Source organism: Phoca vitulina, unplaced genomic scaffold (assembly GCF_004348235.1).
Source record: "Phoca vitulina isolate PV1807 unplaced genomic scaffold, GSC_HSeal_1.0 scaffold2, whole genome shotgun sequence".
In the NCBI taxonomy this organism is placed as follows: Eukaryota; Metazoa; Chordata; class Mammalia; order Carnivora; family Phocidae; genus Phoca; species Phoca vitulina.
In genome coordinates this window covers 47,048,321-47,120,409 of record NW_022589705.1, presented here as the reverse complement: position 1 = coordinate 47,120,409, position 72,089 = coordinate 47,048,321, and the positions used below count along the sequence as shown (strand labels likewise).

Sequence of the window (72,089 nt, the reverse complement as noted above, 5' to 3'; positions counted from 1 at the left end):
TAAACTAGTACACGGAATGAGACTTCTGAGGAACTCTATATGCCCCTGCAATTTTAGGCAGAACTAGCTCAATGTATAACCCCTCTTCCAAGCGGCCTGACAACCTTCTAACTTCAGACTCCCTTCTTCCCAATCTCTTTCCCAAGTAACAGGTTCTGATTAGACAAGGCTGATTGGATAGCAATCCTCCTCAGAAACTTTTTGCAGGCCAGGGTTGGCCCTGAGGAACTCCTGTTGTTTGGTTCAATTCTGGATCCCACCAGCTTTACAGAAATGCTTCAAAGAGGTTAGAGGCTCATATAGAATTTGTCTTCAAGAAGGCTATACTACCTAAAGGAAAAAACAGTCAGCTATATAACCAAATTCTAGTAACCACTTTTTCTATCCTTTTTCTTCTTTTTTTTTTAAAGAGTGAAATTTCACTTGGAGATTTAGGGTGGAATTTGACTTAGAATATTTCCCCCTGCCTATACTACAGGAATGATGAAGGTAAATGAGCCAATCCAAGAAGCACACTGAACTCTCAGACATAATATCTATGTCAGGTAGAATCTGTGGCATTAGCAAACCCACACATGTATGCCCTGGTCTAAGAAAAATGTAGAAGGCTTCTAGCCATCACTTTAATTTTCTGAGTCTTTGGGCATACGTTTTCTCCCTCCATTTTAAAACCGAAACTTAAAAACAATGGGAAAAGCTTCAGTAATTTAATAGAATATCTAAGTCACGGCACTTTTGATGTATCTTAAGTGAGGCCAAATAAAGAAATTCTAATATTTACTATTCCACCACAAGACAAATAATTCATTATCATTTGCCTTTTCTGAGACACTATTTTCTTTAGCACTATGTAAAGTAAAAGAATACCACATGATTTATAAAAGCACACAGGCTCTGGAGTCAGGCATAAATTCAAATTCCAGTGCTGCCATTTATTAGCTGTGTAACCTTGACCAAGTTTCTGAACTTAGGTTTTAGTTTCCTCAACTAAAAATAGGAAAATTATACCCACATCTTTCAGAGGTGTTGTAAAGAATGCATAAATACATGTAAAATCCCAAACATACTGTGTGGCATATGGTATGTGCTCAATAAGTAGAAGAATCAGATTTTGCCAGCCTTGACCTTAATATGGCCAGAAAGATTTAACTTCCCAAAGAGTCTTCTGGATGCTTTTCAAAGACATGATTCTTACTTAGCCTATACAAAATTCTTTTTTATTGGTAATTATTATCAATAACCATTGATAATTTCTAATGTGGTCTTAATATGTTCTTACCTGGCAGCTACAAAGGCTCCAATAATCATTGCAAATACGGTCATCTTAATACCCCAAGAAAAAGTCTTCCTACAAAATAAAATAATTAAAAAGTGCATACGTGTGCCTTTAGTTATTCACAGATTCATTCTGCAACGTAGGCAAAAAAAAAAAATACATTTTCCTTAAAAAAGCTATAAACAGTCTTTTTTTTTTTTTTTTTTTAAAGATTCTATTTATTTATTTGACAGAGAGAGAGACAGCGAGAGAGGGAACACAAGCAGGGGGAGTGGGAGAGGGAGAAGCAGGCTCCCCGCCAAGCAGGGAGCCCAATGCAGGGCTCGATCCCAGGACCCTGAGACCATGACCTGAGCCAAAGGCAAATGCTTAATGAGTGAGCCACCCAGGCGCCCCTAACCAGTCATATTTTAAATGTTTCCAAGGAATTGGGTATTTCAAAGAATCCCTTTGATGAAGCAAAAACTTATACAAAAAGAGTATATTCATTTTTTTCATATTCTTATATTTGCTATCATTATCGAGCTTGAATTTTTGCAAATCAGAATTTCTTAAGTGGAAAAAGGTCACACACATTTGTAGTAAAAGTAGCCAAGACAGGAACACTATTTAAAACCTATACTGATGTTTCTGACCCAGCATCATTCAGTGGCAACAGTAGGTATAGGAATTCTTGAAAGTGTATCTCATGTTCAGACAGATTCCAACTCCAACTCATAATCTCCCCAACTATTGATCCCATAAACTATCAACTCCTATAGCAAAGGAAGAAAGTGCTTAAACTTCTCAAAAGATAAAGGAGAAACAAGACAAGTAATTTTACTATCTCATATATGCTGGGCCCCTTTTAAAGAGGACCAAACTCTGTTAAAGACTAGATATATTAGAAATTTAGCTCACTTGAGTAAAACTCCTTCAGCAAACATTGTAAACAGGATGGAGAACCTTCTCAGAACTGTAAACATTGGCAAGCTGCAGAAAATTTAAAAAAGGGAAAAATATAATTAGGTAAAATACAGTTTAGCAATTGACTTTTTTAACTAAGACTCTCCAAATAAGTACCTTAAAATAATACTAATCTCTTCCTTCCATTATGCTGATTAATTCCATTCCATATTGGTTAATCTGTGGTTAAATTAAACCTTCATTTCTCTCTAGAAGTAATTCTTATTTGAAAGCCTGAGTTGCTTTTATAAAACTACTAGAAGTGAGAAACATCAAGCTACCTATAAAAAATGGCAGAGATCACATATCTATTATCAAAGGCTAGTAACAGCCACTTTTTAATTTTACGCTACTTATTATACCTGAACAGTAACCATGTTAGTTTTTAAAAGAAAAAGACCTCTTTCTTCCTTCTTTAGTAGACTGAACTTATTTCCCACCCACCCTCCACAAAACAACATCTCCAACCCTCCAAACAGCATCTATGATAATCTCACCCCATGAAATACTCCTTGATTGTCCTTTTGTGGAAGTACTTTTGTCTTCCTCTAAATTACCAGAGCACTTTGCTAGCACTAGTCAAACACACAGCCTCTTGCGATATAGTTATTTCTGAATATATCCCATCTCACTCCAAAGTGCCTTATACTTGGCTGGCAACCAAAGATAGGGTGTGAATGAATGGATGGATAGATGGATGGCAATGGATGAAAAAGAGCAAATTCTATACAAGCAGCACTTTGCAGCAGGTCTACATTTCTTTCCAACTGGGTAATGAGATGGAAAAGGATGCCCCACCCATGATAAATCTGACTACCATGAACCCTGCCCCAGAGATACCATCATGGTCACTCTTTGACATTTCTTGGGTCTGAAGAAAAAGGAAATGAAAAACACTTTGTCTCTGATTTTCAGAGATCTCCCCATTCTGTTTTACAATCATCTAATATGCCAGGGGGTTAGCTTCAGTGTAAGTAGTGAAACCATGGATTCCTGTTAAATGCCTTCTCCATGTGTATAATTTTAATATCATGTACACCTAATACATACTACACTCCTCAAGTGGAGAAGCCAAGAATTAAGAGGTTAGAGGATAATAAAACAGTATTGTCGCAGAGCAGAGAACTACTGCTTCTTTCTAAAAGTGAATATGCTGCCTCTAAGGTCATGGGTATGATATTAATCCTATTTGTTCAGAGTTCCATCTGATGTTACTTTAACTACCTCATGTTAAAAGAAAAACTACAAAAGTTCTCATAACCACTCTCTGATTTTGCTTACAGAATTTCCCTAAAATATAATATTTATAAATTGTGTTAAAGAATTGAAATCCCAGGACCTCTTCACTACTATAGGTCTGGAAAAATAATGAAAATCTCCTATAACAGCATTTTATAACATTTTAAGACTTCTATTATCAAAGTGAGGGGAGGAAAACCCAAAACAAAAACTCTTTCGTTTCAAACTTAAAGAATTTAAATTAAAACCTCTGGTGTAATCTTATTTAGTAACAGAAGCTTTCTGGTTCTTTCATTTTTTTCCAGAATCAATAACAATGTGTTAAATATTTGACATTCAAGTACAGTTTTAAGAATACATCATATTAACCTCACTAGTAAAATAAAGTTATCCATACTTCAGTTTCTTTGTGCTGAACAGTCCCGTGATTTGGTTCCCAAAATATAGTAGAGGTAGTGGAAACGTCTAGAAAATTTAAAAAGGGATAACAAAGCTCAATAATAAAGATAGCTAAAACAAGGTCCTTTCAAATAGAAACAGTTTTGTTTACATGATAAAATTCTTTCCACTTAAAACATAAGATTAGAACTCATACACAATTTTGGCCCCCATGAAGAACCCAAAAAACATTATTCCTGGATAACAGCACTACTATGGCAAAGAGAGGGAAGAATGGAGAAGAAAAAAGAAACAGAAATATGAATATGATCAAACCATATGAGATAGAAACATCAATTGCTTTAAAATATGATAATGTATTAGCCCACGGCTCTAATGTCAGCAGAAAAAGGAAAGGCATTTCATCTTCACGTGGAGTCAAGCAGAGGCAGACAGAATAGTAAGAAAATAAACCCAAAGAATAATGAATGTAGGATACACCAGCTAGATTAGATGGATGCAGAAAATGCAAAACAGCTGTACTCCCAACAAGTGTTCATTAATTAAAAAACACAAGAATTCTGGGGGCCTTTTCCCTTAATTTTAAGGAGTTGGTAGGACTTTTTAAAAACACATATTACTACATTTATTCTTTGCCTTCATTATACCTACTCTGGGCGATATCAAGATTGCCATTTTTAAATATGCAGAGGACTGATAAAAATATATAGTGACTTGTTTTCAGAAAATAAGGTGTTTTTTGTTTGTTTGGTTGGTTGGTTTTTTTTACCTTTCGAGGTACATTTCTGTCAAAGTCAGGAAACTTGACTACTCTGAGCGCCTTTCCCACCCAGAGAACTGCCACTGTGGCCACCATCTGTAAACAGAGAACACAGATTCACTGTTCTACATATAAAGACACACACAGAAGTTCTAACGACATAAACCACGTAATGCCGAAGATTCCAACTAACCTGGCCAAGTCCAACACATAGTGAGGAGGGAAATCTACAAAAAAGGTAGAGAGAGAGAAAAAAAATACACGGTCAGAAAAACCCAAACGCAGCTCTGTGAATTCAATTTGCACATCGGCAACCTTAAAATGTATTTTGAAACAAACACCAACGTCTGCCCCTTATCCAAATGAAAATGTGAGAAAAAATCCCTGCTGGCTGTCCGGCAGCACCGCTGATTTTGTAGCCTCGGGCGGCCACTTGTCTCATCTTGTCCGAATCCACAATTTCAGTCAGCTGCCTGCAACGGGTTGAAGACACAGGTCTCCTCAACGGTTTCACATCTTTAAAACAAACATGCTTCTGCTTCTGCCTCAGGGTCCCAGTGACAGCAGCAGAATCGTCTTAAATGAGCTTAAGGATGCGCACGTCCCCCGAGACCGTCAGCGAACTCGGGGACCCTGAAGCCCCGGACCCCGGCCCAGGCTGCAGGGAAGGGAGGGCATCCCTCGCTCTGCTCCCAGCCTGGCATGCACAAGAGCCAAAAGTCACAAAGCAACTCCGCTCCATCGATCTGAAGGGCAAGGTTTCCAGGGTGCTGCTTGGCGGGCGCTTTCCCACCGCGGTCGAGACGTGCGCGGGGCGGTCCAGAGCTCCGCGCCCGGAGCTGGACCCGCACCCCGGGCCCGCGCGCCAAGCCGGCCCCGCCGCCCGGGCCGCTCATTCACCGCCCGCCCTCCCCAGCTCCCGCCCAACTTTGTTCAGCTTTAACTTTAGCAGTATTAGTGCAGAGAGCCGGCGCCCGGCCGCCGCCGCCGCGCGCTCCTCCCCACGGCCTCGGCCGCCGCCGCCGCCCCGGCCCTACCTGTAATTGGTGAGCACGCTCTTGTTGACCACCACGATCAGGAAGGAGCTCACGCCGTAAAAACCGGCGGCCAGCAGCTTCAGAAACACCGTCAGCGTTTCGGCCGACGCCATCCCCAGCTCCTCATGTCTGTGCGTGGAGGATTTCGCGGGGGCTTCTCCTTTAACCCGGGCATGCTGACGTCTATGAACTTCCGCCATGGCTGCGGCGGCGGCGGGCGGGCCTGGCGGTGGGGCCGAGCGGCGCGGGGGGCCTGCTCCCAGGGGACTTGCGGGGCCCTGGCCGGTGGACAGTGCCGGCTGCGCCCTCGCCGCCTCGGCTCCCCGAACGGTCGCCGCCCGTCCCCGCCCAGGGGCAGGAACGCCGGGTTTCACACCCTTGGGGACTTTGCTCGGGCATTATGCAACGCAGGGTCAGAGGGTAGGGGCCGCGCCGGGATTGGCCTAGGCATGGGTTGGAGAGGGCCTGGAGAAGGGGCAGCGGCGACCCTGAGTTCGGCCGCAGAGGGAGAACAGGCCAAGGGGGAAACCACTCGGGGACACCGGAGCGCCAGGCGACAAAGCACAGCGACAGAACGCCACCGCCGTCTCGCGCCTGCGCGCGAGTCTGCGCGGGGTCTCTCTGCGGCCGCGTTTCTAAAGCCGGGGAGGCTGGCGGCCCGGGGCCCAGGAGCCGTATTCTCCAGATAACAGCCGCAACGAAAGTACAGACCATCCTCCCCTCGGTAACAGGTGGCTGGCTAAGTAGTTCTCTGTGGTGGGAGCGTCTAGACTCACTTTGAATGCTCTTTTGGTCTCTCAGAAGATCAAAGTCCTTCAAAAGTATCATATGGGGATAAAAGGAAACACTCAACAAACATTTCATTCTGCATTCCCTCAGGCTTCTTACATTTTCTGAACCCAGAAAACACCAAACAATACTTTCTTTGCAGATCAAGGGAAAACTTGCTTAAGAAAAATGTAGACACATCTAAAAAAAGTAGTAAGATAATCAAGCAACTTGGGGATTGGTGACAGAGCAAGGGCTTGGGAGCAGAGTTCCGATTCTAGGATTCCTAGAAATGCCCCCTCACTAACCGCGTGCTCTTGGATCAATTAGTTGACCTCTCTGGGCCAGCATCTCTTTATCGCTATGGATGTAAAACTAGCGCAGAGCTAGTTTTCAGTAAATGGCAGCCGTTATTACATAACAGAAACAAATCATTATTATCAGCTTGAGCAGAGAAATGACATACCTAATTTTAATGTCAAAAAAGAAAAAATTGAATTTGAATTATTTATCTATTTTGTCTATCGTTTTTATTTCTTTTATCCCATATTTTGTAATTGTGGTAAATTATACATAACATAAAATTTACCATTTCAACCTTTTTTTATTATGGTAAAATATGCTTAGTATAAAATTTATCATTTTACCACTGAGTGTACAATTCGGCGGCACTGAGTACATTCATTGTTGTGCAACTCACCACTACCCATCTCCAGAACTTTTGCATCATCTCTAACTGAAATTGTGTAGCCACTAAACAGTCATTCCCAATCCTCCTCGCCCCAAAATCTAGTAACCCTATTCTTTCTGTCTCTATGAATTTGACTATTCTGGGTACCTCATGTAAGTGGAATCATACGGTGTTTGTCCTTTTGTGTCTGACATTTCACTTAGCATAATGCTTTCAAGGTTCATCCGCTTTTAGGATACGTCAGAATTTCCTTCCTTCTTAAGGCTAGATAATACTCCATTCTGTGTATATCTTTTGATCCATATCTTTTGAGTTTTTCCGCGAACACCTTTGTTCTTCGAATATTCCTTAGGAAACACTGGTACACGGAATGAAGTTCTTAACATGGCCCACAAGAACTTAGGGGATGTTCCTTCTGCCCACATCTCCAGAGGCACTCCTCACATTTCCTTCCATAAGCTGCAACTAAATTAAATTATGCCCAGTCCCGTGAAGAACAATGTGGGTTCCTGCCTCTATGTCTTTACTCCCATTTTTCCCTCCTTCTGGGATGCTTTTTCTCTCCCTCCTCTCCCCTGTGTCCTGGAGAACTCTTACAAAAGTTATTTTGTTATTTAGGCAAAGCGTTACCTCCTCTTTGGGTACCTTCTTTCACATTGCCCCTCCATGCCCTCCACAGAATTGATATCTCTCCTTTGTGCCCCTCCCACCCCATCCTTGTACATCCCCATTATAGAAGTTCTGGGATTACATGTTTATATGTCAGTCTGTTCCAGTAGACAGTGAGCTCCCTAAGGACAAGGACAGGCAGGGACACCTAGCACAGTTTAAATGTTTTGCTGAATGAATAACTTTTTAACAATGAGGAAAAATGAGCAGATGTCTTCCTTAATTGCTAGCAGCAGAAGAAAAATAACTAGAAAGTTATATTTTGGGAAAAAATTACTATAAAAATAATATCCCTCATAACAAAAGCAAACAAGCAAAATAAACTTGTGTTATATAAAAAGTATCTTCCCCTCTTCCTCTTCTACCAACTCTTTAAAGAAAGCAACTGCTAACAGTTTAGAGGTTGTATTTAGTGCCATGTTCCATACACATATGAATACATATGTATGTACGTATCCATATCCATACACATGTATACTTACACACATGGATTTTTATGCATTTTTTAACATACATGGAATAGAACCAGGTAAGAACACTGAGCCTCAAGTCAGACACTGCCCCTGACACTAATTTTGTGACCTTGGGCAAGTTACTTGACAATAATGTGCCTCAGTTCCCTTATCTATAGGATGAGGATTTCAATAACATCCACTTCACAGGGTTGTGGTGAGAATTGAATGAGTTAATAAAGGTAAAACACTTAGAACATAGTACATACCTCACAAGTGTTTATAATAATAATAATTACAATTATCGTTATTATTTTTATGCAAACTTTCTGTTTTCACTTAATATTCTTCTAAAGATCTTTCTGTGGCAGTAGAGGAATTCTACCTCATTCTTTTTAACAGCTGCCGAAAATTCCATTAGCTAGGTGCATCATAATTCATGTAACCTTTCCCATGGACATTTAGGTTGTTGCCAGTTTTTTGGTTTATAAACAATGAAGCTTTGATTATCCTTGTCCATTCAACTTTGTAGAGGTATAAGTTTCTAGAGGTGGAATTGTTTAATTAAAGGCTTTTTTTTTTCATTAATAGCATTAACAAATTTATCTCCAAAGAGATTGTACCAATTTTGTATTCTCACTAACACTGTATAAAAATGAAACCTTCTTTTATAAAGTCAGATGGCAGCAATGGAGACCACTGAAAGGGGCCACGTGGTTCAAGTACCTCCCAGTAGAGGGATGAAATGCCAGGTACACATTTCTGCAATAAATCAATTGCAATTACACAAAATTAAATGAAAATTAATCTCCTAAAAGTATTAATCCAAGAAGGTACTGTTGTTTACTCAGCATAATTATGTTATTTATTAATAAATATTTGTTTAGAACTACCATACACAGGCCAAGAACTATATTGGATTTTCTCAATACCAGGAATGCTTTATGTCCTCAGTAAAGTGCTGTGAAGACTAATGGAGTCAAGCATTTGTATCAGGTGCCCATAGAAATAGGTGCTCACGCTCTAGTTGTTTTTTTTTTTTTCAATAGGTATTTAGATTTTTTGGTACTTTTAGGTATTTCAGGTGCTCAGACCTGTTTCCTAACCTCAGTAATATTAATCACAGAACTATATCTGGGAGATTTACATATTATTTATAAAAATGAATAAAGGTAGAAACATCTAAAATTGTACAAGATTGGAAAAACGATTTAAATGTTCTCATTAGTATACAAGTCTACTCTATTTGGAAATGTCAACATTGCAGCTTGAACATTTTATATTTTGCCAGGTGGAATTCCTGGCAGAAAAAATCTCTTTTGTAATTAAATCATGTCTTTTTATCAAAACCTTGCTTTAGCCATCATGTTTCTCCACAAGGGAAAATTAATTCTGTATACTATTTATTAAATTAATTCATGTTATTTCTTTTCCCTGAACTTCTCCCTTTGCCTTAGCTCACTTGCTCTTCTTTTTTAAAGATTTTATTTATTTATTTATTAGAGAGCGAGCGAGAGAGAAATAGCATGAGAGGGGAGAGGGTCAGAGGGAGAAGCAGGCTCCCCGCTGAGCCTGGAGCCCGATGTGGGGTTCCATGCAGAGCTCGATCCCAGGACTCCGGGATCATGATCTGAGCCGAAGGCAGTCACTTAACCAACTGAGCCACCCAGGCACCCTCACTTGCTCTTCTTATAGTGGAATTTATGTAGGCTTTTTTGGTGTCTACCTCCATTTATCAATTTCTTATTTCACTGCCTGCCTAGATCATCCTAGTGACCTGCCATGTTGCACCACTGATTATTTTACAGCCACGGAGCAAAGGTCATGTGTGTTTCCTATTTGAATAATGCCCTGAAAATTCCGAGACCTAAAAAGCATGGAAGGAGCATGGAGCTTCTCTGCAATGCCTTATACTTCTCTATGTTGGGCTGGAAGGAATGAACTTATTGATTACTGATGGTGAGCCTGGCCATGTGCTATTGTAATTTCTTATTTTATTTCATCATTACCACTCTAGGAAGTAGGTATGGTAAAACAACTTACAAACAGGAAAACAAAGGCCAAGAGGGAGTCTTAGACATGCCCTGAGTCCTACAGTTCTAAGTGACTGTACACAGATTTGGCCCCAGTATACTGAGCATTTAGTCTGTGCTCCTAAACTACACAGTCCAGTCTCATTTGGGGTAGGTGAACAAACTTGCTTTTATAAAAAGTCTGGCAATACCATTTCCTCCTTCAATTACCAAGTTTAGTGTTTATTAACTGTATGAAGAAGAATAACTAGGATAAAGAAATGAAAAATTATTGAAGTCATAGTCAATCATGACCCATTCACAAATACCATACCAGTCATCAAATTAGGCATTGAAAATACAAAGACATTTCAAACTCAATGTGTTTACAACTGAAATCGATACAAATCCTTCATAAATCGGCTGCTTTGAGATCCTCCTATCTCAGTAAACTTGGCCTTACTAGCCACTGATTGACCGTGGTTCTACCCTCTCTATAACCACCCCCATCACTCTTCAACCCACCCCAAACTACTTTTATTATCTCCCCACATGAGTGTTAATTGGCTTTGGTAAAAATACTACATGTTAGAACATTAACTACAACTGAAGTCACCTCCTGATTAAGTTTATGATCATCCTCAGATATTTGTCAAGATCCGCCTTCCGCTTTGGACAAACAGGCCACTTAAGTGAGAATGTGATAGGTATCACCACTCATGCATCTTTCCAAGTCTTGGTGATGGACACTAATTTCTGCAATTTCCCTGAAGATGTGCCATTCATTTTGTTACTCTCCTGGTAGGATAGAAAGGTTCCAGAAGCTTCCTTCTTTCTACTGTTATGGTTCTTATTCCATGGGTCAAAGAGCCAATGTAAGGATTTTGCCAGTTGCCAAGTATATCTATTATGTCTAAACGTGTATCTCTTCTAATTATGCATTCAAGAACTGGATAAATAACCATACAGTGGGTCTGCAGACCTACTGGGTCCACTGTGTTTCAAATTTGGGCTAAGACTCCAATTAATATCTGACTCATCTAAGCCCCCAGTTTCACTGTTAGATTACAGTGATATAGATACCCAGGAATTAATATCAATTAGCCAATGTTTGATAATCCCCAAAAGGTCTAGCTATTTCTTTTTCCCAAGAACACAGTCACTCTAGTAAATGACTACAGGTCCCTTTGAGGAACACTTTGAGGAAAATATACAGTATTTCAATAGTGAAATTTCCCATAATTATACTTGGCTTACAGCCATGACAGAACTTCTCAAGGATGTACATGACTTACAAACAATGTGATTTTCAATGTGTTGGTGATGAGAGTGTCCTCTCGATCCTCAGGATTTAGTTGAGTGATAGATGTGTAAATTACACATGATAAAGGCACTCTAATATCCCTATCTCCCTACACTTTCCTTCATCTACATTATGATATCTCAGTCTCATTAAGAGGTCGCTATAGAGCCCGAGTCTCTGTCAACTGATAAATGAAATTGTTAGATTATTTCCACCTGCCTGAGCTAACACGTTGAATCCAGAACCTCCGGTAAGTGTACTCATATCAATACATTTGGCCTAATCCAGTGTTATATTCCATTTTCCTTAAAATCCATTCCTATACATTTTCTGTAGGTTTATAGTGATGTAAATTAGGAAAATCTTGCAATTTTGGGGGGTTTATAAGCTGTTTCCTCCTGGATCAGACTTTGTACTTGTTCCCCTGGAGCATGCTGACATCTGACCCTAGTTATGGGGATAGTGGATGGTTTTCAAGCCAGGAAAGGCTAATATCCTTGACACAGAAGGACAAGCTGCTGCCACTGACAGAAGAGGTTCAAAGTGACTTGAGATTTCAAAATTCTCAACTTGGTCTAAGTCCAACCAGATGTATCCCCAATCTGAGTTTTGGGGTCCCCTCTCCTTCCCTATCATGAGAGCCCTGGCAAGACTATAGATTCAACTGATGTAAAAACTGTGAACTGGACAATTAAACGTTCGTTCATTTTTTAGCAATGGAAGCCCCATGGCTATAAGAAATGAGAGATTCTTTTAGGGCTGCCATGGAATGTCTCTGCCTCTCTGATGAGACCTGAGCAGAGAGTGTAAGGACCCGAGGTTGGTACTTTCTTTCTGTAAGTGCTTCGGTGCACTCAGAAGAATCTATCTCCCAGCAGTTGTCATAGTCATTGCCACTGTTATAACAGTCAAATGCAGCAGGTACATGCTCCAAGGCACTTGTTTCAGTAGGCACTTTATCACAATCAACTACAGGTGATGACTTAATTAATCATGATACTTCTGCATACATGGGTTACCAGCATTCATTTCCTATTAGCAAGGAGCTCAGCACTACAGTCAAGCCAAAGCACAAAACCAAGCTAATGCCCAGATCCCATCTTTTAGGGTCTGTTTCCTGGGACTATTCCTAGCAACAAATTCTGTACCAATCCAGTTAGGAGACAGAAAGCACATTGGTTAATTTGCTTAGAGAGAATTTAATATAAAGAAATACTAACTTGGTAAATGAAAGGTTTAAAAAAATTCTCTAAGAAATCATGGAGGTAGCAACTGCAGGAAAGGCAGAAGAAATAAAGGGGAGAGACTAGAATTATTAAACCTAGAAACTTAGAGGGTCCCCCAATAGCTAAAACTCAGACATCTGAGGAAGAGATGCTACTCAACTGATACTGGAATCTTTGAGTTCAGAGGAGGCTCCCCATAAGCCTGGGATCCAGGCTTTGAAGAGGGAGAACATCTTGTAGGTGCTGTTGGCTCCAAGGAGCTTGATTAGACTGACTTTGCAAATGCAGGGAAAACTGCAAACTGCATTCAGCTACTTCTGTGGGAAGGACCTGCTGCTTCTGGGGTGAAGAATCATTGCTGGAGAAATGCTAAAAGGAAGCAGACAGTAAGGGGTATTTCTTTCTTTCTCCTCCAGCTTTGCAGTCTCCCTAGCACCACTGATGGCCAAGCCTCACATAGGGCCAGCTGGCAAAGCAGGAATGTGGTTTGCAAAATACAAGCATCAGCTTCACAAAGCAGAATAGAAACAGATAGTCCAAATTTAGTCCAAGGTTTGGAGCTGAGGGACAATAACTTAATAATTGGCACTCCAGTGTTTGTAAAAGGAACCACCATCCACCAAGTTGCTCACCTTAGAAACCTAGTAACTAGTCATTCTTAGGGCTTCTCTCTTCTCATTGGTCGTCCACAAAGCCCCTAAATGTCTCTGAAGTTTGAACCCACTGCCATCATCATCATCCCTCACCAAGGTTTGATAACTAGCATCTGTGCTCCTTCAGTTCATTCTCTACTGAGGAGCCCCACAGCAAGCCACAGTGGTTTTGTAAAACTGCAGATCTAATTGTTAGGATTAAACATACCCACTGCCTTATTTCACAACATTCTCCTTTTGGTTCTCCCTGCTCTATACTCATACTTGACTCTCTTTAATATGTTCCTCAAACACATTTTCTCATTTCTGGATCTTTGCACCTGCTCATTACTTGACTTATAGATTAATCTTCCATCACCACAAACCCCACCTCCCTCTGCTGGCTAACTTCAAGTCTCAAATAAAATAGATGATCTTCAATGAGGTCTTCCCTACGCATAGACTCATTAACACCCATTCCTGCATGCTCCTGAAGAGGCAGAATAACTTCAGTTACTAATTGAAATATTCTTTTCCTACTTTCTGCCTATTGCCTTCCCCTTACCACTTATGTGCAGACCATAATGCACAGGTGGTTGCTATTGAAATATACTCAGAGTATAGACTGCAAATTCTTAAATTCTGTGGTTAAAATTCAATGGTGCATAAAAATTTTAGAAAAAATCTTTTTCCCCTTCTTACTCCTTGTAAGCCAGATAAACACCTTCCAAAACATCTCCCCTCAGCGACTTCCCCAATTGAACTGATGAAAACTATTCTTCCAATTATTTAGGCCCAAAACCTTACAGCCATCTTTGACTCCTCTCTTTTTTTACAGCCCACATCTAACTTTCAGCAAATCCCATCAACTCTATCTTTAAAATATATCTATATTCTGACATTTATTACTTCTACTGGCATCCTAGTCCAAGTCACCATATGGTCTTGCTAAAATATAAATTTTTCCGCAATGGTTTTTCTGCTTCTATCTTGAATTTACCTTTCCCTATTAATCCTTTTTCACTGAAACACCCAAAGTGACCTAAAGAAATAAATCAAATGTCACACCTCTTCTCAAAACTGTTCAATCACTTCTCATCTTACTCTAAATAAAATCCAAAACCTTACAATGGCCTACAAGGTCTTACATGACCTGGCCGCTTGTTACCTTTGTGATTTCATCCTCTGCCCCTCTCTGTTCCACCTCACTCCACTCAGCCACGGTGGCCTCCCTGCTGTTCTTAGAACACTCAAAGAACACTGTACCTCAGGACCTTTGCACTTATTATACTCTGCCTGGAATACCGTTCCTCCAGATAGCCTCATGGTTCATGCTATAGCTTAATTCAGGTCTTAACTCAAATGTCATCTTAATAAAGTAGTCTTCTCAACTGGAGAAAGAAATGGAAGGAAAGCTAAATAAATGAAGAGCTATACTGTGTTCATAGATTGGAAAATTCAATATTGTTAAGATGTTAATTCTCTCCAAATTTATCTACAGGCTTTTTTTTTTTTTTTTTAGATTTATTTATTTGACAGAGAGAGAGAGAGAGAGTACAAGCCGGAGGAGAGGAAAGGAGAGGGAGAAGCAGGCTACCTGCTGAGCAGGGAGCCCAATGTGGGGCTTGATCCCAAGACTCTGGGATCATGACCTGAGCCGAAGGCAGATGCTTAACCAACTTTCACCTAATATAATAATATTCCATTGTAGATATATATATTTTTTAATCCATTCATCCACTGAAGAACATTTATATAGATTTCATATATTAGCTATTGTGAATAATGTTACAATGAACATGGAAGTGCAAATATCTCTTTGAAATTCTGTTTTAAATTCTTTGATAATAAATACCCGCATTGTTGCAACTAGAGAGCATCATATTAAGTGAAATAAGTCAGTCAGAGAAAGACAAATACCATATGATTTCACTTGCATATGGAATTTAAGAAACAAAACAAGTGGTCATAGGGAAAATCGGAGAGACACAAACCAAGAAACAGACTCTTAACTATAGAGAGCAAACTGATGGTTACCAGAGGGTAGATGGGTGAAATAGATGATGGGGATTAAGGAGAGCACTTGTGATGAGCAGCAGATGTTGTATGGAAGTGTTGAATCGCTATACTGTACACCTGAAACTAATATAACACTGTATGTTAACTAACTGGAATTTAAATAGAAACTTAAAGAAATAAAAAATATCAAATCAATCAATCTAATTTTATATCTAAGGAAGTAGAAAAAATTTTTAAAATTTTTAAAATATTTAATAAATATCCAGAAGTAGAATTGCTGGATCATATGGTAGTTCTATTTTTAATTTTTTGAGGAAACTCCACACTATTTTCTATAGTGGCTGCAACATTTTGCATTTGCTTCAACAGTGAATAGGGTTCTAATTTCTCCTCATCCTCACCAATACTTGTTATTTTCTTTTTGTTTTGTTTTATATAATGATCATCCCAACAGGTGAGGTGATTTCTTGTTATAAGTCTGACCTGCATTTCCCTGATGTTGAGCATCTTTTCATATGCTTGTCAGCCATTTGTATGTCTTCTTTGGAGAAATGTCTACTAAAGTTCTTTGCCCATTTTTAAATCAGATTATTTGTTTTGCTATTATTGAGTGGTAGGAGTTCCTTATATATTTTGGATATTAACCTCGTACCAGATACATACTTTGCAAATATTTTCTCCCATCCCATAGGTTGCCTTTTCACTCTGTTCCCTCTGCTGTGCAGAAGCTTTTTAGTTTGATATAGTCCCACTTGTCTATTTTTGTTTTTGTTGCCTGTGCTTTTGGTGTCATATGCAATAAATCATTACCAAGACCAATGTTATGAAGTTTATTCTTATGTTTTCTTCTGAGAATCTGGACTTCTAGACTTTAATCCATTTTGAGTTGATTTTTTCATATGGTGAAATATCAAAGTCTAATTTCACTCTTTTGCATATGGATATTCATTTCTCCTAGCACCATTTGTTGAAGAGACTCTTTTCCCCATTGTGTAGTCTTGGCACCCCTGTTGAAGATCATTTGACCATATACATGGTTTTATTTCTGGGCTCTCTATTTTGTTGCAGTGGTCTATATGTCTGTTTTTATGCCAGTATCATACTATTTTGGTTACTGTAGCTTTGAAATATGTTTTGAAGTCAGAAGTGTAAAGCCTCCAGTTTTGTTCTTCTTTCTCAAGATTACTTTGGCTATTCAGGCTTCTTTGTGGTTCCATATGAATTTTTGGATTGTTTTTCCTATTTCTTAAAAAAAAAAAAGCCATGGAATTTTGATAAAGATTGCATTGAATCTGTAGATTGCTTTGGGTGTTATGGACATTTTAACAATATGAACTCTTCCAATCCATGCACATGGGATGTCTTCCCGTTAAATTGTGTCTTCTTTAATTTCTTTCAGTGATGTTTTGTATTTTTCAGTGTACATGTCTTTCATCTCCATTGCAAATACCTTATCTTTCTTCATAGTTTTACCACTCCTTGACTATGTTATATTAGTTTTTGTCTTTCTCTTCCCAATAAAATATTAGCCCCATGAGCAGTCATGGATCCAAGTTTTATAAAACCTGAAGCTTTTATGAGCCCTTTTTAAGAAAAAAAATGTAAAATTAAGAAGGTAAATGGGGCGGGGCGCCTGGGTGGCTCAGTCTTTAGGCGTCTGCCTTCGGCTCAGGTCATGATCTCAGGGTCCTGGGATCGAGCCCCGCATCAGGCTCCCTGCTCTGCAGGAAGCCTGCTTCTCTCCCACTCCCCCTGCCTGTGTTCCCTCTCTCGCTGTGTCTCTCTCTGTCAAATAAATAAAATCTTAAAAAAAAAAAAAGAATGTAAATGGGGCACAAAAATGAATATCTACTTAATATAATAAAAGAAATCTTTTTAAAGCTGACAAATAGAAAATTCCTGTTTTTATTAATTAATTGCCTGTCACATTTCTGTGCTTTTTTTCTATATTTTTGGCTGCATACTTATTTGACTGCTCCTGTATGTAACAGTAATTTTGTAATTATTGAGATAATAGAAAAATAATTCAGTCTTTCTTCTAACATGGTTTGACAGTAATTTTGTCTGATGATTGGAAAAAGGTTTCATAGATAGCTTCTGATCTTGTATGTTTCAGATCTTGTTTCTCCTCATCTAGTCACGAACGATGCTGGCCACTGTAGGACACATTTTATTTCATGGTATGTCCTCTGGACCTGTAACTTTGTGTCATATGGTAGATAAAATACCACAGTAGGTAATAGAAGTATTCTAAGAAGCCATTCCTATGTTAAAACAGCTAAGTAACTCTATACAGAAGTGACTGCATACCATCTATATACATCCTACTAAAACCCAGGACATACATTCCTAACTTAGTTTCTCTGTACAAGGATTCTCAAAATATTTTCTGCCATTCAAATGTCATCTGATATGAAGGGAAATATGATGGTGGAAAATTGAGATGGAAAGAGACAACGTTCTTAACCAGTTATAGCTAAAATATCTTCTGCAAATTTTATAAAATTTATAAAATATATAAAGCAGAATAACATATTTCTAGGGCCCCTTGGGGCCTTAGAAAAAGTTCATACAAGCGAGGAGCATGAAGCTTAAGTTTCATCAACTTCATAGTCCCTGTCTGTATGAGTGGAGGACTTTGTTTTTGTTCACAGCTGTATTCTTGATACTAGAATAGTGCCTTACACAAAGGCATATTGTAAGCACTCAATAAGTATATGTTAAAAGAGAGGAAGGAAGGAAGGAAGGAGAGAAGGAAGGAAAGAAAGAAGGAAAAGAGGAGAAGAGGAGTAGTTCTTTGAATAATTTCATTACAGAAGCATAATGTGGTTTCCTCATACTTGGCAGAAAATAACTCATTAAAGTTATTTCCAAGGAAGGAAAATGCAATTGGGCCAAATGAGGTAATCTAGGATCCTAAACTCCACATAATAAGATGATATGTCAATATAAGGAGGTCATCTGGACTCAGAAGTATCTGGACTCAGAAGTAGGGAGAACTATGAGATGGCCCAGGAGAGAAAGGTTCTGGATAGAAACTTGGGTAGAGTCAAAAGAGGAAACTGAAGTTCCATGGAGGGTTTACATGCATATGTCCATCCAAGCAGACAACTCTAAAAAATGTTGGGGTACTGCAGTCTTCTTCTAATGACTCTGGAAAAGCCAATGTTGTTGATAAGTCACATAGCTGTGTGTCTACATTGCCTCCTCAATTCTTCTTAGGGTTAATATTCAATAGCCACTGACCACTCTGTAGTTAGAATATAGGTATATTTCTATAAATGTTGGTAAACAGTAACTTCCCCGGTTCCTCTGAGACTTGACCATGGTCACCTCAGTCTCTCCTCTGGGGTCCCCCAGACCTCCCCACAAACGAGCAACCAAAGGAATAAGTCTAGGAGTGACATCCTGCTTCAGCCATAAGTTTCATTGGCCCTGGCCTACACTGTGCTCACTGTTAAATCTTTTGCATATAATCCCTGGTTCTACTAAGCAATCAACATAGCTGCATGGGAGAAATCGTGATCTGGGAGGAGGCATAGTCTCACCCTCTGGGTATCCTGTGGGTTAGTCTAAGAAAAGAGTACTACAACCTTATTGCTTAGATTGATTGTTTTCCCTGGAGTTGAGCTTTCCCAGGGTGGAGCATTGGACAGGTAGTCAGCTTCCCATCAAACCACATAAAGGGTGTAAGTCAAGTCTATTCTGGTCACTGTAAGATTTCCAGCCACTAGTACAGTGATGGCACATAGTAAGTATTCAATAAACATTTTTTTTTTTATTAGAACATGAACAGTAAAAAAGAAAGTAGAATCTAAAAGGTCTAGATCTGGAAAGATGATCTAAAATCTTGGGGAAAAAAATCATTGAAAGTTTTCCCTGGTATTCAAGGGGGGAATCTGAGGCTTGACAGGTTGAAGGTCTTACCCAAATAACCATGAATTATTAACAGAACTGGTTGTAGAAGCCTTGCCTCTTGTATCTCCATCCAATGCTCTTTTCACTACACTGAGCTGTCTCTCTTAACTCCAAGGAATCAGGTAATCCTACTTTGAATTTCTTGTAGCACAGAAAAATTCAGAGATAATCAGTACTGTCACCCACATGGGAATTGGAAGATTTAAGTAAACTCCAGGATTACATGAGGAAGAAATCTCGTATTACAGATGCAGCTGGTTTTGCTTTCCTCCTATTCTTGGAACTGGTGGGCAGGGTGAAGTCATGAGTTTGAGCAGAGTGGGAGAGTTTGGAACAGCCACCATGAATGTGTGAAAGGAAGTCAACAGGAGTTAAAAAGATTGCTGAGAGCTGAGAGAATGAGGTTGACATTAAATAGGATGACTGTGTGTGGACCTACTCAGTACGGTGGATGAATTTTCTCAGCAATGAAGAATTATCCTTCCCAAAATGTCAATAGTGCTGAGTTTGAGAAACCCTGCCCTAGAAACATTTTAAGTGTATAATGGCCACATGTGGCTAGCAGTTACTATATTGAACAGCACAAATATAGAACATCTCCATCATTGCAGAACATTGTACTGGACAGCTCTGGTCCAGAAGATTTTCAAGGTCCTTTTTACCTCTGAGGTCCTAAGCAAATCAGTGAAAGAAAAGAGGAAAAGAGCAAGATAGTAAGAATGCCAGGAGGAAGGGGAAAAAAAGGCAAAAGAATGAATGGATCTGTCTTTAGAGGCATCAGTTACCAGTTACTGCCACTAAACATGTGTAATTCATATATGGAACAGAGAGCCCATATTTTGATTCTGGTTCACAAAAAAAGTGTACTGTTTGGAGCAAATTAACTGTTGGCTAAAATTAACTAAGTATGTTGACAAACTAAATGCCACTTGGGAATCTACACTGTGGCTACTTGTCTGACTAGTTCTTTGTCTCTTTCTTGTTGTCCTCCCACTGCTATAGCTATAAATGCAGTGCCCTACCTCTTTTCTGGGCAGAGAACATATGAAATGAAAGTTGTCTTTAGAGTGAAAGAGGCGGTAAATAGGATTTACATTTAATAATATCCCCTCAGCTTTAATAATGACTGGTTTTGATTCTCTCTTTGGGGACCGAAATAAAACACCTTCCTGCTCATACCACACCTGTGTCTAATCCTGGGCACCTGACTCCTGGAGGAAAATGAGATGTCTCCGATGTCTTTAAATATCTCAATGGCTTCCAGGCTGAAGGAGAAATGTTTTTTAAAAGTATCCAATATTAGAAAAAAAGAAAGGTGATTATTGGATATTCTTTTAGTGGAATGCTGGGAATTGTCAGATGGATTCTTAATGTATTAATTAATTCTTATAAGGGTATGCACCTTTGATTAGTTTTCTAATAGAAAAGTTATCTTGTAGAAAACTACTTGTGATGCAAATGACTCTTGTCTATAGCACAGATAAATTTTATCTGTTGAGATATGATTGATTTCCCTCTGGTAGAATAGATAAATGTAAAGCTTTAAATTTATTGCCCTGTAAGATATTAACCAGTTTGCATTTATTAGCATATTCACTTTAACATTCATTTGGCTAACTTGACTATATAAATCTGTCTTCATATTTTCTTTAGTATTGGTTTTAACATCTCACTCTTTACTCATTAATGGATGGGTTGAATAAAATCCTTGACATATGTTCATTTTATATTTCTGTGAGAGCCATGTATACTTAAAAGAAATCTAACTTAGTCAAGTAATGCTCCTGGATCAAAAGGGTTCAGTGGAAGCCACAGATTTTTATCTTACCATAATGAAGAACTTACCAAGACTGTGTGCTCAGTATCTTCCAACTGATTCTCATGTTTACTCACAACCCAGCTCTGTGCCCTGGGAGGTTGATTTTTATGGATTATATCAATGGGCTCTCCTCACCCAGGGCTGGGACTAGATGAAGCAAGAGAGGCACCTAAGGCAGGGCATTTAAGGAGGCACTCCTCCCCAGGGCTGATGCTGCAGTTGCATGGCTCTGACAGGAAGTGTCTCCTTGTATGTTGTGCACTAGACACCCCGCTTGCCTCACTCTGGTCCCTCACTGGTCTCCATCATTGTACTGGACAGCTCTGGTCCAGAAGATTTTCAAGGTCTTTTCTACCTCTGAGGTCCTAAGCAAATCAGTGAAAGAAAAGAGGAAAAGAGCAAGACAGTAAGAATGCCTGGAGGAGGGGCACCTGGGTGGCTCAGTCGTTACGCTTCTGCCTTCGGCTCAGGTCATGATCCCAGGGTCCTGGGATGGAGCCCCACATCGGGCTCCCTGTTTGGCAGGAAGCCTGCTTCTCCCTCTCCCACTCCCCCTGCTTGTGTTCCCTCTCTCGCTGTGTCTCTATCAAATAAATAAATAAAATCTTTAAAAAAAAAAAAAAAAAAAAAGAATGCCTGGAGGAAAAAAATAAAAAAAGGCAAAAGAATGAATGGAACTGTCTTTAGAGGCATCAATTACCAGTGATTGCCACTAAACATGTACAATTCATATATGGAACAGAGAGCCCATATTTTGATGGGCTGATGCTGCAGTTGCATGGCTCTGACAGGAAGTGTCTCCTTGTATGTTGTGCACTAGACACCCCGCTTGCCTCACTCTGGTCCCAGCCTTAACTCCAGACTTTTGATTGATTTTAGACAATGGGAGGTGCTAAAGGCACTAGAGGGCAAAAGGAAAGTGAGGTCCCAGGGTACTCATTTCTACCCTGGCTTCCTCCCTGGGATGTTACCATAGGCTTGCATCACATGTTCCTCTCCCTGTCTGCATTCCTCTAATCCCTCCTTCCCTTCAGCCTGTAGACCTAGGGTGGTTACTAGCTCTGAGGCCCTATGTTATCCCTTGTAGTTTCCTTACAGAGCTGATGCCTTGGTAAGTAGGCCCTTATTAAGTTCTCAAATTATCCACTTTGGCTGTGGATAATTTTGACCATCTGAGTCCTGTCAGGTCCCTGGGTGATACACAATTAGCAAGTCCTGAAAATGGCATGGGCTGTTTTGAGAAGAATGGCTTCTCTGCCTGCTAGAGGTGTTCAAGCCAAAGCTGGAGGGTCAGTGGACACCAAAGCCATGAAGGAGTTCTCTGCTCTGGAGGAAGGCATAATTATGGGACTATGATTTTCTAAATATGGAGACTGCACAGTCTCACACACACAAAAAAACTGTAGTGTGTGTGTGTGTGTGTGTGTGTGTATGTGTGGCGTTTGTAGGAGTGATGGGAATAGGGAAAGAAAAGAAGTAAAACAGGGGACTTTATTGCCTTGCTAACAAATATGTAGTCAAGGGAGATTTGTTGGTGGTACTAGGAAGGAACATCTTGGTTAGTAACAGAGAGTAGTGGAGTTAAAAGAGATTTTACTGGATCATGTGTGTCAAAATTAGCAGAATTTTAGGTCTCTTCTTTTGAAATGTAAGTACCTGGCTGTGGACTCCTTTTAAGAGTATGCACATCTTATAGTACTCAGGTATAGATTTTTTTTTTTTTACAGGTATAGATTTAAATTGGGTATATTAAGTCTCTTACTCCGTGTAGCAGGAAGAAAAGTTTCCAGATGTGCAGCTTACAGTATGGCCAAGATGGTGAAATGTCATCTCAGATTTAAAGCACAATGCATGTTCTCCAAAAAAGCATTCCTTGTGGGCAGCTAACCCATGTTAAATTTCTAGTCACCATGCTGGAACAAGTAGGAGACTCCGTTCAGCCCACACTGGTGTCTTAGGAGCTGGGGTCGGCATGGAAATAGATGAGGACCAGGGTATTAGACTCTGAGTTCCAGGAAAGCGTGGCTCAGGGAGCAAGGGAAGATTGAAGACTTGCAAACAGTTTAAATTCCCCTGGCAGTTCTCTCCTTTCCACCCCATCTACATCCACACTCAAAGTTATGTGATGGAATCAACGTCTTTCACAACAGATCTTTTGGGAAAGTACATTGGAAAATGTATGTGGGAATTTGAGGGGGGCTAACAAATAATGTCCATCTTCCTCACTGGAATTTGAAAGCAACAGAGAGATAAATGCAGCAGGTAGGTTGATGGCAGTGATAACATAGTCATAACCTAGTTTGAGCTGTTTGGAGAACATGGCTTGGGTTTGAGTGCTAAGTGGACTGGTTTAGGACTATTTTCTGCTTCCCTGTCTTCAACTGTGAGATTGCCCACACAGTGGAACATCTGAGTCTGCACAGCAGGCGCACTGCATTTATTGCTGCTTCCTCTGAATTGGGGCAAGAAGGGAAGAAAATAATCAATTCCTTAGTGCTTAGAGTCTTTTAATAGATTAGTCCTACCAGTCAAGAAACTTGGGCTAATCACTACCACCCTTAATGAGGCATCTCACTCCTCCTCAATGGGGAAAAGTGAGTAATGAATGGGGCAGAAGACCATGGATATTGCCATGAGGAAGTCCCACTCTCCACAGGGAAACATGAGGAGAAGGGAAATAAGTATTCTTCCCTAACTTGACCTATTGAACTTAGTCATTAAGGTTAGGGTCAATCAGGGATGTGGAGAGGAGATTTGTAGCTATCAGGGAAGCTCTATTCCTTACCTTTTGTGAGATTGCACCTTTTTGAATTCTCCTAGGAATGTTGGTCAATAATGTGAGTTTTGCATCCAGAAGACTCTAAACTATACATTAATCCTTATATTAACTAAATTAGCTCCAGGACCATGATGTGTCAAGATAAAAATTTCATTTACTATTTTATTTCCATTCTCACATTATGGCCAGGCCGTTGCCCAGTATGATTCATCAGAGATTCTGTTATGAGATTAACATACTCCAATAATAAAATGCTAACAACATAGAGATACCTGATTTTAAATATAAACCCCCTCCTACTATAAAATTCCTCATGAAAATTCAAAAATTAAGGTCAAAATGACAGTGTGTTAGAAGGTGGAAGAGGGTCAGTACTGAACCCTCCAGACTAAGAAGTCACTTTAATACCAAAAATCAAAGCAAGCCACTCCATATTATTTATACGGAGTTTTATTCAGGGTAATTTACTGACAGGGATAATCAGGCTGGTGGACAGACGATCCAGGTGTTACTATACAGCTATAATCTGCCCCATAGTCTCTGCTCATTCTCTGCACCTTCATCCCCAGCTTTTATGGAGTGAAGGACATGGTGGTGAGGACACAGGGTAGTTATCTAAAGTGGTGCCATCTGGGGGCACCTGGTGCCTCAGTCGGTTAAGGGTCTGTCTTCAGCTCAGGTCATGATCTCACGGTTCTGGGATAGAGCCTTGCTTCTGGCTCCCTGCTCAGCAGGGAGTCTGCTTCTCCCTCTCCCTCTACCCCTCCCCCCACCCATGCTCACGCTCTCTCTCTCTAAAATGAATAAATGAAAAAAAAAATCTTTAAAAAAATAAAATAAACTGGTGCCCTCTGTGCACCAGAGGGGAGAACAAGATGGAGGGCCAAAGATGGAGTCAGCATTCCTACATTGCGTTAGTCTGTTCTAATTGTGGAAATAACCCCATTATTTTAGTGATTTACAACATCAAAATATTATTTCTTGATCATGTTACCTGAAGGTCATGGGTTGGCTGAAGCTCTTCTGGGCTTTGCTTAGCTGACCAGGGCTCCAAATGTCTTCTCATACTAGCACCCAGGCTCAAAGCGTAACTACTACCTGAGACACGTTCTTCTGATGGTGGAAGATGGGAGCAAAGCTAAATCACTTGAGTCATGTGTGCTCATATTTTATTGGTTAAAGTAAGTATCATGACCAAGCCCAAGTCAGTGAAGCAGAGAAATACACTCCAGCTACGCAGAAGCATGTCAAAGGCAGGGAGGAAGTAATTGTGAACAAATTTGAAATACTGTAAACAGTAGTAGTTGAAATTTTTGCCCTTATGATTTGAAGTCTCCAACCTCCACTTTTTTTTTTTTTTTTTAATATTTATTTGAGAGGGAGAGAGCGGGGGGAGGGACAGAGGGAGAGAATCTTCAAGCAGACTCCCGGCTGAGTGTGGAGCCCCTAGGCAGGGTTCGATTTCACAACCCATGAGATCATGACCTGAGCAGAAACCAAGAGTCAGATGCTCAACTGACTGAGCCACCCAGCTACCTCTCCAACCTCCACTTCTAACCCATCTTTCTTATCTTCTCTTCTGCCATGTCTCTCTGACTTCTGCTTTCTTCTGCTTTAAGGGGTCATATGATTACATTGGGTCCACCAGTAATTCAGAATATTCTCCATATTTTAAGATCAGATGGTTAGTAACCTTAAATCCTTCTATAAAGTCCTTTCACAGCAGTATCTAAATTAGTGTTTGACTGAATAACAAGGGGCGTGAACCTTGGGGAGACATTTTTGGAATTCTGCCTACCACACTGGCTTCAATAATAAAGTAAGAAAAATGACTTGTGAATTCATCTAGTCTTAGTTCCTGTCATCTAGGAAATTGGTCTATTCCAAATATCCATTCCTAGGGGTCAATTCTGATTATGTCCTTTTTGATAGGAGATCACCCATTTTTTCTAGATTTTTCAAATTTGTTGGAGTAAGTTTGCATGTAATGTTTCTTCTGATTCTTTTCCTTTCTTCTATATCTATGGTTGTTTCTTTCCTCATTCATAATCTTATATTCCTTTTTTGCTCCTTTCCCTTAAATCAGGCTTGAGAAGGGCTTATGCATTTTAGTGTATTTTAAAAACAAACACACAAAATAACTATTGCTTTTATTTATCCTTTTATACAATTTTTATTTCTACTTAAATATTTTTAGTGTTTCTCTGTATTAATTTCCTATTCATAATTTCTTGTGGTTTATTTTATGCTTTTTCTATTTTCCTGAGATGAGAACCTTGGGATCCTTTTCACTAAATCTTTTTCAGGAAAAAAGAGAAGGAGAAGGAGGATGAGGAGGAGGAGAAAAGGAGGGGAGAAAAATGAAAACTTGACATTTTCTTTTGAACTAGCTTTTGCTGTTGTGCAAAATGTTTTGGAATGAAATGGTTTCCTTTTCATTTTCTACCTTACAATTTGAGTTTTGATTTCTTCTTCATCCCTTCTTTATTTTCAAATAGTAAATAAATTTGGATTTTGCTTTATGTTTATTCTTAACTTTATTGGATTATTTTTTACAAGTCTCTACATTTATTTTTAAAAAAGAATATTGGGTGTTTCTGTGTAGCCCACAATATAATCAATTTTCTATGAACAAACCCCCAAATCTATTTTCCTCTGTTTCAAAGAAACAGAGGTCTATATCCATTATATCAACTTTATTAATTGCATATATAATTACTCTGCATCCATACTTTTTTGTTTTATCTGTTTAACTCTGAAAGAGATGAACTGAGGCCTTCCACTATAGTTTTATTTTTATTACATTCTCCTGGGATTTCCAGTAATGTTTACTTTATATAATATAGGCCACTTTCTTCTTTGGCATGTACATAGAGCACCAAAGATGCTGTTTTCATATATTGTGCTTTTATTATTACATAAGGTATAAGGTCTTATTTATTGTTTTTAACCCTAAATTTTAGTTTATCTGATATTAATAATGCCATTCCCACTTCTTTTTATTTCATTGCTCTGATATCTCTTTCCCCACTCCTTTATTTTCGATTTCTTTATTGCTTTAACTATATTTCTTATAAACAGTATATAATTAAGTGTTATTTTTTAAACAGTCTGAAAGTCTTGTCTTTTAATGGGAAAATTCAAACTATATAAACATAATGATACTTGATTTCAATATTTTTATGATTTATTTTATATTTGTTTTTTTCATTTTCCTCGTTTTTTCATATTAATCCCATTTCCCCTTTTATTTGGGGGTCTTATGATATATTCTATTCAATTAATCATTAACTCTTCTATCAAGATTATGCTCGAAGGTAATAACAAATCCCACCAGTATCTTAAAGAAAATAATATAGTGAGTGTGCAAGTGTGTGCATATAGTGTGCTGCGCTTGAATCTCCTTAAGTGTCTTATTGTTTTTTTTTTTATCAAATCACTCCTTGTCTCCTCTAGCAGCTCTGTGCGTTTATTTTATAGCTGGTTACTGTAAGAGTTGGATTTGGCAGAGTTTTAGCAAACAGGAAACAACTTTATTTTTTCTAATTATTTTTCTCACTGCTAATCCTATAGAATTACTGCGTTTACTTCTTCCTCCCCACCCCTGAAGGAGATCTCTGGCAATTTTCATAATTTTGTCCTTTTCTCTCTTACAGTCCTGCCTGGCTGGCCACTGGCTGCTGCAGGACCCCTTTATGGGTTGCTATTTTCTTAGTTGGCTCAGGGAAGCGCAGGTGTTTGCAGTATTTAGTGACTACAGTACCGTGAAGGTAAAATCTTGCCCACTATGGAGTGGTGCTATAGAAGCAAGCAGACCACAGTCCCCTGGTGAGGCTTCTGGGGGAAAATTCATGGGTCTCTGACTTCCCAGTTTTCTCACAGGCTTAGTGGTTCCTTCCTGGCTTCTTGGGGCCAATGAAACCAGAAACACATAGGACCAAAGATAATCTTCCCCTCAGGTAATCCACAGCTCCCAACAGCCAGCTGGTCTTGGGACACAGTACAACCTCCATCACTGCCTTGTGACTCGGAGTCCAGTCTCCAGGGCCATACTCAGATCTCAGCACCAGAAGAGAAACCATGTCTATGCTTGCACCCCACTGCCTGACGATCTCAGCAGCTGTTTGGCTTAGAAGATGACAGATGGAAGCTGAGAGTAGAGGAGAAAGGCGCTGAGTGTAGGTCACTTCCTTCCCAGAACCCACTGCTCCCAGCTGTCCAGCTGTTTTAAAGGAGAATTCTCAGCCAAATGGAATTTTTAAGTTGATTTAGTGCCTTCCTAAAAGATAAAGCTCACAAGTTCCAGCAGAAACTTCCAAAAACAACAAATACAAAAATCCTTAGTTCTAATTTGCATCTAGTTTGGGCTAAAGTTTAAATACTGTAGTTAGGTCCAGCATTTAATTTAGAAAAGATTGGAGTAAGAGACTTTGGGAGGGCATCTTTTAAGATGTTATGTTAGGAGCAGGGGAAAGGGTGGAAATAGGAAGGGAATTTTTAATGAATGTTTACTACACTTAAGTACTCAGGACTCCACATTATTTTTTTAACACTGAAAATAATAATACTGTAATAAGGTATTGTTGGGGTTGAGGCTCAGACAGTTTACATTCTTCCCCCATGTTTATTCATGTATGTCCATATCCAAGGTCCACATGTCATTATCTTACACTGAGTATCAGGGAAAAACTACCATCATTGTTTATGATATTATTAGGTACGTTTTCTATTTCTTGTTATTTTTATTGTTGGTGATCAAAAAGAGTTTGCGTTTAATCTTCTGAGCCAGCAGGGTAGTTAGGGAAACTGTTTTGCTTTGCAGTGAGCCGGGGAAGAGGGAAAAGGGGGATGGGGTGGGAGTGGGGGTGAAGAGACTGGATCACAGCAAGCCAAGAGAAGGAGAGGATCCATTCCTATTTGCTAGAAAAGAGAAAGATGACTTCATAACTTTGAGCTGCTGCTGCATCTCCTTCAGTAACCAGAAGAAAGGTACAGAGCCAGGAAATGTTGTATGGTCCTCCTCCACCTCCTCCGTACCTGAGCCCATCATCTTATCTTAAAGCCTTTTACTCTTGCTCTTCCTTCATTTAGAGTTTCCAGTTGCACCCCTCGTCCCTAACTCTTCCCCCACCTCCATGTTCTCCCCTTTTCATTCTGTTTTAGAGCCAAAACCTGACTCTCCTTGGGAAGAGGTGCCCAAGAGGAGCCTTGGCACATGGTAAAGAAAAGCTCTAGTCTGAAGTGGAAACAGGAACCTGAACAAATTTATGTCCTCACCTTTGAAAGTTGCCAAAGGCCCCCAAAGCCTATCCTTAACAGAAATGCTTCTAACTAAACCTACTTCTCCTCACATACTAACAGTTCAGATTTTTAAAAAATCTTTAAACAAATGGATTAGGGGCGCCTGGGTGGCTCAGTCGTCAAGTGTCTGCTTTAAGGCTCAGGTCATGGTCCCAGGGTCCTGGGATTGAGCCCCGTCATCGGGCTTCCTGCTCAGTGGGAAGCCTGCTTCTCCCTCTCCCACTCCCCCTGCTTGTGTTCCCTCTTTTGCTGTGTCTCTCTCTGTCAAATAAATAAATAAAATCTTTTTAAAAAATAAATAAACAAATGGATTAAAAATGAACTTCTGAAATCCAACTTGTTTCTAATTTGAGTTCTGCCTTTATACTGCTTGGGTTAATGATAAACAGTAAAATAGCAATATAATAATATATGTAATGTTCAGTAATTTATAGGACTTGCTATCAAATTTTTTTAGCTTATTAAGGATAAGTTATTCTTTTAAGTTACTTAACAGTTCTGAAAAAAGTCAAAGTTATACTTGGAAAAGGCATTCTATAGCAATGAAGTTCCAGTGTCTACTAACAAAAAGCTATTTTAAATTTTACAGTCTTTTTAATTGCATGAATTGCTAATGTAATACTATTTTCCAATGATTATCCAAAATGCTGATATACGATTAATTCCACATGCATCAAGTTAATGGTACATTTGTCTTATTTGATACTCAATTATTAAGCAAGGTTATTGATGTTATTTGGCTTCCAACAGCAAATTACCAGAAACAGTCTGTGTCATTCTTGGTCCCAAATCAGACTTAACCGTGGAAATGCTGATGATTGAGGAATCTAATTGAGATCATAAAAATTCATGAACTAGTTCCTCTTGTTGATAATTATTTCCTAATTTTGTCCTTTTATTTACTAAAAATGTTGGCTTTTCTTGAACAGATGACTGTTGACTTGTAATTCCAATGTCAATGCTTTGCTTTCTTATACCATCCATTTGAACATTATTTTGGTAAGAATTTCTTCTATGATCTTGGAACTTCATTATTTGCTTTTTGTTACTTAAATATTGCTGTATAAACAATATTTTTTGAGGTGTCTAAATTTCATTTGACTAGTTTAACAAATCATCCATTGGTGTTACATTATTTAATTTATGGACTTTGAGTATATTTTTTAAAGGCTTTGAGCAATGTTTGACTGGTAAGGCACTGAATTTGCTCCTTGGTTTTACTGTAGAAAACATTCTTTCAAAGTTGCCATGTCTAGCACTCATTTCTTGAATAACACTTTTATCAAAGAAGCCAACAAATTTTTTTGTTAGGCTGGAAAAAGTCTGTGAGAAATTGTAGAGTTTACTCCAGGATAAGTTTTCAAGTGTCTGCTTATTAGTTTCCTTCCTTAGTTTACCCTCTACAACTCTATGGCCCACTTCAAAAGATATTGCTTGTATATCTCTTTTCCATGTTGTAGGCATAATTCTTTTAGGTTTGGAAGGGATAATAAATTGATCACTAATTAAAGATTTGAGGATTTCACAATTTCTTTCTAAAACAAAATCTGCTCTTTTATATGGGTAAATGTTTTCCTTTTCTATAGGATGGAAAGGAAGCTTATTTTTTGTCAAAAGTAACATTTGTACATATCCAGTCTCATGGAAAATTATGGGATTTGTGTCATTTTGTTCCTGTGGATTAAAGAAAAGAGTACTTAGTCATCAGTCTAGTGAGACAAGAAGGCTATATATATTTTTCAACATGAAAATAAAATGGCAAAATATTCTAAAAATGACTACAGAGACGTTTTTAATATGAACAATAATGGTATTCAAACACACAAAAAATGTACTTGTATGTGACACACTTCCTTCTCTTAATATTCTGCTGAGATATTAGGGGTAAAATCTGAACTTTTGGCCTACTAGAATCCTTTTTGAATAAAGTGAGATATGACAAAGTAAATATATTTCTTAGATGTGTGAGATGTTGTCACTGGAAAATAGGATAGTTGGTGGGATGGAACATTGTTCTGGCATTTCTTAGGTTCCCACATTCAGAAATAAGAAGCATACCAAAAAAATGAATTGAGCCAAAGATCTTAAGAGACATAACTAATTATAAGCCAAAATTACAAAGTCTGGATATCCTAATAAATAATTCCAAGAATATAAAAGTATCTTTACAATATTATATTTATTCTTGTACTCCAACCCTTACTTAGCACATAAAAAGCACTCAATATATATTTGCAGAATAAAATAACCAAAGTAATAGACTGACTTTAAAAATAGACTACTTTTGTCACAGTACTAGCAAAATTTGTATGTATGAGCTACTCACTAAACTCTTTCCCATATTTCCATTATAGGGCAAAAAGATTAACTTTAAAGAAACTGGTCAGCTATGCATATTACCAGTATTTACTTTGCAAACTTTAAGTCAATGATTGCTACCTTTCCTTTAGAAATATAATTAATGAAGTAAGAAACCAAGGATCATCTAATTGTACATCAGCATACTTAGTGACAAAGGTATATTATTGCCTATAATTACTAAAAGATGATGACAAATCTAGTTTTGCAATCCACTGGGATGTCAATGCTACCTATTTAGCCACAGTAGTGGAGATTTGTCATATTTTTGGTCTGTCCAACACCTCCGGGAATTTTCCACCTTACAAATCTACATACTCTTAAACAGAGACAGAAACTAGCTTTATTAGCCTCCCTTGAGGTTAGGGCATGTGACCTAAGCTCTGCCAATCAGATACACCTGAGATAGTTTTCAGTTCAGAGAAGGCAAGCACTGGCAGAAGTTGGGCATTGTGAAAACCACTCTAGTGAGAATGGCAGCAGATATATCTGCTTTGAAGGGCAGCAGTGTCAAAGATCTTAGAAATAGTATCTCCTGCCCAGAATCAAAGTCATTAACTCCATAACAAAAGCATGGGTCCCGGTGGAGCAGTCTGGGGCTGTAACTGGGTGACTCCTGACTGTATAGCTTTCTTTTTTTTTTTTTTTCTTGACTGTATAGCTTTCAAGCCAGATTGTCTCTCCAGCCTTCCAAGAGACTCTGTGAGCTACCAAATAGCCTTTAATGCATGTATTTTCTGCTTCAAATAGCTAAAATAGACTTAGAAAAGTGAAACATCATGCAGTCCCCTTTTGAAAATACCATTTTTGCTTTATATTTCTTTTATAATCAAGAAAATTTGATAAAGCCTTCTTCATAAAGAAAAACACAAAACTTTCAGTTGATGCAAAGGAATCCCCACTTTTGGGGTGGCAGTTCTAAAAAGAGCATTAAGAATCTAAGTGTTGTCACTTTGTAATGCGAAACTGAAAAGTAAAAAGGATTTATCAAAGATTCCAGTCACTAGAATATAAGATTCCCACAAGTAGCAATTATACACATATTTACTGAACAATAGTAGATATTATTACCACGTGAGAAGTTACTGTCTTTGGTGGACTAATGTTGATTATCTTGGCATTTGGCTTTTTCAATTCATCCTCAAAGCACAAGGGAAGCAAGCTTTTCTTTCTTATGGAGCAATATTCACTTAATTGATCATTTTTTATGGTTTTGTTTTCTTCTGTGCTAAATTCATCCATCTGTGGGGGAGATTTTCTTCTGAAAATGAGCACAAGTTCAGCATAAATAATGATAGGGTTGATTTCAGTTTGTCAGTTCTGGTCTGTCTCCCCGATCCCTCAAAGTCACTGCCAGCTTTTCCCCCAAATCCTCAGCCATACACTTTCCACACGACAAGACCATTCCTTCCTGCCTTGTGTGGGGGGGAAATGGCAAAAGCAGGGGTGGAAGCAATACAATAATATATATGCCTCTTTGGCTTTTGAGTGTGGACGAGATATATTATGTAGCGTAAGGAGAACCACCAAAGGTAGAGAGGTATTTGCCATATCTTTTGTTGAGATTCTGGGGGAAAAAGTGCTTTGTAAGGCAGCTTCCTGACAACATAGGGTGGCCCCAGCTTTGTTAACAATGGTATGGTATAGTTAAAGGGAAAGAGGATATAGTTTTCATTCCAGAATTCCTTTGGCTCACATAGGACATGGACACTGAGTTTAGGCTTACCAAAGTGGTTGCCATTTCAGGGGTGAGGTAGCCCATATCAAAGGCCTGGCATGAGTGAGGTATGGGTAGTCTAAGGACAGATGAAGGTCATGATGGAGGCTCAGAGGGTTCTACCACACTAATGAGAGTTGAGAGTGGACCTAATCCAAGGTCAGAGAGAATAGATCTTATATTCATGAACCACAGATGTCAGCAGCCACAGAACACCTAGAAATGAAACCAGCAGTAAAAGGGCATTGACCAAGATACTTACTCAAGTACCTTTTCCTCAATGTCAAAAAGTCCAGTGAGCATCTCATCATATACTCAGATACTGTCTTAGAAACAGGACTGAGATAAATTTAGAGAGGCTGTACATTATTGCTCCAAAGTGTAAAACACGCTGGGTTAACATGATTTTACTCAATCTGAGTATCTAATGAGAAAGATCAGAGCTTTATACAAAACCACAAAGCTACTTTTCTTACATCCATATTGTAGTGTATTTAAACTTGTCTCTACTAGAAAAACACAATTGTATTCTCTCTATTCATTTTTCCATGTCCTTCTTTCCATTTGCCTATGAACTTGAAGCAGATAGAACATGAGTTCAAGGTATGAATGTGCTGCTGACGAGTAGAGCACTCTTAGACCAGTCATTGGATTGTAGTACAGTCCTAAATGGTAATAATGTGCCCGAATAAATCCATTCTGGTCTACTAAAAAATAAAAGGCAGAACTCTTCCTATTAGAAACATCATTGAACACAATAAAATATGAAAACATTAAAATAAATTACCTTTTATTGATATAATCTTCTAAGTGACCAGACAAATGTAGTGATTCCTCAGGGTTTTTTACAGTTTGAGCTGAAATTATAAACAATTTTCATAAAAGTGACACATATATAATGGCATTTAGAAAATACCTTGTATAAAATATTTTACAATGTAAAATAACAACGAAAAGCAGCTGGTATCGTGTTTGATCTGTAGTAGCTACTCAGTTAGAACTTTTATTTTTTTAAAAGTAAGAACTTAAGTGAACAAGACAGAACTGGAAAAGACTGAGGTCAAGGATCTAATGTTTGGCTAAGACAAATCAAACATAAAACTGGTCTTGGACATTTTTGTGGAAGAAAGACATTCCCAAATTTTCAAATCTTTCCAACATGTAGTCATTATTAGCCAGCAGGAAGCTTCAGATGGTTAAACACTGTTGGTAAAGAGGGAGGTTAGTTAGCAGAGGTCAAACAGATCTTGCCGTCTGGCATGAAGGAGGTGTCCAGGGTTGAACTCTTCCAAATACGCTTAGCGGACACTCCAGCATTTCCCTACTTTCTTAGAAGTGTTCCCAGACACATATGCTATTAGCAGTAAATTCAACTTTTCTTTTGTCCTGAAGTAGTTTGTATTCTAGTGCAGTGCTTCCCAACATTTTCCACATCATGGTGAACATTTTATTTTTTATTTTTACTTAAAGATTTTATTTATTTATTTGACAGAGTGTGTGCAGAGGTGGGGGGCAGAGGGAGAGGGATAAAGAGGGAGAAGCAGACTCCCCACTGAGCAGGGAGCCTGACTTGACTCCGGGCTCAATCCCAGGACCCTGAGATCATGACCTGAGCTGAAGGCAGATGCTTAACCGACTGAGCCACCCAGGTGCCCCAATGGCAAACATTTTAATATTTCTTATACAGTACACTGGGATAAACACTTAAGTACACTTTGTAGCCAGACTGACATAAGGCCAACCCAGCAGTCTTGAAGGCTGAAGGATCAATATTTCAGCATAACAGTTTACCACAAAAGCTCTATTCCAGCAAAAGGAAACAGTCAATAAACAAGTAAATAAACCAACAAATAAATACATAAAATAATTTCAACCACTTGTAAGTATTATGAAAACAAATAAACATGGCACCTCCCCTATGGTCGCTATAGAGGCCTCTCTCAGGAGGGGATATTTGAATTGAAGTCTGAGAAAGAAAGGCAACCAGGTGAAGCTTTGGGCAAACAGACTACTAGGCAGAGGAAATAGCAAGTGTTAAGTTCTCACTGTGAAATCAGCTGGGAATGGTGAAGGAACTGAAAGGCCAATATTGCTGGAGTGTAGTGAATGAGGGGGAGAGTGGAGAAAGCTGAGAGAGACAGGTAGCAGGGGCCAAATCATATAGAGGCACATAGGACATACAGAAAACTTAAGACATTATTCTGGTTATAACAGAGATCATTTAGAGGGTTTTAAGCAGAATAAGAAAGAAGTTTGATTTATGCTTTAGGAACATCACTCTAACTGCTCTGAGATGGACAGTCTGTGGAGGTATGGAGGAATGTGGAGGGTGCTAGCAGCAATGGAGAGACCAATTAGAAGGCTATTGCTGTGGTCTAGATGAGACATGGATTAGACAAGGATTGTAGCAGAGGGAGTGCTGGGTAATGGCTGGCTTCACGTTATATTTTGGAGGCTAATCCAACTATCCTGATTCATGGATGGATATGGGAAATATAGAAATCAAGAATGATTTCTAGGTTTTAGCCTCAGCGATTGGGTAGCCTCAGCGAAGCTATTTACAGAAATTAGATAGGCAAGTGGGAGAAACAGGTCCACTGCTTGAAACAAGGGGCTGGGTTGAGGTTCCCTGGCTTGTCAAAAATTACTCCTTCCCAGGGCCAACTGGGTAACCAGGAACTAAGTTAAACCACTTCAGGGCATGATGACTGGATCTGCCTTATCTGCAGTATTTCCCTAGCAGGGGAGGGAACATTCACAACTCTAAAATCTGGTTCATCCTGAGGGCCATGAGGTCTGAGTGGCAGCAACTTCAAAACTTCTGGAAAGGAAGGAGTAAGGTGAAGTGAGTAAATGGCAAGTGAAGAGAGAAACTTCTAAAATTTTAAAACATATGAAAAATATAAAGCTAAGAAAGACAGCCAACAAAGTTAACAAGTAGAAGATAAATTCAGTAATAAAATTAAATAGAAGAATCCAAAAACAACTTTAAAATTCTAAGGTATATATTAGCATCATGTCATAGTTTGACAGTGTCATTGTTGACATCTTAGACTTGACAAAACATGGTATGTTTAGGAACTTCAAAAACATAAATGAAAAAAATTCATATAAAAAAACAGATATTGTGAGATGAAAACAGGCTGAAGTAAGAACAAAAAAGTCAATATAAAAAAACCTGGAAATCTTGAAAATAAATTCTATATCTCTAGATTACATAGCCAAAGCGAGAATTAGTGAGCTGGAAGAAAACGCCAAGGAATTCACTAGGAATGCACAGAGAGAAGAGCAGAATTTGATAAAGTATGTTATGTATTTGATTGTCATTGACTTTAAAACTAACCTTATTTTGTATTTTAAATGAAACATTAATATTTATTGCATTTAGGGCGCCTGGGTGGCTCAGTCGTTAGGCGTCTGCCTTCGGCTCAGGTCATGATCCCAGGGTCCTGGGATCGAGCCCCACATCGGGCTCCCTGCTCCGCGGGAAGCCTGCTTCTCCCTCCCACTTCCCCTGCTTGTGTTCCCTCTCGCGCTGTGTCTCTCTCTGTCAAATAAATAAAATCTTTAAAAAAAAAAAAAAAAAAAAAAATATTTATTGCATTTATACAAACTCTTTTCTCAGATTGTTTTAGATTATTATTAAATTATTTTCTTCAGATTATTTTAGATATAAATTATTTTTTAAAATTTTATTTAGAGAAAGAGAACACACAAGAGTGCAAGAGAGGGGAGGTGCAGAGGGAGAGAGAGAGAACCTCAAGCAGAGTCTGTGCTGAGTTCAGAGCCCTACACAAGGCTGGATCCTATGACTCTGAGATCATGATCTGAGCCAAAACCAAGAGTCAGACACCTAACCGACTGAGCCACCCAGGAGCCCCTAGATTATTTTGTTTTTGGTGTTTTAGACTTTTGCAGTGTTAGTCTTTTGCTTTCTTTTTAACTTAACTTATGGAAGTATAATTTGCACACAATCAAATGCATGCATTTTACATGTATAGTTAGATGAATTCTGACATATATATACTCATATAAGCATCAACAAAATCAAGATATTGAGTACTTCTATTATTCCAAGATAGTTTTCCTATGCTCTTTTTCAGCAAGTTTATTCAATTTGTTCTGTTCTCTCTTTCAAACACACTGGTTATCTCAGGTTTGGATATCTGTTTTTTTCCCTCATTGTATTATCTTGTCTAATCCAGTCATAGTTCTGTCCTTTCACATTGCATTCTATGTGATTTTCCTAAACCTGACATTCAGACCTTTGATTTGGTTTACTCCAGTGTTTATTCTCCTCTTCGCTACTTTAATATAATTTTAGGTTGTGTATTATCTTAAAAATATTTTTAGCTCTGACAGCACCATTTCATTTTTGGCAATTATCTTTTATATCTTTGAATCTTGTTTCACAGAATCCTCATTTTCTTTAATCTCTTGAGCATATGAAACAATTATTGTCTAAATTTCTTCCTGTTTCACAGGGTACAATTTCCATCAGAATGTGACCATTAGCTATCTTTTAAAGTATCTCCTTTATTTGCTACAAGATATTTAAAAAGTCCCATGTTCTTGTTTTTCCATCTACTCACCTTTGAATCAGGACACTTAAATCCAGGCTTGAGACTAGTTCAAAAATAATAGAGGAAAATCTTTGGACACTCTCCCTGTTTATCTAGATACTGTTAAATTCTCCCCTTAGAAATTAATAGGCGAATCCAGATGTTACCTTATGTTATGAGTTCAGGCATTCGGCTGCCTGAACAAGCTGGTGAGGGAGCTGGAGCCCTGAAACATTATGGCGAAATTTGTTTCTGTGCACTATATGTTCTGTGAAACCTCTTCATGACTCTAATGAGGTGGTGATGGTGGTGGGTACTCTGTCCATCTATGTGTGAAGTGCCACATGGGTTAGAGTCCTCTCTCTTGGGATAAGCAAGTTTGAGGAGGCATTTAGTCAAAGAAAGGCCTCATAGCTCTTGGGCTGTTTGATGGAGTCATATATTTTTTCTTTACACAGTTGCCCTTGTGGCTCTTATTCATACTTGGAAAGATGATTCCTAGGAAATTGTATCTTGTCTGTTCTGTTGTCAACCCTCCTTTCAAGACCTAGCTCTTCTAAGTTAGGAGGCCTTCCCCCTAACTGAGTACATCCGAAGCAATACTGGGAAGCCTAAGAAAGAACGGGCTAGGTATGATCATTACATTTCTCTCAAAACACTGCTAATACAGATTTGGACTGCTGTTGACTTGCAAAGAGGAAAAGGATCCCAAAGGGGAGGTTTTACATCTTTCTGTGATCCATCACTAATAACAATCCCCTTTTCTTTGAGTGTGTGGTGGGGTGGGAGGGTGAGGAGGTAGTGGTTAATAGAAGTATTTTCAGAATATCTTCTACTGGCTTTTTAAATACTCTTCCTTTCTTTTAGGAAATGGAATTGTGAATCAACTTCTGGAATCTTCTTTCAAACTATTTCATTTTGTAATATGTAGCAGATTTTCTTTGAATTTAGGATAAAATGTCTTAGTTTCAATTTAATGAATTTTTCTTCTTTTTGTTATTCACTTTGGCCAGGATAAATTTGTATTTATGTTGCCAAACTTCCCAGAAGTCTTAATTTGGGACTTTGATAAAAGAACTATAATGCTTCTTCGGTAGAGAGACTCAAGAAATTTTATAAAGGGAAATTTGCTTTGCTGAATGAATAGAACAGCCTGCTATTAGGAACCACTGCAGAGGAAAATAATGTGGTTAAAAGAGTTCTTGTCCATTTTCTCCCTTTTATGCTAATAGAACTCTGATTTTATTCATCTTTCTCCAAACAACTATGTCTTTCATGGGAGGCTGGGCTCCTTCCTAACTCAAGGAAGTGAATCTTTAAATGATCTCAGCCTGTGCTTTTCAAAATGTGAGCTATAACACATCAATTTAGACACAAACTTAATTTAGCATCTTTTGACCAACATTTTAAAAAGTGAAATAGAATACAGTGTATTATATGTGTCCTTAGTAATAATTGTACAAAACACTAAAATACCACAATCAAGTTCAGCTAACAGAAAAAGACAATTAGGACACCATGAAGCTGAATCTTCTGCTGTCTCTATATATCATATATTATATATGACTATATATAATATATAACATTTATATATTATATTATTAATTATTAATATATTACTCTATATTATTGTATATCTTATATGTATCATGTTAAAAGTTGGAAAAACTTATCTAAGCTGATAATGATTTACTGGTTTAGATAAGGGTGCATTAAGCTATTCTAGCCAAGGAGACAGCAGGGGAGGTCTGCTGGAGTGCTTGGGGGGGCATTTTCCTCATTTTACAAAGGGATCAAAGAGCTTTTCTCTTTTTCAGTGGATGTTGTTACCCATACAAGTTATCTTGAATAGTAGGCACCAAACTGTAAAGTAGGGCTAGGAGGACAGACTACTTTTTTAAGAAACTTGAGGAACGATGGAGGGACTGGATATATCTCATCGAGCCCCTGAATTAACCAAGCCTGGAGCTGCCTTACTGATAGACTTCCTGTTATTTGAGATTATAGATATCTTTGGGGCACCTGGGTAGCTCAGTCGTTTAAGCGTCTGCCTTTGGCTCAGGTCATGATCCCAGGGTCCTGAGATCGAGCTCCACATTGGGCTCCCTGCTCAGCGGGGAGTCTGCTTCTCCCTCTCCCACTCCCCCTGCTTGTTCTCTCTTTCCCTCTCTCTGTCAAATAAATAAATAAAATATTTAAAATTAATTAATTAATTAATAATAAATAAATATCTTTGTTGTTTGAGCCATATATAGTCAGATTTTATTTTAAATACAGCTGTAAATGTCCCAAATATTCAAGATGAATAAGCATCTATCAGGTGGAGAAGTATGTTCTGAGCATAGAGACCAGAACAGATCAAATTACACAACAGTTGGAACAGATTGTGACTAGAATCAGTAAGGATAAAGAGACAGAATAGAAGACTGAAAAAATCTTATATACCATACTAAGGAATCTAGATTTTACCATTTTTGTAATAGAGATTATTCAGATGTTATTAAGTAGAGAAATAATGTGGTGATATGATCAGATGCTGATATTCTTTGGTTAAAGATTTTCTTAAAGCTTGTATCTTAAAGTTAGATACAGTTAATTTTCAGCTATTTCAATATAAAAACACAAAATATATACCTGCAAATAAAGTAGAGTCTTTTTCCTTCTTGTAAGCATTGGATTGAATCCTGGGTGCAGGAGAAATGATGGTAGGACGCAGTGTTCTTCTACATGGTTGTGTATTCTGTGGATATAAATATAAATCATGCAAAGGGTTAGCATTCTTCACCTGAACATCAGGAAAAATGGAAAACTATCTTAGAAATTATTCCTTTCCAGGTATATTGATAAATAATTTAAATTTGATTATTCATATTTGGCATATCTAATTATGATAACTAACAGCTGTCTAGTTCTTTAAATACTTCCAAATATAATGTTTACTTAATCCTCAAAAAACCCCCTATGATATGGATGTTAATAACACTTTATAGAGGAGGAAACAAATCTACAGAAATTAAAAAGTTGGACTATGTTCACACTTACTGCTAACTTTTATTTTCTTTGTCTCCATTATATTCATATATAAAATTTATTTCTCCAAATGCAGGGAAAGTCTAAAGTTCAAATACTGAGCCAAAAAAAAAGCGCTCTTAGTTTACACAGAAACTTTACTCATACATAGATACAGCAGAATACCTCTGAGTAAAGGGGGAGAACTGGAAAAAGTGATCTAGCTTTTCCTAGATTGGCTCAGATTGGCTCTAATGTAGAGGGAGACTTTGGTGAACCTACTCTATCCCTACAAAGATTATTGATGTTTTTATTTTAACAATGAACTTGATCAGGTTCAAAATACACTCTGTCGCTGGAGCAGCAGCTCAAATTTCAGTTCAGTTGTTGTATCTTTAGCTGGGTTCCTGCAGTCTCCCTAAACATGCATGGTTCAGGGGTTAGTGAGAGACTTGGATGGGGGCTACCATCTTTGGCTCTCTTCTATTTGTCCCTCCTCACTTTCTAGAAGCTTGGGTTGCCCTGAACATTGCTCTCTGATTCTTTTGGCTAGAAAAATACATAAGTTTTCTGTTGGAGTTTTAGATGCCCCATGCAGTGCCAACTTCATCCACCCTTCAAGTTAAAAGCCATAAAAATAGCAACTTTGCTCAATGCAAGTCAGTTATTACAAGTTTCTATGCCTTTTCTTTGTCACCTTCTTTTGTTTACTCTCTAGGGTCTTCAGGTAATTTGTGTGTGTGTGTGTGTGTGTGTGTGTGTGTGTTCTGAATATCTTGTATAGAATTTATAGTCATTGTCTGAGACAGTGTGGTATAATAGGAGCTTACTCAGCCATACTGCATCAGAATTCCCCAGAACTTTTACTATTTCCATTATCTTCTCCTATTGCATTGCTCAATACTTGCATTGCAACAATACAATATTATTTATAAATAATAATAGTGATAAGTGTCACTCTTGCCATGCCATAGACTATCATTAATTATGAAATTGGTTATTGGTTTTATATATAAGGTATAATTTTTTAAATTATGCTGATATTCTTTATCATATTAAACAAGTATTTTCTGTAGTTTTATCAATGATGGTTATTGGATTTATCAATTGTATTTTAAATCTTGCAGCTATTAAAATAATTTTCCGATGAAACTCCAGGCTTAGAGTTGGCAGATATTTAGGGTGAGAATGAAAACAAAAGTTGTAAAGAGGCAGGTTAACTGAAATTCTATGGAATTTCTGAACCAGTTGCCACTTCCCCCATTTCCCACTTACCCTAGCCCACATACAAAGTTACAGGAAATTTTATTTAATTAATCCCAGGATAAAATAAGTGCTCTTCTTCTAATAAACTTACTGCTAATGTGAGTTTGGTTTCCAGAGTGAAACTCTCTTCATGTTAGCATCCGAAAGACAGACTACCAGTCAAATAAACCTGCTCTCTGCCCTCTTACGCTAAAGTAAAGCTAGCTGGTTGAGAATTCTGATGTATACACAGAAGAGTTGGCTCTCAATTCTAGAGAGATACTTATTTATAAAATTAATGGCAGTTTCATAGAAAGATTAACCCATATCTTCATTCTTAAATATGAACAAATGAAGATTTATCAGATGTAATAAAAATCAATAACTTCAAAAATATCTATCATGATAAACAAAAGGAACACTGACACCAGAAAAGAAATAATTCAAGAAACAGAAAATAACTTAAGAAAATGAACTCTAATATCTTCAGAAAATGCTGAGAACAAATATAACAGGAGACTATGAAAAGAAAAAAACAACTAAGAACAAGAAAGAAATTTAAAATGTCATTACCGAACCAAAATGAAGTAAAAAGACCAGAATAAAGGACAAATTTTCAGAGACAAAAAAAAATAGAGAATAGCAATATAGAGGATTAGTCGAAGAAATCTAATATCTGACCATTAGAGAACAGAGAAAATAGTGGAAAGGACATTGGAAAAGAAATAAAAGACATTTTTTAAAACCTAAAGAAAGATATTTGACTTTACGGTGGAGTCTATTGAACACTGAACAGGATGAATTGAAGTAAAATTACCACATTCAGACATATCCTCAAAACATTACAAAACAACATCAATAAAGAGAAGATCCTAGAAGTTTCCAGAGAAAAAGGTAAGATCACTTACAGAAGATTGAGAACTTTTCATTAGTACCATTGAATGGCATAGGACAATGGAGCAATGTCATCAAAGTTTAGGGAGAAAAATGATTTTAAAGATATAATGCTACTCAGCTCAACTATCATTCATATACATGGGAAAAATAAATACATGCCATTTCTAGGGAAGTTTCTTGAAGACATATTCTAGGAAAATAAAGATGAAATCCAAGAAGACGCAAGACATGGAGTATTAGAATCTGGCAACTAACGCAGGAAGGGAATGACTCTGACAACTGCAGAGCAGACTTAAAAGTAATGGGTCAAATTTAGAACAAAAAGTCACTGAGCTCCAATGAACAATTCCTCCAAGAAGACTGGAATGGATTCTACTCAATAGAGAACCAATAAGGAAGCTTGACCATATCCACATATAATGAGAAAGTTACATGCTTCTTTTTCAGAGGTTGCGTATCTTAGAGGTAAAAGAGCATGTATCAGACTGTTAGGTTTTTCCTAACTCTGTTATTTTTAATTTGATCTCAGCCAAATTACTGATCTTCTTTGTACCTCTTTTTTCTCATCTATAAAATAGGAATAAAAATAGTACTTACTTCATTGAGTTGTTGGGGATGTAAATTATAGACACACACATATATACACACATACAGATATATATGCATTTATATACTATAGAAGTACTATAAGTACTATATAGATGTTTGCTATTATTATCATTCTCCACAAGAAAAAAAGGAAGGCAACTAGAATATTCAGAAAAAAATTCAAAAGTGTACAGGAAAGTCAAGGTCTCAATATGAGGCAGACTAACATATAGCATTACTTTTTGAGTAACTGATGGAGAATAAGAAAAGGGAGCCTTTGTTTTTACATTTTAGCCATTGAGAAGAACTGTAATCCTAGCACATTATTTTGTTCTACTATGATGGTTATTTACAATGTCATAGTAACAGATATTATTTATAGTTTTGAGTTTTAGAATTAAGCTATAGACAAAACACGAAGGCTTAATCAGAGTTGCAAAGTTGAATATAATCATTGACCTCAATAATGTAAAATTAAAGACATACTTGACTTGGGGAAGAAGATGTGGAGGAGAGTAGGAGAAAAGAATAGGACTGCTAAAATCTTCATCTTATTTAAAGGGGAATCAGGAGTTAGTGATTAAAGTTGATACAAAAGAAAAAATTTTTAGATATTTTATTTATAGGTACAAAAGTTAACAATAGAAAAAGCAAAAAGGTAACTATCAAAGATTCAGAAGAAAAAACAGAGAGAAGTGAAATGTAGAGCAGTGTAAATAAGCTATTTCAAGTATGTCTTACTGATTATTCAGTAGATAATATTTAAAGTAGATAAATAAAAAATAGTTGTAGAAGCTCATTCTTTAAAATTATGGAGTGAATCATAAGAGAAATTAAAAACCCCCTAAAAGTTAAACGTGGTTACCTTTGAAAAGGGGAAATTAGAACAAAAAGTATGGGATACAAGTGCTTTGTGTTGTTATTAGCTTTTCTGTATTATTTAATTTTTTAAATTCATATGAGTATTTCAATTTATTTTTAAAAATTAAAATGTTGCATGTTTTCTAAAAGATGCTAATAAATTTAGTATTATGAGTAAACTTGTGATGTTACAATATATATTTCTTGAAAGATTTTTATTAAAAATGAACCTAAACAAAACATGTAGTTGAGGATAAAATAGTCCAGACAGTGGATGCTGTAAATCTTCTTAAAAATTATAAAAGGCAGCAATATGCAACAAAAATTATAATGTCCTTAATTATGGTCCAAAGTATGTATTTCTTCATGTTTCACTCTCCATGTTAGCAATAATCAGGGTTAATAATAAATAAATTAATACCTAAGAAACTCTTAAATGACTTTCCCTTGCTGATTCTCTGGATAACTTCTCTTTGTAGATAAAACTTAATGAATAATATCCAAGGCATGCTCAATGCTCAAGGTTAGCCAACTACTTTCCAGGATGCCCATGAACCTCTGCTCAAATGGTTATCAAGAGTCAATACTATTGTCAAATCACTATGTTGTACAGCTAAAGTTAATGTAACATTGCATATTACACTTCAATACATCAATTATACTTCAATAAAAAAAAAGAGTCTGTATTGTTGGTCCCAAACCTGTTTATGGTAATTGTTAAATGTAATTATATAATTTAAATAACCATAGCATGCTCAAAAAAAAATGGTCTTGGCTACACATGAAAAGATTACAAATGGATGCATATTTTCATATTTTAAATTAAAATTAAATATTTAAGTTATGCATGTAGAGTTTTTTATGATGTCCTGTTTTAACTGACTTTATGGTAACTGTTATGCCTTATCATATTTGATAAATAATTTCTGCTGTATGGACCGTCAAGCAAATAATATATTATTTTCTGTATTATCCCTGTACATAAAGTTTTAGTAATATCAAAGATGAAAGCACTTTAAAATTTTACATTTTTGAATCCTAAAATACATTTGAATTTGGGACTTACAGAAGTATACATAAAATTGTCGGCGCTAATCTGAATTTCTACCAAGTAATTGTTAAGTGGACAAATTAAACCTACCTCAGCTGTATCCTTAAGATAAAGAAAAGGTCTAAAAGATCTTGATTTCAGATTTTCTTTCAAGGGCTCTAAAGAAACAAATCCAAACATAAATGATATTTCCATACTATTAGACTACTTCTAATCTATCAATAAACCATTTTCTCTACTTCTAGTAAACTTTTTGGAAATGTAATTTGATAAACTTAGGTGCTTACGAATGCATTACATGTGTATTTTCAGAGCTAAATATATTCTAATTTGCTTTAAAAGTGAGTTTCTATTAACAGAATACAACTTGTGATTATTTATTTCTGGCTACTTATCAGAAATTATGGGGGGGTCAGAACTATGACCTCAGAACACACAACAAAGTGGTATCTTCAGGAAAAAAATGGATTTCTAAATAAAATGGAATCACAATAATTTCATTCATTATTCCTTTGAAGAGAGAAATATTCCCCTCAACCTGAATCCACCCCCAAACTCTAATTATTTATTAATCTGGATTACCCTCTAATGGATTTTCTTAAGGTAGGTATGGTGTCAGGTCAAGCATAGACTTTGGATTTAGATAGCCTGGGACCAAAATCTATGTTTTTTTTGTAAGTCCTGTAGCCTTAGTTTAAGTTATTTAACTTCTGTGAGTCTTAGTTTTCTCATCAGTTAAGGGGGAATAATGGCGCTTACCTCAGAGGAATGCTGTGAGGATTAAATGAGATAATAGATTTAAAAACTTAATAGTATCTGGCATTCATTCAATCAACAATTTTTTATTGATCACCTATTATATGCCAAGCACTGGTGTTGGACTCTGTAATTCTGATTCCTGCCCAATGATGCATACATTTTAGTGGGTAATAGAGAAAATAAACAAGTGAGACAAAGGAGTGAATAATTACAAATTAAGATACATGCTATGATAGAAATAAATAGATTTTGGTGAGGGAGAACAACAGAGGGAGGTATAATTTAGTTGCTGTGGACTGAATGTGTTCCTCCCAAAATTTATATGTTGAAGCTCTAATCCTCAGTGTGATGGTATTTGGAGGTGAGGCCTTTGGGAGGTAATGAGGTTAGATGAGGTAATGTGAGTGAAGTCCCTGTGATGGGATTAATGCCCTTCCAAGAAAAGACATGAAAGAGATAATCTCTCTCTCCACCATGTAAGGATACAGGCAAGAAAACAGCTGTCTGCAAACCAGGTAGAGGGCTCTAGCCAGAACCTAACCATACTGGCACCCTGATCTCAATCTTCCAGCCTCCAGAATTGTGAGAAATAAATATTTGTTGTTTAAACCACCCAATCTATAGTAATTTGTTAGAGCAGCCCAAACTGACTAAGAGAGAAATTGGCACTGAGAAATGGGGTGCTGCTGTAACAAAAAAATAGGGAAGTGGCTTTGGAACTGGGTAATGAGTAGAAGCTGGAAGAGTTTCGAGGTACATAGTAGAAAAGCCCAGTATTTCCATGAAGGGATTTTAAAGGGGATTCTGGTGAGAATTCTCTAAGATTTTTCCATCTTCTTAGAGAATACATAATCATGTACAGAAATGTTGATAGACATATGGATGGTAAAAGCTATTCTGATGAGGTCTCATAGAAATTAGAAAAATATTGTTAAACAATGGAGAAAAGGCTTTCCTCGTTATAAAGGGACAAAGAACTTGGTTGAATTATGTTTGCATTCTAGTGTTTTGTGAAAGGTAGAACTTAGGAGTGGTGAAACTGGATATTTAGCTGAAATTTCTTAGCAAAGAATTTTGCATCAGGAGGAATCATACCTTGAGTCTCACCAATGTCTGATTAAGATAGTATTCAGATAAGACTCTGGATTTTAACAATAACCTACAAAGTCAGATGTCAGTAAAATAACTGAAGTGTTCTAAGATCCTTTTATTGTCCAGAATGAGGGTAATACTAGATTTTAAAAGGTTGCATAGGGTAATCATTTACTATATGCTGGCTAACTGAACATAATTTAAAAATAATAATAATCGGGACGCCTGGATGGTTCAGTCAGTTGGGCAACTGCCTTCGGTTCAGGTCATGATCCCAGGATCCTGGGATCGAGTCCCGCATTGGGCTCCACGCTCAGCGGGGAGCCTGCTTCTCCCTCTGCCTTCTGATCCCCCTGCTTGTGCTCTCTCTCTCTCCAACAAATAAATAAAATCTTTTAAAAAAATAAAAATAAATAAATAAATAAAAATTAAAAAATAATAAAATTTTAAAAATTTAAAAAAGAATAGAAACAGAGTATATAACTTCCAAATTAATAAAGGGGAAAAGTGAAACTTAAGAAATTCAATCCTAGAGAAAACATGAGAAGATAGGGAAAAAAGTATAGAATTAAAAGGGCAAATAAAGAACAAAATAAGATGGTAAAATTAAATCTAAAGGTATCAGTAATTACATTAAGTATAAATGGACTAAGTGTTCCATTTCATTTCAAAGACAAAGATTACCACAGGACATTTTTAAATTTAATATTATGATATTTACAAGAAATAAATCTAGATTACAATGTTATAAGAAGGTAATAAAATGATGGAAAAAGATATACCATGTAATGGGAGCCAAAAGAAAGCTGGGGCAACTACAGTAATATTGGATAGTAAGACAAATTGCTTTACAATGAAAAAGGGTTCAATTCACTAGAAACATAATAATTTTAAATTTTATGTAATTGATAACATTGCCTAAACTATATGAAAAATGTATAAAGCAAAATTTGACGCTACAAGGAAAAATACAAGTCTGAAATTTCTCACTAACTGACAGAAGAGCAAACAGAAAAATCAATAAGGATATAAAAGAGTCGAAAAATATAGGGAACAAATTTGACCTAAAACACATATACAGAACAGTGTAGTCAACTACTGTAGGATATACATTATTTTCAAGCACATACAGAGCATTTACAACAATTAACCATATATTGAGTGATAACACACATTAACTAATTACATAGGACTGAAATCATATGGAGTGTATCCTCAAACAACCATGTAATTGTGCTAAAAAGCTATAGTCAAAAGATAATTAGAAAAGCTTCAAATAGGGACGCCTAGATGGCTCAGTCGGTTAAGTGCCTGCCTTCAGCTCAGGTCATGATCCAAGGATCCTGGGATCGAGTCCCCCATCAGGCTCCCTGCTCAGCGGGAAGCCTGCTTCTCCTCTGCCTGCTGCTCTCCCTGCTTGTGCTTGCTCTCTCTGACAAATAAATAAAATCTTTAAAAAAAGAAAAGAAAAGAAAAGAAAAACCTCAAATATTTTGAGTGGAGACATATACTTCTAAATAACCAAAGGGTCAGAGAAAAAAAACATAGTGGAAAATAGAAAATATCCATGATATTCTTGGAGAACAAAGTTGGAAGACTTGCTCTACCAGATTCAATGGTTATTTTAAGCTACATAAATTAATGTGGTATGGTATTAATGATAAATAGACAAATAATGAAATAGAATAAGATCCCCAGAGCAAAGAGCCCAGAGCATTAGGGAAAGAATAGCCTTTTAAATTACATGCTGAGATAACTATATCCACATGAAAAAATTAAATTTGACCCTTGCCTCACTCAAAATTTAATTACAGGTAGACTTCAGGCCTAAATGTAAAAAGAAGAACTGAAGTCTTTTATAAGATAAATAGAAGGTCTTCATGACCACAAAGTAGGGAAACATTTCTTAAATATGGAACAAAAAGAAGTAACCAAATGGAGAAAGATTTGGTATATTTGACTTTATTAAAGCCAAAGAATTTCTGTTCATCAAAAAGACACCATAGAGTGAAAAAAAAGAAGAAAAAAAAAAGAGAGAAAAGGGAAGATATTCACGATACATAAAACCAACAAAAAACTAGTGACCAAAATATATAAAGAAATCAGTGAGAAAAAGACAAAAACCTACTTTTAAAATGATCTAAGGGGCATGTGGGTGGCTCAGTCACTTAAGCATCTGACTCTGGGTCTGGTCATGATCTCAGGATCCTGGGATCGAGTTCCACATCAAGCCCCACTTTGGGCTCTGCACTCAGTGGGGAGTCTGCTTCTCTCTCTCCCTCTGCCCCTCCCCCCCATGTTCTCTCTCTCTCTCAAATAAATAAATAAAATCTTTAAAATAAAATAAAATGAGCTAAAGCTCAGATGATTTCCAAAAGTGTAAGTTTAATTGATCAATAGTCTTACGAAAAAGTTCTCAAACTTAATGGTAATCATGGAAGTGCAAATTAAAACATAATCATATATTATTATGTACACTAAAATAAAAATCAGGCAATTCTGAATGTTACCAAGAAAGCAGAACAAAAAGAACTCTCACAAATCTGATGGGAGCACAAATTGGTACAAATACTTTGGAAAGTTTGCCAGTATTTATTATAGTTGAAGATAAGTATATTTGGCAATATAAACCCTGGATATGCACTTTCAAGCAACTTATACGAATGCAGTAGGATGCATAAACAAGAATGTTTATTCAGCATTGTAATGGCTGACAAACCAAAAACCCAAAATTTCAACAGTAGAATAGATAAATTGTGATATACAGTTGATCCTTGAACAACATAGGTTTGAACTACATGAGTCCATTTACACATAGATTTTTTTGACACAGTACAGTACTGTAAATGTATTTTCTCTTCCTTATGATTTTCTTAATAACATTTTTTTCTTTATTTTATTACAAGAATATAGCATATAATACATATGTAAAATATATGTTTATGTTATTGGAAAGGCTTCTGGTCAACAGTAGGCTATTAAGTTTTGGGGGAATCAAAAGTTATTTGTGGATTTTTGACTATGCAGTGAAGTCAGTGCTCCTAACCCCCATGTTGTTCAAGGGTCAACTGTACACTATTTTAATGATGGAGAAGATAAATTAAGAGGAGAGACTGAAGAGTGATACAGCAGGAAAACAAGAGATATGGGTTCCAAAATCCCAAAGAGGAGAGTTTTAAGAAGGAGGGAGTGATCAAGCACCTATATTCGTATTGAGAAGTGGAAGAAAATGAAACCAGAGAAATATTATTTGTACTTAGCAATGGAGATCATTGGTACTCTTGATCAGAGTAGCTTCTGTAGAATGGTGGAGGCAGAAACCAGACTGGAGTTGTCTGAAGTTTGAACAAAATTTGAGGAAGTATGTAAACAAGTCCTTTGAGAATTTAGATGATGAAGTGTTTCAGAGAAATGAGGCAATATGGGGTAATGTGGAGTCAAGGAGCCTCAGTCAAAGGGGTCAATGAGAATGATTCAGTCGAATGGTTCTTTGATAATCCCAGATAAAGAAATATAAAGGCAACACAAAACTCTAAAATTCTCTGAAGATCTGCAGTGCTAGTTCCTAGCTTACAGATTCCTTAAGTTTTGAAGAAAGTTCCTTTACAGTTTCTATAAAGTAAGTTTTTATTAAGCAAGATGTCCATACTTAATTGATTTCTTTTTTTAACAGTAACAAGAAAACTCTTAGGGTTGACCTGAAAGGAAACTCAGATATCTTCTTTCTAGAAAAATAAACATAAAAATATATTCTTAATTTGTGACTTGTATAAATTGTCCATTCTGATATTACTCTTAGGAAATTCTTCTTTCTGGCTCACTGAAATCTTTCACACTGCAGTTATAAGCCCTATACTTTCAAGCAATTTCTTTCAACAGAGACATCAAATCATCAAGAACTTTTAAGACACACATTAATAAATAATAAAGTATATAATAAAAGCACTCATTAATACATTAAAGGAGAAGTAAATATGTTACACAGAGCATTACCTATTAACTTGCTTTCTTGATTTTTTATATTTGTTGGTACAAAGCGTGGTCTTAAATTTAACTTTTCAAAATCACTCTTTCTAGGTTCAGGTTCATCTTTGAAGAAGACATATCTAGAAAAAATAAAATTAATCTAAATTAGAATATTCAGAGGGTGTCTGGGTGGCTCAGATGGTTAAGCGTCTGCCTTCGGCTCAGGTCATGATCCCAGGGTCCTGGGATCGAGTCCCACATTGGGCTCCCTGCTCAGCGGGGAGCCTGCTTGTCCCTCTGCCTCTCTCTCTCTCTCTCTCTGTCTCTTATGAATAAATAAATAAAATCTTTAAAAAAAAAGAATATTCAGAAAAATCTATGAAACTAATCTAAAAAATAAATTTGGAGAAATGTGGTTAAGTCCCAGTTATATAGATTAGATGTTGTTGTATTAATAATATTACAATACAAAATGTAAAAGGATGGGACTAAGCCAGAGCTGAAAATATTAGTGACAATCACTTGAAGTAAAGACAGATAGGAAGCTGCTATTGTCATAGGATTGAGGGCACTCTAGGAAACTATAGTTCATAAGCTGATTAACCCTTTAAAAATATGCTGGAAATTCATTAAATGAGCTACTGGGAACATTGTCAGACCTGAGTTACAGTCATGGGACACAGAGTTATGGTCAGTTCAGGTACCAAAATAGTAGACCAGATAGGATAATAGTGTTTATTTATTATAAAGGAAATTTTCTCCACTAAATCCTTTAACTGACTATTGATGGTATGTAATACAGTTAATGAAGTAATAAATAATAAATAATAATAAAGTATTACATAATTCATATTTCTGACCACTAAATGCTGGAATAACCCATGATTCAGTCATCCAACCTCAGACATTCACCTTCAGTTGATATCTAATCTCACATCTTTACATATTATCTATAGACTGATGTCTCCCAGGTTTATAATTATAATTTATAATTTATAATCTCTCAAACTCTTCCCTGAGCTCCAGATTTATATATCCAACTGCCACATGACTTCTGCAGTTAGGTATATCGTAGGCATCTCAAACTTAACACATTCAAAACCAAATCCTTTAGCTTCCTTCCCAATCTGTTCCTCTTTGAGGCTTCCCCAGCTCCATTCAACCAGAGGCTTAGGCCAAAAACTTGACAATATCTTTGATTTCTCTTTCTCTCATTCCCCATTCCCAACTGTTGCCCAATCTCACCAGATCTTTCTTTGAAACACATCCCAAATCCAGCTACTTCTTTCCTTGTTACTTCTACCCTAGTCCAAGACACCTTCATCTCCCATCTGAGTTACTTCCATGGGTTTCTCGCCTTCTGTTTCTCTCTGCTATCACTCATCCCCTACAGTCTATTGCCAGCGCAACCATGGTGGCACCCATAAAATATAAATGTGATTGGCATTTCCCTCCAATTGCTTCCTACTAGACTCAACTAAGGTTCAAAATTCTCACTCCAAGACAGAAACTGTCTCCCCATTGCTCATGTTTCTAAGTAGAGGAATTTCCATTGAATGCCCTACCAGGGCTCTCTCTGTGCACCAAACCCCCACCTCCACGTGGAAGCAGTGAATTTTCCAGCTCTTCAGTTTAAGGAGAAAGGAACTTAGGCTCCCACTTAAGGACCTTAGCATTTGCTCTTCCCTCTGTCTGTAATATTCTTTCCCCGGCTACTGCCAAGGGTTACTTCCTTAAGTTATAAGAGAGAATTTTGTTAAGACTACTCAAATTTCCATCTCTCCAGAAAGGTCTTTTCTGTCCCCTTCTCTATCTAAAATAGTAATCACTATCAATCTTAATTCCTTTAATTTACTATATTTTTCTTCATAGTATTTATCACTAGTGGATTTATATTATATATCCATTTGTTCATTTAGTTTAATATCTGTCTCCCCACTTTATCCTAAAACATAAATTGAGGGCAGAGTTTGTTTTGTTCACTGTTGAATACCCAGCACCTAGAACAGTGACTGGCACATAGTACATGTGTAATAAATGTGCTGAGTGCACAAATTGTTCTGGTAAATTTTTACTAAACTTTCTTATCATCTTATAATTTCCAATGAGATTTTAGTTTATTCTCTTCGGGTTTTTCAGTAAACAATCATTTAATCTTCATAACATAATTTATCTGTTCTTATCCAAACATTTATATTTTTGTCTTATGTTCTTATTTAATATCACTGGCAAGCACTTCTAGAATAGTGCAGTATAGTGAGAACGGGCATCCTTCTGCTTCTAATTTAAATGGGAATGTGTCAAGTGTTCCAACCTAAGGATGATGTTGGCTATATAGTCTTGTTAAGGAGATCATTTTTTTAGCCTTATCTTATTAAGTCATTTTTCAAATACATTTGCAGAATATATAGAGGTGTTTGGATATGAATTTCCTTATGGTGAACTAAAGAGCGTGGACTTTGGAGTTGGATCTTACTTTGCATCTTGACTCTATGTGAACTTCTCCAGAATACTGATATCCTCTGAATCTCAGTCTTTCACAGGCCAAATGCAGGTAATAGCTATCTTATAGGGTTAGTATAAGAATTTTGTAAAATAAGGTTTAGAAAGTGCTCAGCAAATATTTGTGACATAGTAAGAGGTCAATGTCAAGTACTTTTTATTATTCCTGAAATTTACTCCACTTAGTTATAGTAGAGTAATATTTATTTAATATAGTGTTAGATTCTACTTTGTTAATATAGTAAGTTATTGAAAGGCACTTATCCTGGTATTTTAGAGTGGATGACCAGATGATTTTTTAGCCATGGCTGAGTAAAAAGGAAAAATAAACAGTCTGTATTCTACAAAGGCCCACCAATATTTGGAGTTAGACATTCCCTTCTTCTCCCAAGTAGCAGAAAACTGTAATGGGAGTAGGTGGGCATATCAGAATTATGTCATTGACCTCATAGAATCAGCTGTGGCTTTTCCTTCTCTTTTCAGTGTCGAAGGGAGCAGGGATGCTTAGGGTTTCCTAAGGAATCACTTATAAAGCCTTGGCATTTGCTCTTCCCTCTGTCTGTAATATTCTGCCATCTCATTCCTCAGCTGCACACCCGTTAGCACACTTGCTGATTTGCCCTATGTCTAGCTATATAAAAACAAATTTGGAGGGTAGAGTGGGGAGGAGAAATCAGAGCACACTGCCTCCCATTGTTTGGTATGGCAAGGATGCTTGAGTTTCTGAGGAGGAAAATGTACATTGTGGTTGTTACTGGGTTTAGGCCATTTTACTGGTTCCCCACTCAGATTGCTGACTGCCAACCTAGTGATCCTTAGCAAAAGAGGTTGTGATATATACAGGAGAGCGTAAGAGTTGAGGGTGAATTTGAAGAGGTGTGGCTGAAGGAGGCTCTCCTTCATTAGCGAACTGGTCTTTCTGAGGCACTGTTACCATGCATCGTTAAAGAGTTAGGCTCTTTTTTGTCTTCTCCTTCTTCTTGCAACTGTAAGGACTGCAATTTCTTGAGGGCAAGCACTATGTCAAATATAGAAATTCTGACACTCCTCTTCCCTTGGGACAAACACCACCTCTCATGCCAACACCAAATGCCTAACACTTACTACATAAGCACACAGGAAAAGCTTTTCTTCTTTTTCAATTGAGATATATTTGATCTACATTGTATTTGTTTTATGTGTACAACATAATTATTTGATATATGTATATATTGTGAAATAATCACCACAATAAGTCTAGTTAATATTCATTACCATATTACATAGTTACAAACTTTTCTTTCTTATGATGAGAACTTTTAAGATCTACTCCCTTAGCAACTTTCAAATATGCAATGCAATATTGTTGACTATAGTCACCATGCTGTACATTACATCCTCAGGACTTATTTATCTTATAAACTGGAAGTTTCTATCTTATGACCATCTTCACCCATTTCACTAGGAAGGCTCTTTTTGACTAGAGTTGGCTGGAAGATGACAAATGAGAAAGAAGATGGTAGCAGTAGCTAGGTAAGTAAGAAGTACTGTCCTTTCCTTCTCCCTCCTCTCTTACTCCCATACAGGGGTGGGGGCGGGGGGTGTGGTGCTGGTAAATATTTAATAACCTTTTGTCCAAGTGTAGTTCCAACATGAATGTTGATTGACATTTTCATTTACCTTAATGAATAACATGAAAGTGAAACAATAAAGACATATGTTGGAACTTCACTCATTCATCAATGACATAAGCTACTTTTTTTTGCTGAGCCAGACAATAATTTTTGAATTCTAGAATACATCCTCAATTTTGTGTGCTATTCAGAGTATGATGGCTACTGGCAAGACAAACGTTTAAGTTTAATCTTCATGAACATTTTTCTTCCCCACTTTCTTAAATCTAGACAAATAAGAAATCAAGCCCCCTGTTTGTAGTGTTTGCCAATTTCTATGGTGTAAATACACCCATGGTTGATTTCAAGTGATTTCAGTGATGGGACATCATTGAATGAGGATTTGAAAAGAAATGTGTATTAACATGATATTATATAATAGTTCCACCATATGGATACAATAGATGTAAATGATTTCAATCACAGATAATAGTAAAAAATGGTAAAATAATTAGAAAGGGATGAGTTTTGAGTATTTGTTTTTATTATGTCATTGAATTTTTAGCTTACATAGTTTAATTTTTAATAATAACTTAACCATCTCATAAAATTCCTGAAAATTCAACAGTCAGTTCTAACAAATTGGTAGGAGCTGGCTCCAGCACAACACTTTTCCCATACCAGAAGCACAAAAGATTATAGGAAGGAAGAAGGGGATGTGTGCTAGGAAGACTACACCCACCTCCGATTCACTGGCCATACTCCTTTTCCACCTCAGCTCCCGCAGTGTCAATAGACTGGCTAGACAGGGGAAGGGAAAGCCTCAACTGGCATCTGGGATCAAAATACTAAATTGGACAGACTTTTAATAACCAAAAGTGATCAGAGTGAAATTGGAGAAATATAAGACTGTTTTATGTTATGTGTTCCTGAGTTGAGAATAGGCAAATGAAACAATTAAGATAATATTTTATTTTAGGTTTTAAAAAATCTATATTTGTAAGTGAAATTCAACAATGGTTTTATGTTCTTGTGGTCAGACATGAGGATCAAAGACATCTTTTAAAAAAGGACTGAAACTATTCCATTTTTGTCTATGCTCAGAAACCATTTAAATACTTCTTTGAAACTTTGAAGAAACTGACCTCTGACACAACTTTAAGATGGTAGTTTTGTAAAAGATAGTTATTTGACTATTTCTCAAAATTTTCTAGTTATTTATTTATGTTTTCATTTTCTTGTTGAGACTATTTCCCCATTTATACTTTCCCAGATTATTCATTATTACACCTGTGTTTCAAAGCAAAGTACTCATTATAATTATTTTAATTTCTTCTATATTCATAGTTGTAGCTCCTTCCTCATTACTAATATTGTGCCTTTATTTTGCCTATTTTTTCTCTTCAATTTTTCAAATTATGGTCATTTTAACATTCTTTTGGGAGGTGTTAGACATGCTAATTTTGTAAAATACTTTTAAAGGTCCCGTATGCTTATGAGAGGGTCAAAACTTGGTGGAAGTACTAGGAAATGATAGGGTTTTTATTTTTATTCTTTTTGTCTTTCAATTAATGCATACTTAACATGATTTATAAGAAATAAATTGAACCAAATGCTAGATATTTGGTTTATAAGATTAATTATACACAAACTCTGTCCTCAAGTGATCATGATTTTCTTTTCTAGTTTACAATGTCTCTTGTCATATTGTTTTACTTCTTTTAAAAAACTTTATTATAGGGATTAATTTTGTGAATTTAGTTGAGGAATAACCTAAATTATAGATCCTGCTACCTAGAAACAGATAGGCTTATAGGGTAGACAAAATGGGTATATGCAGAGTTCTTCTAAGCCTGCAGGGACCTGGATAAGGGTGTTCTTTTACTCACTGAATAATGAGTCCAAAGTATGTTTACCACTCAGTTTGCAAAAGAAGAGCGGGGAAGGGTGTCACAGTTTGTCATTCTACCTCCAAGCTTCTTTCCTCAAAATAGGTGGGAAGAACTGTGAAAGGTCTGAGATTTGACCCTACTTACAAGCTAACAAGTTAACCTACTACAGTTTCATCTATGCTTGTGAAGAAGTAGACTCCTGGGTCAGGGACAAAAGCCTAATTATTGCTCACAGTGATAGGAATAGCATTTTCTGCGCCAGTTCTTTGAGCCCCAGTTCCACAGGGCAACAGCAGAGGGCCAGATGATTCCTGCACACAGGAATCTATAAAAATAATGGAAGGCAGCTATGCTCACCACTATACCACCAACGCGAAATCTTTTATAATGGACAGTAACATGTCTGCTCTTGCTCAGAGAAAAGCACTATCTCTTTTTTTTTTATTTAAAGATTTTTATGTATTTATTTGAGAGAGAGAATGAGAGAGAGAGAGAGAGAGAGAGAGAGCATGAAAGCGGGGGAGGGTCAGAGGGAGCAGCAGACTCCCTGCCGAGCAGGGAGCCTAATGTGGGGCTCGATCCCAGGACTCCAGGATCATGACCTGAGCCGAAGGCAGTTGCTTAACCAACTGAGCCACCCAGGCACCCCAAAAGCACTATCTCTTTCAAGGCTCTTTGTTATACAAAAATCCTTGAGGAGATAGGAACAAAGGCATCCAGTGCCTCTGCTCAGAAGATGTACAGAAATACAAGAGATCCATGGAGAATTTTTTCCAATAGCAGAGAAGGAATGGGAGGCTAAGAACCTAGGAATAAAAATTTCCTAGCACTAGGTTCTCACACAATATGAAGAATGAAGCCTGGATTATAAATTTGGTGGGTTAGGGGCGCCTGGGTGGCTCAGTTGGTTAAGCGACTGCCTTCGGCTCAGGTCATGATCCTGGAGTCCTGGGATCGAGTCCCACATCGGGCTCCCTGCTCGGCGGGGAGTCTGCTTCTCCCTCTGATCCTCCCCCCTCATGCTCTCTGTCTCCCATTCTCTCTCTCAGATAAATAAATAAAATCTTTAAAAAAAAAATAAAAAATAAAAAATAAAAAAAATAAATAAATTTGGTGGGTTAATTCACTAGCATAAAATCATAAATTGGTTTTCTGTAAATTGTATTGGTTTTGAGCTGCTTATATATATTTTTAATTCATCCCTCTCTCCCTCCCCCTTTTTTGGTCTTATATTTAGGAAAATTCCCTGTGAAATTATATCCTGTTGTAGTTGAGTTAAGGGAATATAGGTAAGGGCCTTGATTTTGTACTGCATGGGCTAGAGTTAAAGGAACGTTGCTGCACATCCATGGAATGAATGTGAAATGGCACTGGCACATAAAAGGAAGAAACCCAAGAGAAGGGCACAGCTCAGATGGAAGCATGGGGGTTGCTCTAAAAGCTACCTCTTCCCAACTGGAAATCTCTTATGGATAACTTCCCTGATAATGCTTTGGAATGTTTTCTTGTTTTTACAGAACAGCCACTGTGAGTTGGAAGTCCAGAGCTTTCATTCTGATGCCATGGGATAATTCCAAATACATTTTTGTGTCATAAAGACTTCCAATTTGGATCTTTATTTTAATTATATTACATTTTAATTTGGATAAAATAGTTCTCCAGGTAAATTCCTCAGAAAGAATACATAGGCAGATTACCTTCTACAGTTTTTCATACCCTAAAATTTGTCTCTCTTTTGTTCTCATAAATAAATGATGGTTCAAAAAAATAAAAATATTTTTAAAAATGATAATTCATCCAAGTAGAGGATTCTTGGATTGCCATTCCATTCAAAAGTTGAAAATGGTTTATTATTTTCTAGCCTCAGAGATGCAGATGAGACGTATGAAACTCATTTGCTTTCCTTTCCTTTGTAATTAACCAATTTTTTTCTACCTTTGGAATTAAATAAATAATCAAATAATTTCACTGTAAGTCTAGCACTTGGTAACCCTTTTGATCTGAAAATTCAAGTATGTCTTCAAAAAAGGGGCATTTTTTCCCTAATATTTCTTTATTTCCTTACCATGTTTCTTACTTTCCTGATTTATGTATTAAGTATATATTTACAGGTCAAATATCCTGATTGTGCCTCTATTTGACCTTCTAGATTATCAATCCAGTTTTCATCTGTATTCTATTTCTATCCTACTCAATTTTTTATTTAGAAATATATATATATATTTAAGATTTATTTATTTGAGAGAGAGAGAACAGAGGGAGGGGCAGAGGGAGAGGAAGAGAGAATCCTAATCAGACTGTGCTGAGTACAGAGCCTGACACAGAGCTCGATCTCACCACCATGGGATCACCACCTGAGCCCAAACCAAGGGTTGGACGTTTAACTGACTGCGCCACCCAGGAGCCCCCAGAAATATTTTTTAAATCCCTTTTTACTTTAGAAATATTTTTAAATCCCTTCACTTATTTTTAAATCCCTGATTATGTGTCCTTAAGATACATATTTTCTTAAGTTCTCTTCTGTTTCTTCCATAATCTGCCTTATTAGGAGTCACCGGTTCTGATTGTTTTTGTCTCCCTCCTTCATATGAGTGACCTGTGATTTCTCTTTGGCCTCTCATTTCAGTGAATGTAGGTTCCTCAGCACCTATAAAAGTCAGGCTATTTGAAACTCAGGTAATATCAGTCAGGGAGAAATAAGATTCTCTTGCCATGTATTAGCCACAAACAAGCTGTTGTAAGAGGGTGACTGAGGGAGGGACAAATGAAGAGGCTTCTAGAAATGTTTCTCAAATTTCTAGCTGTATATTAGAATCATCTAGGGTGCTTTGATGCCCAGAGTTTTCCCCAATAGTTAAATCATGATCTCTAGGCAGGGCTCAGCATATTTTCCGAAAGCTCTCAAGTGGGCAGTCACTGTTGAGAAGCCCTGCTCTAGAACATCAGGTTTCTCCGGATATGAGCAGTAAGTAGGAGTCCTCTTCCAGCTACAGAAAAGAGGAATGTTCAGCCCAGTAGTGAAGCTCTCCCCACAGAGAGCCAGAGTTGAGGCTGTTACCTTCCCAGAATCCTCGTGGGGCCTTGAAGGAGCCTGTGCCCATATAACTGAGAAATGGTGTGGACAGTAGCAAGCGAGGCATGAATCTCTTTTTCCGCTCACATAAAAGTTTCTCTCTTCTCTATCCTTACAGCTCCCACCTCACCCCAGCCTACTTACCTGTAAGTCCTACTTTACCTAAGATTCTAGAAATGATTGCCATATGTACACGTGACTTGTGTATCTCATTACTATCTTATTTTTAATGATTGGAATATATGATTGTATATTTCAAAAATACAACTTATATTTGTATTAGCTGGGTTTTGTTTTTGTTTTTTTTGAGTGCCTACTGTATGTTGGAGAATTTTAAACTCTTCACATATTTTAGTCCATTTAACTCACACAACAACCCTATGGACTACGTACTATTAATATCCACAGGATAATGATGAGGAGATGAGAAGACTGAGGCACAAAGAGAGACTGAGGCACAAAGAGGTTATATAACTTGTCCAAAGTCACAACTAGTAGGAAGTAAAGCTAAGTACAAACCTGGCGACTGGCCTATAAACATCATTCTCTTCATCTCTATTCCAGGCTAATGTCACACAAAGTATTAAACTAAAGGAACAAGGAATTTGGCCAGTTAAATTTCACTATAGGCTGCAAGTGAATGCTCTATTCATGTTTAATTACCTTTTTTACACGCAAGTTTATCCTATTGTCATAAAACTATTCCTAAAAGGAATATTCTTTTGACAGGTTTCAGTGTAGATTTATTTTTAGGAAAATAATTCTTCTAATGAGAAGCCCCTATTAATCTGTTAATCTAAAGAAAAAATATTCTTTTTTTGTTGTAACCTCAGTAATCTTGTAATTTTCGGTGACAACTTAAATACTCTTAATCTGTCTCTTCGCCCCTAACTTATTTTCTATTTCTTACCACTTTATAAGTGGTAAAATTGCCATTTTCAGCTGATAATCCAGTACTAAATGCTTAGGTAATGGAGAAATCACTTTGTCTCTCCTTTAAAAATTCTTTATCCAGGTAATTTTTTAGTTTTATTTAATTTTTAAAATTTTTTTAATTTAAATTCAATAAATTCACATATAACACATTATTTGTTTCAGGGGTACAGGTCCAGCTAATTTTTTTTTAAGATTTTATTTATTTATTTGACAGAGAGAGAGAGAGAACAAGTAGGCAGAGAGGCAGGCAGAGGGAGAGGGAGAAGCAGGCTCCTCGCTGAGCGGAAGCCCGATGTGGGGCTCGATCCCAGGACGCTGGGATCATGACCTGAGCCGAAGGCAGCGGCTTAACCGACTGAGCCACCCAGGTGCCCCTCCAGCTAATTTTTTAAAGGGATTTTTGCTAAAATGAGTATGACTCTTTTGTAAAACATCCAATTATGAAAAGTTGTAGAGAAGAGTAGGTTTGGTGTTTACTGAGAAATCTTAGAAAATTTTTATACAGATTAATCAAGAGGTATTTTTAATATTTTACCAATTCCCATTTATCCAAGAAAAATACAGAAGTCCTGAACTAATAATAACATGGAAAACATGTCTCTGGGAGTAAGTGAGAAAGAAGCCCTAAGAATTTGAATGGTTCTCAATCTCAGCTTTATGTAAGAATCATCTGGGGAATCTTGAGAATAGTAATGCCTGGGCTTCACTCCAAACTAATTAAAGTAGAATCCAATTATTTTAAAGCTCCCCAGGTAATACTAATGTGCAGATGGGTTGAAAACTACTACTCTGAAAGCAAAGCTCAGCTACAAGTAAACCTGGACAGATTTCACCAATTAGGTGACCACAGCGCCAGATTGAGAGTTGCTATGATATTCATCAAACCATGGAAAAAAACGGAACGAACAGATGTTGGTGCTGGGCAGCAAGATTAGAGAAGCACATAAGCTTATGTGAGCTTATTTGAGCAGAAACTCAAAGGATGGTCCCTGGACCAGCAGCACCAGCATTACCTGGAGACTTACTAGACATGCAAATGATCATGCCCCAGCCAGACCTCCTGAATCAAAAACTCTGCAGGTGCAGCCCAGCAATCTGTGTTTTAAGGAGCCCTCCATGTTTGAGACCCACTGGGCTAGAGCAGTGCATCTCTATCATTAGTGTTCACGGGAATCGCCTAGGGGATCTTGTTAATTGCAGCTTCTGTCTGGGAGAGGGTCAGACATTCTGCATTTCCAACAAGTTCTGGGGTGATAGGATGCTGCTAGATGGAAGACCACCCTTTGAATAGCAAAGGGGCTAAAGGTCAAAAATGAAAGAAGCCTGCAGTGACCAGAAAGTCACTGTTCCAGGTGGGAGCGGTTATGACATAAAGTTTAGGCTAAGCTGAGAACTGTGTGAATTAGATCTGACATCTTGGCTCACTGTAGGAGTGAGGTTTGCAAGCACTGGTGGAGACTGGTATCCTAAATTATAATTACCATAACTTATAAGACCAGGAACTGCATCTCAAGATATGGAGGAACTGAATCTATCCAATATAACCAATGAAACCAGGATATCATTGTTGATATGAGAAACTTTCAGCCTCATGCTCTGTTATTTAAGCAATCATTTTGTTATAGCTGAAGAAGACTCACTGCAAGAATGGGTTGCTTCCTGGAAGAAGAATGCCCCCCTCCTGAATACCCCACAGACATCTAAAACTTAATACATCCAAAATAAAACTCAGCTCTTCTCACTCTAATCCTCTTATCCACCCCAATCTGCTTTGCATCATATGTTCTCCTAAGTACAAAGTATCATAATGCAGCTAGTTACCAAGCCTGGAAGATGCAAGTCATTCTATGTTCAGAACAGGGTGGTGGTGATACAGAGCACAGGTTCTGAAATCGGACTGCTAGAATTTAAATCCAGCTTGGACCACATATCTTTGTGACCTTGGGCAAGTTATTTAACCTCACTGAGATGGACTTTTCATCTGTAAAACTGCACTGAACGCACTGAATGGTCACACAGAAAAAATGAGGTAAGAACCTCATTCTTAAGTCCCCCCTCCCACCACCACCAATGTACGACTGAAATTCTATTAATTCTACATCTTATTATTTCTTTTGTCTGGATTCTCCTCTACATTTCTGATGCCTAGAAAAATTATATAGCATAATGCACATACAGAATGCCAGTGAAAAGCCAAGTATGACATATTCAGGCTACCCTTTGTAAGTACACAGAGAAACTGACTTACTTGATTTTCTAGGTGGACTTCTTTTGGAGTCTATTGGTCTAAAGTTTGAAATAAATCCTGACATTAATTTGAGGCAATGTAATAGAATTTAAGACAAGTCTTTCTTTAAAAATTCAGAATTGTAGGGGTGCCTGGGTGGCTCAGTCGTTAAGCGCCTGCCTTCAGCTCAGGTCATGATCCCAGGGTCCTAGGATCGAGCCCCGCATCAGGCTCCCTGCTCGGTGGGAAGCCTGCTTCTCCCTCTCCCACTCCCCCTGCTTGTGTTCCCTCTCTCGCTGTGTCTCTCTCTGTCAAATAAATAAAATCTTAAAAAAAATAAAAAATAAATAAATAAAAATTCAGAATTGTAATTAGTACCTAATTACCATCTGTAATAGTAAGATATTTTAATAAATATTTTATAAACGATGAATATTCAGAATGCTGATCAAGTATGTTGTAACTCATAAGCACTATGAAACATACCTGTGTTTGACAAAGCTTACATTTAATACAGATTACATAATCTAAGAAAAATCTACAGTAATGCTTTAAAACTCCAAACTGAAAGTCTGAGGTAGTTAGGATGGTTACCTTTTTGCTTTTTTAATTCTGTCTGAATTATCTTCTGTGATCCTGGGTACTTTCTTAGATATGGATGGAACAATGGCCTCTTCAAATTCTAAGTGAAAGTCAAACGTCAGGGGTGTAACCGAAGTATTTTTCTTTCCTTGACTCTGAAGGCTGTTTTTCTGCAGGAAAGCCAAAGTACAACATTGTGAAAAAATGAGCACTTTTCATATAGGGAAAATCCTGTGTGGAAAGGAATGAAATTAGTCTCACTTTATGCACACACACAGAATTTATGTGCTAGTCAATAATGGAGAAATATTACAGATTGAAAACTAGGGGCCTTGTGTACCAACATTTTTTAGGCTGTTGCTGTGTGTCCTGAGCTGCTCTTTTCCCATTCGTGAAATGAAGGAAATTTGGACTAGATGATCATGAAGGCTCCCTCGTAATTCTAAAATTTAGAATTGAAGAATGACCTATAAATTAAGCAAAGACAATCCTCATACATAGAGTTATTGGAAGGAGAGCAACACGGTCTCCAACCTGCTGCTCTCACTGTCCCCAGGAACATGGTGAATCACTCCAACATTTGTCTAGTTGCATGAGCCAGAAATAGAGTTAAGAAAGCAATCAAAAGACTTTGTTCAAATATTTATAGAGATGGCCAAAGAAAGAAAAGGATATAGCTTAACGAGTTAGTTAAGGAGCCAAAAATCTTTTCTAAAAAAATCTTTCAGCACTGCACAGAGGAATAAAGTGATGAAAAATGTGAAAGCAAGTCAAAGGATAAGAACTTCTGTTTCTGCCAATAAAGGATTAAGCACTACGGGAATTGCCCACCTGTTGTAAATAACTAGAAAACCAGACAAAACATAGGAAAACAACTGTAATCAGGCATTAGAAAGTAGGCGGGGGTGGGATGGTGTGGGGGAACCATAATCCCCAGGAAAAGGGAAACAAATGAGGTAAATCCCACAATAGCTCAGCCTACTTATTGGAGGCAGTTTCCACACTGAGATGCAAGGGAGGGGGACTCACTTCAAACCCTGGGCCTTAACCTTGTTGATTTTAAGAGACAGAAATTGCACCAACAATTACATTCTTGGACGTTCACCCCAGAGAAATGAAAACTTATGTTCACACAAAAACCTGTACACAAATATTCAGAGCAGCTCTCTTTAATCTTTTTTTAAAAGCAGCTTTATTTTTAAAAGCAAAATACTGAAAACAACCCAAATGTCCTTCAATGGGGAAGTGGTTGAAACTCTGTACATCCATATAATGGCATACCACTCAGCAATAAAATTTATATATTATTTATAATAATAAAGCTATTGATTCATGCAAAAACTTAGATGAGCCTCAAGGGCATTATGGCTTGTGCACAAGCAGGGGTAGTGGGAGAGGGAGAAGCAGGCTCCCTATTGAGCAGGGAGCACTATGTGGGGCTCGATCCCAGGACCCAGGGATCATGACCTGAGCCGAAGGCAGATGCTTAACCAACGGGACCATTCAGGCGCCCCTCTTTAAGTATAATTTTTATATATATCTATATGTTGCTTATTTCCAAAAGTATGTTTTAATTTTATACTTTAAAAAATAAGAAAGTTTTAAATTTTGATTATATATACTTTCAAAAGAATTTCCAGAGAATCCTCTCTCAGTAACACATAAAGTAGGCATAGTAACACAAAATCAGAAAATGCATTGAAATGCTTTGCACAAAGGAAACTCAGTAAAAGGTAAGAATTATTATGACTAATCATGTATAAAAGGGAATTCCAGGACAAATTAAATAGATTTAGCTCTGATTATATTTTCTAAAGTACATTTCATTTTAAGCAAAAAATTAAAATGGAATGAACTTGGGGTGCTTAAGTCCAATATGGTTGCTTTAGTAAGTTACTCCTGGTTTGCTATTTCAAAATTTGGGTAACGATAACAGAATGAATTTATTGTTTTTTCCAATATTTCCATACTTTATTTTCTGAATAAAAGGAGACAATTATGGGGAAAAAAAGAAAATCAAGTTATTATTCAAGCATCAGAATTTTCATTTTCAGGTTCACAAATATGTTCAGTCACTTTAGAGCTCCTCTCTGTGCTATTTTCCTTGATTTCTTGGACTCTATGCTCTTTATGCCTCATTTACTCACATTGTTATATTATTTTGCAAGTTTTTGTGTAACCAAATTAAATTGCTCATATGTGCTAAGAATCTGTTTTTTTTCCTTAAAGATTTTATTTATTTGTCAGAGAGAGAAAAAGAGAGAGAGAGCACAAGCAGGAGGAAGGGCAGGCAGAGGGAGAAGTAGGCTCTCCAATGAGTAAGGAGCCCCATGCGGGACTCCATCCCAGAACCCTGGGATCATGACCTGAGCTGAAGGCAGACGCCCAACCGACTGAGCCACCCAGGCGTCCCAAAAATCTGGGTTTTAAAACTATATTTTTTGGGGGGATGCCTGGGTGGCTCAGTCGTTAAGTGCCTGCCTTCGGCTCCCTGCTCGGCGGGAAGCCTGCTTCTCCCTCTCCCATTCCGCCTGCTTGTGTGCCCCCTCTCGCTGTGTCTCTCTCTCTGTCAAATAAATAAATAAAATCTTAAAAAAAAAAAAATTCTTTTTTTTAAGATTTATGTATTTATTTGGGAGAGAGAGAGAGAGAGCACATAAGGGGGGAGGGGCAGGGGCAGAGGGAGAGGGGAAGCCGACTCCCGCTGAGCAGGAAGCCAGATGCAGGGCTCCATCCATGACTGGGGGGTCATGACCTGAGCTGAAATCAAGAGTCTGACGCTCCATCAACTGAGCTACCCAGGCTCCCCAAAAACTAGATTCTTTATTAATATTTTATATTGAATTTTATAAAAGTCTCACCTTTTTTACTTTAATTTTTATGACCTTTATTTTTAATTTGGGTAACTATACCAAATATTTTCTTCCTTTTAATAAACCAATTAAATAAATGTTTATATGTTTAAAATATTAGTGAGAACTACAGTAGTCACATTTACTATTTGACTGCCTATTTGATTTTTTTATCTTAATCACTTTAGATACATATAACCTAATGTAATATGGCAGCTATCCAATAGCCAAAATATGGAAAGAGCCCAAATGTCCATCAACTGATGAATGGATACTTTAAGAAACAAAACAGATGAACATAGGGGAAGGGAAGGAAAAAAAAAAATTAGAGGAAAACAGGGAGGCAAACCATAAGAGACTCTTAACTTTAGGGAACAAACTGAGGGTTGCTGGAGGGGAGGTGGTTGGGGGGATGGGGTAACTGGGTGATGGACATTAAAGAGGGCACTTGTTGTAATGAGCATTGGGTGTTATATGCAACTGATGAATCACTGAACTGTACCCTGAAACTAATGATACACTATATGTTAACTAACCTGAATTTAAATAAAATCTTGAAAGAAAAAAATAATGGCAGCTATCCAGAAATTACCTTGTATATCTAATTAATTCTTTATAGTATACGCTTACATGGACTACTTTTTGAACTAATACTATTTGCTTTTTACAAATCAGTTTATATTTCCATATTAATGCATCATTAACTAAAAAGTAAAAATCATTCACATTTGAAATGATTAAATTTTAATGATTAAATTTAATTTTAGCTTTCATTTACAAACCTTTGCTCTTCTGGCCAAGAGTATCTTTGCCTGTTCATCCAGAATATCGAACTTCTCTAAGATTTTTTCTGCCATTTTCAGTCAGTAAATTCCTATTTAAAAAGGAGAAAAGAGAAGAAATCTCCAAAACAATTAAAATTTAAACATATAATTTGATTATTTAGGCATAAGAGACCCACATTTACATTACTGTTTGGGGTACAAAAGAGAACTGTATAGATCATGGAATCAATCATGGGATTATAGAGGTATCCAAGTTTTTTTTAGATAGAAGGTCACATGATCAGAACTCCCAGCTGTGTGTGGACCTTAGGAATGTTTAAATGTATGATGTGACTCATACTTGAAGAAAGGGCATATGGCTTGATTTATACCTATTTTCTTTTTGTTGTGATATAATTTTAATGAAAGTAAATATGAAGAGTTCACATTTGTATAATTAATTGCATTCAAATTAAATTGGTCAATGATCCAAGACTGTTAATACAGCACTTAGAAAGCGGCCAAGCTGGTTGAGTCCTATTGCCCTAATAACTCAAATTCTCTAGTCAATTAATATTGCTGAAAATTACATCTGAGGTCAGGCAGTCCATATTAGGCTTGGGAGCCTGAATGTTAGACATCAGGATGTAAAGCACCTTTTCAATGCACTACAAGTAGCTAGGAGCAGAGTAGAGGCAAATATCAGAATATTAACCCCAAGGTCCCTCTAGATTTTTGCTCAGTGAATTGAATGTGCTCCAGTGGCATTTAAATGTAAACATGGTATGGTTCACAGAAAGTATTGAATTCATCAATATTTCCAAGGAACATCAATGTCAACACAAAGGTTCTTTCTAACTCAAAAATATCTATGCTATTTCTCTCATATTGTATATCATTCAATCAGTATCTCCCAAAACAATAATGCATGAAAAGACAAGGATTAAGGATTCTATGCCAGAAGCTCACATTATTTAATACTTGGTTTCTTTTAGCAGTCTTTTCTACTCTTGGACTCTTCTGGGCCATGTGGCTGCAGGCAGATTGTTTGCCTTGTTACAAACCATATAACCTAAAGTTGCAGACTGGAGAGGGGATATGTAGGCAAGGGTGTTAACACAATTATGAGTACCTCAGACTTTCTGGGTCTCCTACTGAAGAGTACAGGACAGATTTTAGAAGAGAATATAGATTATCTAGACACTATGTGTTGTCTTTTCCAAGCCAGGAACCAGTCCTCTCATACATACTAAAAACAACTAAAGGAATTTTAGTTTCTGTTTTTTTCCTTAAGCATAATATGAGTTCAAGGGGGTGGAGAAGACTCCCATATTTCTCACCAAAATTTCTTTAACTGGGGACAAAGATTTCATTTTCTCAATAAGGGATAGAAAGGCAAATAATTATAAGAACCAGAATATTGAAGTGAATGGGTTTCCCAGTTTGAGGAAGGGATAAATTACACAAGGGACAACTGAGGCACAAAGCTTACTTGTGAGAGGGAACAGAAAGCAGGTCTTTTTAAAGGATAAGATGTCCTGCACCTCTCACTTGTCACACATCTTCAACATCACATCAGACATTTTAGGATGCACCATATCATCACATTTTACACACATACACACACACACACACACACACACACACACAGAGCTGTAATTTGAAGGAATTGTTTTTTATTTAAAATTATTTTTCTATAGTAAATTACTTAGCTATGATATGATTTCTAGCAAATCACTGTGCATATCATAAGGTTTTCTTGAAGTGAGAAAACCTAAGCAACAAATTATTTTTAAATGTCAATGACAGTTTTATGAATACTAAATTTGACTGTTAACGAAACTGACAGAATGTTATTAATTTTAGTTTTGTAGTTTTATTTTGTAGTTCATATTTTGAAGCCCATACTTTTTTTCAGTTTGCAAATGTTTTCATAGGTCTTTGGCAGTGTGCCAGTGGTTTCTAATGGATAAACGGCCATGGGACAAAGTGGAGGTGAGGAAACACTACAGACTAACTTGCTTGCTTTCATCATTATACCAAGGGTACCAAGGGCTTAGCTGTATCTCTTCAAACAAACACTGTCAGCAAAGCAACATCAGGCAGGTCTACTACAATGGTGTATCCGAACTGCTCTGCATAAACTAAAAACTAATCCTTTAATGCAAAATACTCTATTACGTGTTCCTCAATATGACTTTCTGTGTTTCAGTCCTTTCTTGATTCAATTTTTTTCATTTTAATGTCTACTTTAAACCAGCATATTGATTTCATACTTCTACTTCATACTTCTATTTCTATGAGCACATATTCTACTTCATTATTCTATTTCTAAGCATATATTATTATCAGATGGTAAACATTTAATTGTTCATTTCTTCATTTGGCTACTTAACTGTATTACATGAGCGATATTGTGCTAGGCATTCCACCAAATCTACTGAGGAAGTTGGCACCTGGCAGACATTATCTTCTGAGCAAGGCAGATGGGCTCCCCTCTATCACTAAGAAAACAGAGGCCATCAGTCTTCTAGGTGGCTCAGTCAGTTAAACTGGCTCAGGTCATGATCTCAAAGGTTGTGAGATCAAGCCTCATGTGGGCTCCATGCTTAGCAGTTTCTGCTTGAGATTCTCTCCCTCTGCTCCTCCCCCTCGCCCTGCTTGCAAGTGCCCTCTCTCTCTCTCTAAAATAATAAAATAAATAAAATCTTAAAAAAAAAGAAAGAAAACAGAGACCATCAAGTAAGAACTTCTTCAACTTCTCTCTCTCATGCCAAATCTTATCCGCATCTATTCCCATCTCACTTGTATTTTAATTTTAATGGAAGTGTTGCCTCTCCCATCCATAGTTAATCCCTCCCAGGGTACTCTAGACTCTATTACCTCTGTCCTCCTAAAAGAATTACTTCCATTGGTTGCACCCTCTCTCTGGTATGGGTCAATCTCTTTTCTTCACCAATTTCTTCTCCTTAGCATGTTCACACCTCTTCTAGTTTTAAAAAAGAAAAAAAACTCTTCCCCTCACCCTACTAGCTGTTATTTTCTCTCATCTTCCCTGATTGACACATTTCTTAAAATGCTCATCTTTACTTAGGGTTTCTAATTTCTTACATTTCTTTTCCTTCTTAATTTATCATCATTTGGCTTCCTTCCTTACTCTGGTACTAAATCTACTCTCACAGAAAGTACTGAATTCACCAGGGTCACCATCTTATAAATTAGTGAGCCCTTTTCTGCTCTTATTTACCCTATTTGAATGTCTACAACTCTTTTTTTTAAAAGATTTTATTTATTTTTGACAGAGAGAGAGTGTGTACAAGCAGGGGAAGCAGCAGGCAGAGGGAGAGGGAGAAGCAGGCTCCCTGCTTAGCAGGGAGCCTGATGTGGGGCTCAATCCCAGGACCCTGGGATCATGACCTGAGCCAAAGGCAGACGCTTAACCGTCTGAGCCATCCAGGCGCCCCTGTCTACAACTCTTATTCATGTTGACTACTCCTTTCTATGGAAACTGCCCTCTCTTGGTTTCTATCACAACAGTCACATCTTCTTACTCTCTGAAGATTCTTTCTTCCTCCAATCACTCCCTAAATACTTGTGAGAGGGAAGTGTTCCTCATCCTTAGTGTTTCTAAGGGCTCAGGCCATCTTTTTCATTATTCCATACATTCTTTGGGATAACCTCCTAAACTCATAGCTTCATCTACCACCATCTGTTTTCAAACAAAATCTCTGAGTTCCAAACCCATATTCCTAACTCAACTCATGGTTCGTCTCTCCCTCCGATTTCCCCCCCTTCATTTTTCCCTTCCTTCTCCTAATGTCCTCCATGCTATTCCTTATGTTCCACAAATAAGTGAAACCATATGATAAATGACTTTCTCTGCTTGACTTATTTCACTTAGCATAATCTCCTCCAGTCCCATCAATGTTGATGTAAAAGTTGGGTATTCATCCTTTCTGATGGCTGAGTAATATTCCATTGTATATATGGACCACATCCTCTTCATCCATTCATCTGTTGAAGGGCATCTCGGCTCTTTTCCATAGTTTGGCTATTGCGGACATTGCTGCTATGAACATTGGGGTACATACGGCCCTTCTTTTCACTACATCTGTGTCTTTGGGGTAAATACCCAGGAGTGCAATTGCTGGGTCATAGGGTAGCTCTATTTTTAATTTTTTGAGGAACCTCCACACTGTTTTTCCAAAGTGGCTGTACCAACTTGCATTCCCACCAACAGTGTAAGAGGGCTCCCCTTTCTCCACAACCTCTCCAACATTTGTTGTTTCTTTCCCTGTCCATTTTTGCCATTCTAACTG

At 37.3% G+C, this 72,089-nt stretch overlaps 2 protein-coding genes across 3 annotated transcripts in view; both read right to left on the bottom strand.

Moving 5' to 3' along the window:
- Nucleotides 1-6,249, bottom strand: part of SLC35D1 (solute carrier family 35 member D1) — a 50,056-nt gene extending 43,807 nt beyond the window's left edge. Inside the window, exons 1-6 of one of the 2 annotated variants that reach the window (XM_032426532.1) lie at nucleotides 5,657-6,249; nucleotides 4,813-4,846; nucleotides 4,629-4,715; nucleotides 3,858-3,925; nucleotides 2,177-2,248; nucleotides 1,280-1,348 (exon numbers count right to left, since the gene is read on the bottom strand). In XM_032426532.1, coding sequence (XP_032282423.1) covers nucleotides 1,280-1,348; nucleotides 2,177-2,248; nucleotides 3,858-3,925; nucleotides 4,629-4,715; nucleotides 4,813-4,846; nucleotides 5,657-5,856 — 530 coding nt within the window. In that variant the 5' untranslated portion in view covers nucleotides 5,857-6,249. The remainder of the gene's footprint in view (nucleotides 1-1,279; nucleotides 1,349-2,176; nucleotides 2,249-3,857; nucleotides 3,926-4,628; nucleotides 4,716-4,812; nucleotides 4,847-5,656) is intronic. The other variant, XM_032426540.1, reaches the window with a different exon arrangement.
- Nucleotides 6,250-30,346: 24,097 nt separating this feature from the next.
- CUNH1orf141 (chromosome unknown C1orf141 homolog) lies at nucleotides 30,347-67,863 on the bottom strand. Its single transcript, XM_032396098.1, has 8 exons — nucleotides 67,789-67,863; nucleotides 64,167-64,324; nucleotides 51,378-51,490; nucleotides 45,624-45,691; nucleotides 40,517-40,667; nucleotides 34,108-34,177; nucleotides 32,675-32,864; nucleotides 30,347-30,919 (listed from the first exon to the last, which is right to left on the bottom strand). Exons 1-8 carry the CDS (start codon nucleotides 67,861-67,863, stop codon nucleotides 30,347-30,349), a joined length of 1,398 nt encoding a protein of 465 aa, XP_032251989.1.
- Between the last annotated feature and the right edge of the window lie 4,226 nt (nucleotides 67,864-72,089).

Excerpts from the sequence above, each read along its gene's own strand:
- CUNH1orf141 (XM_032396098.1), bottom strand. The coding sequence starts at position 67,863 with ATGGCAGAAAAAATCTTAGAGAAGTTCGATATTCTGGATGAACAGGCA. Across the intron at positions 40,668-45,623 it reads ATCTTAAGGATACAGCTGAG|GTGAAGAATGCTAACCCTTT; the intron begins GTAGGTTTAATT and ends CCTGATGTTCAG. Across the intron at positions 34,178-40,516 it reads AGACTCTACTTTATTTGCAG|CTCAAACTGTAAAAAACCCT; the intron begins GTATATATTTTG and ends TTATAATTTCAG.